At 47.4% G+C, this 64,184-nt stretch overlaps 1 long non-coding RNA gene and 1 pseudogene across 1 annotated transcript; one reads left to right on the forward strand and one right to left on the reverse strand.

The window, feature by feature from the left end:
• Window positions 1-1,629: 1,629 nt before the first annotated feature.
• LOC102006021 lies at window positions 1,630-3,044 on the forward strand (annotated as a pseudogene).
• A 35,351-nt stretch (window positions 3,045-38,395) lies between these two features.
• On the reverse strand, window positions 38,396-40,477 carry LOC106150299. Its single transcript, XR_001237030.1, has 2 exons — window positions 39,427-40,477; window positions 38,396-39,026 (listed from the first exon to the last, which is right to left on the reverse strand). It is a non-coding gene; the product is annotated as an uncharacterized LOC106150299 (long non-coding RNA).
• Between the last annotated feature and the right edge of the window lie 23,707 nt (window positions 40,478-64,184).

Below are 64,184 nucleotides of genomic sequence, written 5' to 3' on the forward strand. Positions count from 1 at the left end.
ATAATTTGTTCCTTTTTTTTAGTGGCTGGGTAGTACTTCGTGGTATGGGTGCATAACTATTCCCCAGAGGGAGATTTAAGTGTTTCTAGAACGGGGAAATTAAGAAGTTACTGTGAAAGCTGGGTGTGGGTGGTGTCATGTGCCTGTAATTCCAACACTTGGGAGGCTGAGACAGGAGGATTACTGTGAGAGTCCCCAGGTAGCCTGAACTAGATAGGAAGACCCTGTCTCAAAAGAAAAGTAAACATAAAAGTTTCTTTTTCTGGCCTAAATGTTCAAGAGTGTGCAATCTCCAGGTTGTTAAGAATTGCATGTTTAGCTTTTTAAGAAAGTCAGATTTGCCAGAGTATAGCGATGCTATTCCATCAGATGTGAAATTGGCATTCTTTTCCTGCTAGTTCAGAGGTTTGAAGAACTACAGACTTTCTTAGTGTCACATACTTACAATCCCAGCTCCTTGGGAGGCAGAGGCAGGAGAATCACAAGTTCAAGCCCATTCTGGGCAATTTAACAAGGCCCTATTTCAAAAAGAAATTTTAAAAAAAGATTAGGGATGTAGGAGTGCTTGCCTAGTACGGGTAAGGCCCTGGGTTTAATCCCTAGTACTATAAAAATAAAAAACGACAATGAAAAGGTGACTTTCTGCCCCTACAGCTCTTCCTCCTCCATGTCTTCCAAGCCAGTACCATTATGGAGGAAAGCTGTCATGGCAGGGCATGCATGTCCTCATAAAATTTAAGAGCTCTGTGCTTGTTGGTATGGAAAGGAAGTTGAGCCTTTGGTTTTTTGGTTTTTTTGTTGTTTTTTTTTCTTTGAGACAGGGTCTCACTCTGTAGTTCAGGCTGGCCTTGAACTCACTATGTACCCTAGGCTGATCTCTAACTCACAGTGATCCTCCTGCCTCAGCCTCCTGAGTGCTGGGATTACAGGCTTGTGCCACCACACCCGGGGAGCCCTTAATTTTTAGTAATACAGGCAGTGGATCTTTGGTTGTCAGACAGTTATCTTTAGTTCTTGTTGTTCTGTGCCCTGTAGACTTAGAAGAGAGCATCAGTCGGGATTGTGCTGCCTCGGTTTTACCATTCTCACTTTGTTCCTTGCTGGTAGCGTCTGGACCATCTGTGGATAGCTCTTTCTCATAATGGCAAGCATGGTGTGTAAGATCTTTTTTCCTCTCAAAGAGGGCCTTTGAGTCACTTCCCGGTCAGAGAAACTCCACAGCCTTAGAGATGGGGTGAAGGGCAGAGCTACATTAGCAGAGCTTCCATTTTCAGTAATGATTTGTTTTTCGGGAAATTATTTACACAAACCTGAGTACACCTTGTTAGCTAGGTTTACCTTTAAATAGGAGAAGCATTGTACACCATTTGTAACTGCTTTAAACTGTGGCTCCCCCATGGGAACCTCGTCTACATCATATGCTGGGCTGTTGCCACATTGTCTTCCAAAAACTTTAACTTCCGGTGCTCCAAGCAAGGCCACACTGCCTGTTGTCCTTTACTGTGCCACCCCAGCAGCGGCAGTTCCCCGTCTTCATCCTGACAGCATCTCATGTAGACGTCTCCACACTGGCCTCACTGTGGGGAGGGTGTGGGTGGGTACTTTCTGTGTACTTTTTCATGTTGGAGCATGTTTTGGAGCTTGCTGATCTGCAGTGACCTTAAATGGAGGGGTGAGGAGGCTGCAGATGAAGCCAGGTTTGTGAGAGGTGGGCAGTCCATCCTCGGCTCGGGGAGAGTGCGGATGCTGAGGGCATTGCCTGGCAGTGGAAGACACAGATTCAGCATCAGGACACCCCGGAGGCTAAGGCCTTACCAGGATGTGTGAGAGGTGTGATAAGTATGATAAAGTACACAACCTTTTAAATACTTTGTACATGCACAAAGACACAGACACGTTCTTTTTGAACGAATCATAAAATTCTGCAACCAATTTTTAAAGGAGTTTTTAAATGGTGGTAAAAATATGTACAACATAAGTTTTACCATTTTAGCCATTTTGAAGTGTACAGTTCTGTGACAGTGACTGTTGTCACATTGTTGTACAACCATTACCACTATCCATCTCCAAAACCCATTTGTCTTCTCGAACAGAAACTTGGTGTCCATTAAACACTTAGGTCCGGGAGGGTGGGCTGTGATCTCGTGCAGGTTGGGTGCACACACAGCAGCTGGCCTGCGGCTCGTGCTGGTGGGGTCTGCGCCCGGGGAGCATACCGCTTCCTGTCCTTGTACGCACGCCTGCAGTCCAGGCGTTTGGTCTCACCCTGCCTGACTCTGGCTTCGGCTTTGGAGGAGTTGCAGAATGATCTAGAAGAGGTAAAAGTGTTGCTGGAAAAGGCCACTAGGAAGAGAGTACGTGATGTCCTGACAGCTGAAAAATCCAAGATTGAAACAAAGAATAAGGGGCAACAAAAATCACGGAAGAAACCAGAGCTTCCTGACAGTGACAAACCAGCTGCTGTGGCTGCTCCCATCACAAGAAGATACACAGTGAAGATCAGTAATTACGGATGGGATCAGTCAGATAAGTTTGTAAAAATCTACATCACCTGGAGTTCATCCTGTTCCTGCTGAGAAAGTGCAGATGCATCTCACAGAGAGGTCATTGGATCTTTTGGTAATGAATCTAAAGGGGAAGAGCAACTCTATGATTGTGAACAGTCTCTTGAAACCCATCTCAGTGGAAGGCAGTTAAAAAAAAATCAAGACTGATAAAGTTCTTCTCTGTGTAGAAAGCAAGCAGAGAACACTCGTTGGTGGGTGTACTTAACTCAGGTTGAAAAAGAGCAAAGAAAAAGAAAAGCTGTCCTATGATGCTGAGACAGATTCTAGTGAGGGACTAATGAGTGTTCTAAAGAAAATTCCTGAAGATGGAAATGATGATAGGAAATGAGCCATTAATAAAGCCTGGGTGCACTCAAGAGAAGCAAGCTGAAGGAGATACAGAATTTTGAGACTTTCAAGTCCTTTTGAGAACTATGATACAGAAATACTGATATTTCCAATAGGGGAATGTTGGTGAGCAGCATGCAAAAATTTGACAGATAGCTACCTATCACTTCTCCATTTCTTTCTTTTCTTTTCTTTTCTTTTTTTTTTTTTTGTCTTTTTGAGACAGGGTCTCGCTGTGCAGTTCAGGCTGGCCTTGAGCTCACTTTGTAGCCCAGGCTGGTCTTGAACTCTCAACGATCCTCCTGCCTCAGCCTCCCAAGTGCTGGGATTACAGGTATGTGCCACCACGCACGGCTACTTCTCCATTTCTTACTGGAGGATTTATTTAAATAGGATATGCATATTAAGTAGTTCCTCCAAAGATGGTTCTGTTAGTACCCTCATTTTGTTCATGAAAGAGTTACATGGTATTCTTATCAAAATATAAAAAGCAAGTCTTGCCTAATGAAAACAGTACATCATGTATATTTTTGTTCAGCTAGGAGGTAGAAAAGTATATGCTTGCCTGTATAGATGTCAGCTTCCACTAATGTAAGAATAAGAGTAAAACTGAATTTTTGTATAAAATTAAAGTTTGTGCTTATGCTTCAAATTTGCTGTAGAGCAGATGATCCCCTGTTGCCAGTTTGAGCAGTGCCAATAGCAGGGATTACCATGCACTAATCCAATCCCAAATGTTTCCATCTAGATTTAAATGTGTTTATGAATATAGAATTGAAGTAATAGACAAACATCATCATATTGATGTTGCTGAAAACTCATATTGAGCACCTGCAAACTCCAGAGTTACTCCAAGTGCCCAGAAAAACGCACCCATATATTGAACATCTGAGGATAGTGCCCCTGTGACCAGGGGCCTTCTGCTAGGCCTCATTTGTTTTATTGTTTTCCTTTTCGGTACTGGGGCCTTTGCACAGAAGTATATCCCTAGTCCTGTTTAATTTTTTTTTTTTTTTAACTTGGAGAGGGTCTTGCGGAGTTGCTAAATTGTCCAGGCAGGGCTTAAATTTGTGGTCCTCCTGCCTTGGCCTTGTAGAGTGCTGAGGTTATGGGTGTGCATCACACCCAGCGAGGCCTTGCTCTTAAAGGTCCCATTCCCTCAGCACTGCTACCCATGGCTCCCTGGGGAACGCACTCCAAGAACAGCAGCCCCAGTAATGTAGTCACTCTGGAGATGTCTGCATGAACTTGAAATATCCCAGAGCGATCTGTTCCAAGGGCCCTGGCGCCATTCTCTGTCCAGGACAGGGTGCGCTTTGTGAAGTGTGATCGGGGTGTGGTCTCCGGTATACATGTTGTTGTCTGGGATTCTCCCTCCCAAGACAGACATCTCATGCACCCTGTTGTCAGGCTTCTCACCTGCTGTAGCAGTTAAGTGACAACTGTCCACCTGCTTAAACAGATGATGTTTTATTTCTCATTGGGAAGTATAATTTTGTTTGGTTGGTTGGGTTTTTTTTGTACCAGGAATTAAACTCGAGACCTTGCACTTGCCAGGCAGGCACTTATGCCACTGAGCTATCTCCCTGGCCCTTTTTTGGTTGTTCTGAGACAGGGTCTCACTATGTAGTTCTGGCTGGCCTTGAACTTGCTATGTAGCCCAGGTTGGCCTCGAACTGAAAGCAATCTTCCTGCCTCAGCCTCCTGAGTGTTGAGAAGACAGGTGTGTGCCACCATGCCTGACTGTTAATTTGTTTGTTTTTTTTTGTTTTTTTTTCGGGTACTGGGAATCAAACTCACGACCTTGTGCTTGCCAGGCAGGCACTGTGCCGCTGAGCTAAATCCCCAGCCCCTGTTCTTTAATTTTTAAAGCTGGGTACATTACTGCGCCGTGTAAATCTTCCTTATTCACATAGTAAGGAAGAAGGGGACATCAGGGAGGCAGTTTCTACCTCTGCTGTAGGTAGCTGTTGCTCCTTTTCAATACAGTGGATTCAGTAGAATCTTATTTTGTTTTATTTATTTGTTTGTTTGTTTATTTAGGGGTTTTTTTTTGAGACAGGGTCTTGCTTTGTAGTTCAGGCTGGCCTCAAACTCACATTGATCCTCCTGCCTCGGCCTCCCGCCTGCTGGGTTTACAAGCGTGCACCACCATGCCCAGTAGAGGGGATGTATGTAGCTCAGTGGTAGAATGGTTGCCTAGCATGCTAGCGTGAAGCACTGGGTTAGGTCTCCAGCACAGAAAGGGAGAGAGGAAGGAAGGCCAGCCTGATACAAGTTGGGCTTTCTTTTTTTTAGCCCCTCGTTTGTGGGTGAATTGAAAAGTTCAAGGCTGGCAATATTAGCGTCTGCAACATTATCTGAATAAACTCAGAGAATTTTGAGGAAGGTAAGATACCGTTCACATCTGGTTTAACTTGACTGCTCAGTGTATGTAGAGGCCCAGCATCCCTGGGGGTATTAGGAAGATACCCTGTTCGGTGTATTTCATCTCCCTGCCCGGAGCTGTCCCCCATCAGCTGGTGGGCACGCTTCCATGTGCTGAGAGGTGTCAGGAAGTTCAGAGCGTGTCTTTCAGCTCAGCATCCCTTGTGCGCGCCCCGGCGTGCGGTGCACTGAGCTGGCACACGGGGCGTGTGACTGGCACTGAGGGCTGCACATCATGGATCTGGTCACGCAGCCCTAGGTGGACGAGCACTATAGGAGAAATTTAAAGAAGTCTTTAGAAAGTTGAAGGAGGAAATGGTAATTTGTCACCAGTTATTATAAATTAATTGTTAAGACATTAGGAACAGCCAGATGTCTGTCTGGTTCTCTGGAGGTAGAAAAGCTACAGTCATGGCGGTGGTGTCCGCCCCAGGCTTTGTTAGCTTGGAACGTTCCAGGGAGGCGCCTGTCACATGGGCAGTGTTCCGAAAACTCGACTGTAGACCGCACCTGTCACGTGGGGTGCACGCTCGGAATGTGCATTGGTCAGCTTCCCGCACACCTCTTGGATGAGGAATTTCGTGAAATTATATATTTTATTATGGAGGGTTTCAAACAGGCAGAAGTAGAGAATAGCGTGTCCCCAGGGGCTGCCCCTCGGCTTTGTTGTTGGCTGGTGGCAAATCTCTGACTGAGACTCAATCTTTTTCTACTCCTTTCTCCTCTAAGTCAGGTCAGAGATTTTACTGTGTGTCCTCAGATGAAAAGGATCTGAGAGCTTCTGAAACATGCAGAGCACCTTTACACACCCAGCAAGACTAACAGTTGCTCCTCGATGGTGCCCCAGGCCTGTTAGTATTCAAAACTCCATTCGTCTCAGACACTTAATGGCCTTTCTAAATCGGGGTCTAAATAGCGTTCGCACGTTCAGTGGGTTAGTAAGTCATTCATTTTCCTGACACATGGGTGCCCTTTCCTTTCTTATTTTTAAACTTTTTTCTATTCTTGTGATAGTGTTTGCCTTGAAGAATTGCCTGTCATTTGTGTTTGGAAAAGGGCATCTGTAGAGCATATAGTTTAATGTCTTTTGCTCTATATTCTACAAATTAGTAGTTGGAGCTAATCTCAAACTTCTTGGTCCCATTTTACATTTACACTTTTAAAAACGATTGAAGACTGCCAGGGTATCACTGTTTGTTTCCTCTAAAACCCATGTTGGAATAATGCTGGGTGGGGTGGGAGGTGCGTGCCTGTGACCTCAGCCATTTGGGAGGTGGAAGCAGAAAGCTCAACGCCAACCTGGGCACAGTGGGGAGACCCTGTCTCAAAAACAAACAAAAGTCAGTGAGGTTGAAAACCAGAAAAGAATTAAAAATCAATGAAAAGAGCTGTTTCTTTGAAAAAATCAATAAAATTGACCAGCCTTTCACAAGACTGACAGTGGGGCAGAAAAGACACAAATCACCAGTGTGAAGAAGAAAGCCACTGGGGCACTGTTTGTAATAGCCAAATCTTGGAAACAGCCTAAACGCCCATCAGCTGATGAATGGATAAAGTGATGTGTTTTTTCTGCAGTGGAGTACTACTCTGCCATAAATAAGGATAAGCTTGACACATTGCTAGGTAAATGGATGCACCTTGAGACCATACTCTTAAGTGAAATAAATCAGACACATGTGTAAATACCACATTGTTTCTCAGATGTGAGAAACTGACGTGTTAATAAGGACCAGAATGTATATTAGGTGTTGTGAAATAGGAAGAAAATGTTCAAATGGGGAGGGGAACGAGAGGGGAGGGGGAAAGGAAAGAAGAGAAAAGTAGAAAAAAGGGGGAAATGGAAACAAAGTTTTTGTAAATGGGCAGGGGAGGAGGGGTTGGAGGGAGGGCAGGGGGTGGGAAAGAAGGATCTAGTTATCTCACGTACCGGTACAAATACTCCATGATGAATGTGATCATCGTGTATATCTAGAATGTGCCAATAAAATCTGATTTAAAAAAAGAATAAAGCCACTGAGTGAAGTGGCACACACGTGTAATCCTGTGTGTGGATTACAAGTGTGTGCCACCTTGTAATCGAGGTGGCATTACAAGTGTGTGCCACCTGTAATCAGCCTGAGGCTGATGCAGGAGGATTGCCGTGAGTTCGAGGCCAACCTTTGCTATATAGTGAGTTCAAGTCCAGCTTGAACTATGTGGTGAGACTTTTTCTCAAAAAAAAAAAAAAAAAAAAAAGCCAAGCAAGGACTGTCACTACCTTGCAGACATCAGAAGAATAAGGGTATACCATGAATGGCTATACATACATTTGACAGTTTAGATGAAATGGAGCAATTCTTCAGAAAGCATAATCCATTACAACTGGCCCATAGTGAAATAGATCATGAATAAGCCTTATAACCTATGAGGAAGTTAAATTTGTATTTAAAAGATTCTCAAAAGGGGGATTTCCAGCCCACATGGTTTCACTAGAGAATTCTACCAAATGTTTAAAGAAGAATTAACACCAGTTGCACACAGTCTTCCCAGAGAAAAGAATAGCAAGGAACATTTCCCCGTTCATTTTATAAAGCTGTTATATACTGACACCAAAACCAAAGTACAAAAAAAAAAAAAAAAGGCCAATATTCCTAGTGAATAGAGACATAAAAATCCTTAACCATATATCTGAAAATATAATTGTTATGGTTTGTGTCTGAGTATATCCGCTCCGCCCCCCCCCCACACACACACATGTGCTCCCAAAGTCTCGTGCAGTCCCGGGGCAGGCTTCTTGAGTTTATAATTGATTCATGGTCCAGTGCCGGCATTATGGGTGTGAGTGCTAGATCCGCCCTGGGGTGGGTAGTCTGCATACAGTGTAAGGGAGGGAAAGAGGCTGCTCTCTGCCACTCCTCCCTTTTTGCTCTTGTTGCTTTTGTTGTTTTCTGCCATGAACTGTTGTACTCTGCCATGTGCTACTCTGCCTTGGAGCCAGCCAAGTATGGACTGAAACCTCCACAAACTGAGCTAGATAAACCTTTCCTTAATTTTGGGCATCAGGTATTTTGTCTCAGCAACAAGAGAAAAGTAACTAAGACAATAATTCAACAGTATAAAAAGAACTATAATACATTCTGTGGTGAAGGGAGGTTTATTCCAGCAATGTGAAGCTGGCTGGACAATTGAACTTCAGCTGCTGTAATATACCATATTAACTGGGTATAAAGTAGAAAATTAGTATAACAATGTCAATCAGCATAGAGAAAACATTTGAAAACATTCAATACCCACTCATGATTTTTAAAAAACTTAGAAAGATAGGAATAGTGGAGTAGTGGGTAAATTAATGACCACCAAAGACTTCCATGTCCAGATTCTCGGGACCTGTGAACATGTCCAGAACTGGGCCACACACTCATTGCTGGTTGGAATGTAAAATCACGTGGTGTTCCAGAAAACAGTTGGCAGTTTCTGAAGTAGCCATGCAGTCTCACCTAGCCATGGTACTGTTACCATCAGTGCAGGGAAATGAGGAATTAAGTGCACACAAAGACGTGTCTGAATGTTCAGAGCAACTTTTGTCTGTTCGTTTTTTTTTTTATTTTTTTGAGACAGGTTCTCCCTGTGTAGTTCAGGCTGCCTTGAACTCACTGTGTAGCTTAGGGCTGCCTCAAACTTGAGGTAATCCTCCTGCCTCCGCATCCCAAATGCTAGATTTACAGGCATCTGCCACACACCCAACTAGCAGCTTTCTTCTTAATGCCCAAATGTGAGAAACAGTCCTTTTTGCAGCTTCAGCCTAGATCCTTAATTCATTAAGGAGATCGGAACATGATTGTGTGATTCTTACTTAAGACTTCAGGGCTTAGCTGCGTTCAGTAACCTGGCAATGCAGCACAGAGGATTACGAATCAGTTCTGCTGACTGCATTCCCCTGCCCCGTCCGCACGCAGTGTGTGCGGCCTTACTGTGCCCACTCTTGGCTACCGCTGGGCACAGATGCCCTCAGAGAGTGCGCTGTCTGGTAGAGGGATGCGGGTGTGCGGGTGTGGACTCGTGATTCCCCTTGTCCTCAAGCTGTCCCTACCCTTTCTGTGGAGGTTTCTTTGAGTCCCTCTGGGTGGGGTGACAGCCTTCCTCTGGAAGGTCGTGGAGTGGGGATGACTTCCCCATCACACTGAATGATTCCTGTTGGTTGACTGACTGCCATCCCATCAAAGGATGTAGTTAATGTTCGGACCATTTAAAGCTGAACCAAGCAGAACCTAGCTACCTCTTCCTTAGCAAACCTATCTCCTCACTTTCTCACTTGGCTTACTTGTTTGTTTTGTGTTTTGAGACAGGGTCTCACCATGTAGTTTAGGCTGGCTTTGAACTCACTGTGTAGCTCACGTTGGCCTCGAACTCATGGCAGGCCTCCTGCCAGCCTCCCCCATGCTGGGGTTATAGGCACAGCCATCCACACCTGAATGGCACATCCACACCTACATAGGCACTGCCTTTTTTAAAGGCAATGTTAAATAAATTGTTCCATATTAAATATTATTTGAAGTTTGAAATATTGCTCCTTGAAAAATATAAAAGAAAGACCATCTCTCAGGGGCAGACAAGTTGCTTACAGAGGCTGTTGAGAACCTGTAAACTGTTTGGTATTCATGATATGCATACTTTTAGTGGAGAACAAAATTTCCTTAACTGTGCGTGGGTTTGAATGGCATTGTTTTTCTTTTCAGACATCTCTCAACTGTAATCATGTCTGTCTCAAGTCATGCAACTCAGTCTGTGAGATGACGGATTTAGAGTTCTGGTTTCATTATCAAAAAAGTTGGTGGAGTTGTGTTAGGGTTAGGTTTAATTTAATGCAGACCGTGAGTAAAGCGTGTTCTTCACGCTGTGAATCAGTCTTTGACTTGGCATAGCAGTGAGACTTGCTTCCACACGCCCTGAGCATGTAGTTAGACCTGAGACTGGGAAAGTAGGCCAGGATGCATGCTGGGCTGGCAGGTGACCAGGCGAGACCTGCTCTTCATCACTCTTGGCCTGACTGTGAGTGTCCCCAGCATAGGTTGGGCTCCCAGCGCCTGGCTCCCGGGACGGGTGCCCTCCTGGGTATTGGTGCTTTCAGACCTGGGCTCATGGAGCCAATAGCAGGAAGTCTCAGGTAAAAGTAACACACGCTAAGCCCATGATTAGCCAGAGGGGCCTTTGGCAGTTTCAGTTCTGTCTGCTTTGTAGCTTAGATTTACTCTTTGGATATCCTAGAAGCTAAACCATATGAATATAGTTAAACTTTAACCTGCTTCCTCAGGTTTGTGTTGAATGCCTATTATTCCAATGGAAAGTTCTGGAACAAAACATATTCATTCACTACCCTCAAATTTTGCCGTTCAGAGAGTATGTGGGGAAGTGATGCCCAGAATATGACGGTTGAAAGAAATTGCTTGCCTTAGAATATTTTGGTTCCTTGGGTTGTGGTGCGTCCCTCTCAGAGTAGTTCTTTCTTTGGAACACAGTACAGACTTTGTCACAGTGACCTGTTTCAGGGCAGAGCCTGTAGTCATTATTAGAATCTGGATATGGAGTAAGGCCCACCAGATGAGCAGCATTTTGTTTGAGGAGTGTCTGCAGTGGTTTGTTTTTTTTGTTTTGCAATAGCTATGAAACCTTTGTAAGCATGGCTTGGGATTGGCTTTCTCTTTACAAGTAAGTCCAGGAAAGTGAGAGCCTTGTGACTAGCCAGGGAGTGTAGAAGGTTGTGTTGACACTCAGCCCATTTGAGGTCATTGACTGTATTTACATGACTGAGGGTAATGAAGAAAAAATGTGTTTGGAATTTTTAAAAAGATAAATGTATAGAACACAAGTTACCTGGTTTATACGATAGACCATGGATAAAAGCCATGCAACTTTGACGTGGGTGTAAGGCTAATTTCTAGAACAATTTAATGATGCTTCAGGATTTAATGCCTTTCTTTCTTTCTTTCTTTTTGTTACTGCTTGCTAACCCACATTAGGATATGAGAATATTTGTTTGTCTTCTGGATATTTGGCAGATCTGTACAAAGCATGGAACATGCAGTCCGTTGAAACCATTTTCTGTATGCTTTTCATAGTGTAGGAAATCTGCTACCTCGTTTTAGACTACATTTCATAGTACTTACAAGTGCTCTCTTTGGAAATGGCATTAATGACAAAAGACATTGGGGAGGCATAGAGAATGGTGCTTGATTTTAATACGGAGCTCTCTGTTGAATTTGTCAAAAGACTAAAAGTCTCGGTGATTTCTCAAAATTTCCGCAGTCTATTTTTTTCTCACAAGGGTCGTTTGGGGACTATGAGAATGGACTTAAGAAGTGCTTTCCAAGCTTGAGCCCTTTTGATTTGTAAAAGAAACAACCAACCACAACAGAGAGCTCCACATCTCTTCCTGGTAATTGGCTGGGTCATTTAGAATGCTTTCTAGGACGGAAGTTTCAGTGACACTCTGGAATGTGGAGGGTGATGGAAACCCCAAGGGTATAGGGCTGGGAACTTTTCAAAATTAAAATGAGGGTTTCTTTTGCTGTGTCCTGATTAATCATGTTTTGCAGGATAAAGCATTGCTACAGATTAGCTAGGATGAAAGTCAAAATGTTAGGTTGGTAGAAGGTTAAGCTGTAAAATTCCAAAAATTTGATAGATTAAGTTCTAGAAAGACAGTATTTTTCTACTTTTGCTTGGTAGGGTACTTATATATAGGCACTGAAAAAATGGTGCTTGTCAGATGTGTAAGAGGTGGCTTCTTTTCCTTGGTACACGTAGTTTTTGTTCAGCTTAACAAAGTACACCTGCACGGAGACTGCGCGGAGGTCCTCTGCGGGCGGTCGGCGTTCAGGGAGGCTGCTTGGTGCTTCAGCAGTGGTGTGCCCTGCGCAGTGTTTCTCTTCTTCCGGGTCCACGCAGGAGTGGTTGTGTGGGAGGATGCTGGATTCTGTGTAAAGGAGCCTCAGGGTGATCCGGTTAAACCTTTTAGATCAAATGTTAACTGTTTTCCTTGTGAGCTTTGACTTTCCATATTAACATGTAGCCTCAGTTACTGTTAATCAAAGTTCTAGATAAGATTGTTTTGGTAAAATTGATAGAATTATCCTGAAATTTCTTGAGAAAAATAAATGAGCAAGAATAGTTAATTCTTAACTATTAAAAGGAAGGACAAATTGATAAAATCTGTTAGTGAAAGAATTTGGCACTATGTATCAAGTCTGAACTGATTTATAATTTGTATCTACAATTTGCGTTTGTGTAAATCAAACCAAGAAAGTAGAGAAAACTTGGCATGAAAGGATTTTGACTGCATTACTTATAGGAGCAGAAAGTTTGAAACTACATAAATAGTAATGGAAGGTCATTTAAAATGTCCAGTGATACCTTGAAGTTTAGTGACAATGTGTAATTTTAAAAATAATATTTATAAAGCATATATATTTTAAATATATAATTTAAAAATTATATAAAGCTTTGTAATATTACATCATGATCATTTTTGTTAAATTATTTATTATATTTGTTTGTTTGTTTGTTTGGGACAGGGTTTTGATATCCTGCCTCAGCGTCCTAAGTGTTAGGATTACAGGCGTGTGCCACCATATACAGATTATTAGTTTTAAAAATAATATGTGAGCCAGGAGTGGTATCACATGCCTATAATCCCAGCCCTCTGGAGGCTGAGGTAGGAAGATCATTGGGAGTTCAACGCAAGTCCTGTCTCAAAAAGACAAGAAGGAAGGAAGGAAAAAAAGAAAGAAAGAGCATGTGAAGTGGTAAGCATGGTATAATTACAACATTTAAGCATTTAAATACCTGGGAAAAATAGAAAGTACTTTTTAAACAAAACGTTGTTGGGGCTGGCGATAGAGCTTGTTGGCTTGGTGGTAGAGCACTTGCCCAGCGTGTGTGAGGCAGTGTGTTCAGTCCCCACCCAGTACCAACCTCCCCCGAAATACACTTTTGAAATGTAATTTACACACCATAAAATCACCCAGTGTAAGTGTGTGAGGGTTTTAGGTACTTAACTGAGCAGTGTGCAGCCCTCACAGCAGTCTTGTGACATCTCCACCAACCCCAGAGTTCCTGCATTCATGCCTCCCACCTCCAGCCCTATCCCTTCCTGGCTGTATAAATGCGTTTTCTGGATGTTTTATATAAATGCTGCAATGGCAAACAGAAGCACCAACACGACACCCAGGGTTTGGAGGCTGATTTACGTCGACAGGCACTGATCGGAATCATTCCCAGAATATCAGGCCCTGATCTCTGGTGGTCTAGAGTTTATATGGGATAAGCAAGCAGGACGTACAGAGGCAGAATGGCTTGTCAGTTGGGGATTGGTTTACACAGTGTGCATCACAGTGACCAGCTATGCATCGCAGTGACCAGCCGTTTCTAAGGGACAGAAGCAACTGGTACTGGAACAGGAACTGTTACCTGGGCAACTAAGAAACTGAAGTACACTGGCCGGGCTCCATTTGCTGTTACAGTGCGATCCCACATCGCAGATCCTCTAAGCCTGTGGCTTTTCCCACTTGGCATAACGTCTGGAGGTTATTCTGTGCTAACACAGTTACCAGTAGTCCATTTCTTTATTCCATTGTATTGATCTGTACCACGTTTTGTTTATCCCCTCTACAGTTGATGGGCATTTGAATTATTTCTAGTTCCTTTTTTTTGTCTTACTGGTACACTTTAGACATATATAGTGATAACAGTCATCATATGGAATTTGTACCTGTACATGATAGAAACTTGATTCTTTTTTCCCCATTCTCCTCCCCTCCCTTCAACTCCTTTCCCCCCTTGTTTACAAAATCTTTATTTCCATTTTTTCCTTCTGTTCATTTATTCCCTTGTTGTTTTTTGTTTCTATGTTATGATCAATGTGCTGTGAACATTTGTGAAAGATTTTGTAAAACAAACCTTCGAAGTAGCTGTTTCCACAGCAGTGTACAAGGGTCCCACTTGGTCTGTGTGCTCACCAACATTTGGTGTGCTTATCACTCAGTTACAGCCATTCTCTTGGTGAGAGGTAGAACTGTTGTGGCTTCAATGGTTCTCTAACCCTTAGCCCTAGTGTAGTTCTCAGTGTTACAAATCAGAAGCGTAATTTGAAGAATCTGTTAACAAATGAGTTGGGGAAGTTGTGGACTCTGTGTGGAACTGACATGAATTTGAATAGCTGTTCAAATGAATATACTCATTATCAATAACTATTAATTTAGGTAGTTGTTGCTAAGATTCTGTTTCTCTTGGTTTAGAAATATTGCCAATTTTTCAGTATTATTCTTACCTCTTTGCTGCAAAGCAAGTGTGGAATTTTGGTTTTGGTTTTGTTTTGTTTTGTTTTGAGACAGGATCTTGGAGTGCAGTTCAGGCTGGCCTTGAGCTCACTTTGTAGCCCAGGCTGGTCTTGAACTCACAACAGTCCTCCTGCCTCAGCCTCTCAAGTGCTGGAATTACAGTTGTGTGCCACCACACCCAGCCTAAGTGTGGAATTTTGAGCCTTGAGTAGAAGTTGGTTACAGAAGAACCTAGTTTATCTAGGTAAGAAAGTTACATTCATCAGCAAGTCACTACTTTAACTCCAAGTGGCTTGGTGGGTTTTTAGTACTCTGTATTAGTACTCTGGGTCATGTTACTGGTGGTGTTGTTACTGTTGTTTGAGGCAGGGTCTTGAACTCATTATGTAGCCCAGGCTGGCCCCCAGCTCAGGCAGGCTCATCCTTCTGCCTCAGCCTCTGGAGAGCTGTGATTACAGGTGTGTCCCACCACACCTGTTACTAGCCTTGTTTATATGGTGCAATATTACTTCGTTGTGTTAACTCACGGTACATGGTTGATTTGTGTAGAAGTGACCAGAAAGAAAATGTCTTCTATTAGCTTGCTAATGCTTTGTGCTTAGTAGATGCCTTTTGTCTACTCCAGAATAGCTAACTATACAGAAGGGATTTAGTCACTGTTATACATTGGTGGTCATTTATGTATGTTGCCAGTGGGAAAAGGAAAAAGAATCTTCCAGCATGCTACAGTTAGAAAGCAGGCAGTCAGCGTGCTCTTTCTGCAGCTTCTTCCCTCTCCGAAGCACTCCTCCCCCTCTGCCCTGTCTCCTCTGTCCCACTGTTCTTCCTGACCTCTCTATCCCGTCATACTGAGCTACATCCCCAGTTTTTTTCCTTTTTCTTTTTCTTTTTTTTTGGGCGGGTGCCGGAACTCAGGACCTTGTACTTGCCAGGCAGGCGCTGTACCACTGAGCTATATCCCCAGGCCCGTAGTTTTCAAATTTTAAGACAAGTCTTCCCCTACGTCATTCAGTTACCTGGACTGGGTTCAAATTTGTGATCCTCCTGTCTCAGCCTCCCAGAGTGCTGGGATTATAGGCATGTGCCACCATGCCTGGCTTCCTTGTCTTGTTTCTGATTTAGGGAGAAAGCATTCAGTTTTTTACCACTAGTTAACTACATTTTTGTGGGTGCTGTTTATCACAAAAGGCATTACTTTTTAATTCATAGTTCAGTGAGTGCTTTTCTTTTTAAATCATAAAAGGTCTTAAATTTTGTCAATATTTTTCTGTGTCCATTGACAAAATCAGGATTTTCCCATTTTGGGGGTGTGCTTATTTTATATTAATGTGGTATGTTTATGCTGATTGGATTTTGAATGTTAAAGTAAATGTGTACTTGTGGGATGAATTGCATTTGAACATGGTTTATAAATCTTTGTTTTTCTTTTTTTAGAGTTTGTTTTTGTTTTGGGGTTTTTTTTTTGAGACAGGGTTTCACTATGCAGTGCAGGCTGGCCTTGAACTTGCTGTGATACTCCTGCCTCAGCCTCCTGAGTGCTGGGATTACAGGAGTGCAAAACCACACCTGGCTGGTTTTTTTGTTTTTTTGAAACAGGTTCTCACTGTGTAGTTCAAGATGGCCTTCAACTCAATGTGTAGCTGAGGCTGGCCTTGAACTCCAGAGTGGTGGCATTACAGGCATGTGCCACCACACCCGACTATAACTCCTTCTTATGTTTACCTTTTAATTTCCACATTCTTTAAGGATTTTTGCATGTATGGTATACTCATAATCACTGTATTCTACTGTTTTCCTGTTTTGCGATATCTGTCTTTACTTTGTTTGTTTTTGAAAAAGGGTCTCACTGTGTAGGTCAGGCTGGCCTTGAACTCACTTATATAGTCCAGGCTGGCCTTGAATTTGTGATCCTCCTGCCTCAGTCTCCGAGTGCTGAGTTTACAGGTATGTGCCATGACACGTGGCTGTGTTTTGTTTTTTTGAGACAGAATCTCACTATATATTCTAGGATGATCTTAAACTCACTCTATAGCCCAAACTGGCTTAAAATTTAGGATAACCCTCCTGCCTCAACTTCCTAAGTGGCAGATTACAGATGTGTGCCACCATGCCCAGCCTCTTTGTTTGGTTTTTGGTGTTATAATAACAGTGAGTTCAGAATGAGTTGCAAAATACTGAAAAATTCTTTTATACCATTATGCCACAAATTCATGCACACAACTTTGAACATTCATTCTTGCTGCTTCTGGTTCTTTGTGTGCATCTCTGGATAGAACAGGCTGCAGTTTTGTTCAAACCCAGTCCCCACCATCTTTTTGAGGTCATTGTACACATTTCTAAAAGGGAATTCTGTTTTTAGAGAGTTGCTTTGTTGGTTTTTTGAGACAAGGTTTTGCTGTGTAGTCTGGGCTGGTCTTGAACTTGCCACAGCCCTCCTGCTTCAGCGTCCTGCGAGTGCTAGGATTACAGGAATGTGCCACCCGGCTTTGGGAGGTTCAGTGTGCGTGGAGTGTGCATTACCCCTCACGGCAGGTCACTTTGGTTTTCGTGGAGGGCGGCGATGTGGCAGACACTTCCAGTTGTGCTGTAATGAAGTTGTGGGCATCACTTCCTGGAAGTCCCCATTCCTTTGATATCTTAAGTGCCACTTAATGACTGAAGGACTGAAGGAATGCTTTAATGTTTTCAAAGGGTCTAGAACACAGAAGTTCATGCTGGATCAAAGCTTTGCCCCTTCTAGTCGTGGAAGTGAAATACCAGAAGACAGGCACCTGGGCCGAGGCCCCAGCTGTCCTTCTGAAAGCTGGACACCACGCAGGGAAGTGAGCGCTTCCGGGTTCTCATCAGGCATCCACTGGACTCTTGGCCGCAAACACAAAAACAGCTCTAAGCTAAGTCAGGAAAGGGAATGTTGAAAGGCCCTGGAGTTGATCAAAGGAAAGCTGTGATCCAGGTTTTGGGACGAACAGGGACGTAGCCAGCCTCTCGGGCATCCTGGAGATGAGTCGGCTCAACTGCTTCCTGCGCGTGTCATCTGGAGGGGAGAGTCTCCGCCGCCTAATTTGGGCATGTGCTCACCCTTAGCCCATGGCTACTGTTCAGTCTCACTGAAGGAGGAGCCTGGCCCTGGATTAAGAAAAGCATGTGTGTCCACTGCAAAGGCCTCACCTAATTTGTGCTTGATCCTTTAAAGCCAAAAGGGATGGCGCTCAGTGGTAGAATATGTGCTCAGTGTGCACAAGGTCCAATCCCTACCACCACAAAGAACAACAAAAAAGTTACTAAGTCCCATTAACCCTAGAACCTAGTGTCCAGTAGGATGTGCCCCAAAGAATCGCCGTTACGAAGCTTTTAGGGCAGGATGGAAGGGCTGAGGAGAGACATGCAGGCCCTCAGAGAGGACCAGTGTGAGGTGGAGAACGCAGAGGAGGCTGCACAAGTGCAGGGTGGTGGTAGGATGTCCACGCTCATAGCATGGAGAGTATTGTAAGAAACATGTCCTCAGGCTGTGTTTCCAAGCCCCCGACTCTGGGAGGTGTCGGGTGAGTTTCTGAGGTGTTGATGTGCACTCACCCGCTTCAGGTCTGCACTCCAACTGTAAACACCAAAAGCACCTCTCCGTGCTCACAAGAGGGAAAGTGAAGGGTACACATCTAAGACCTCTGCCATGGCCAGGCCTAGTGACAAAGTTGAAGCAGGTGGCCCTGGAAGGCGTTGGGGAGAGCCCTGCCCGTCCAGAGAGAGCTGGGGAGCCGTCGTCACCGGGCAGCTTGTGCCCTGCTCGCTGCTGCGGCCCGGGTGCTCCTGGAGCACTGCCCAGGCAGCTGCACTTGTACAGGTAGCTTCCTTCTGAGTGGAGAATTCTCTGAGTACTCTTCCGGCACTCACTGCCACTTGGTGTCTTTTAACTTTTCACTCTTTTTAAAAATCATTGCTCCCTGGTAGAAGCAAACGGCCAGTGGTGGTCGTTACAGACGTTTGGGGTGCTTAGAGGATGGCGGCGACACTTGGCAGACAAGTGGGCATTATGAGAATAGAGGCTTTGTTAGCTGCAGGGTTTAGGCTGAAGTTTCTCTGAGCCAAGGTTCAGGATCACAGAATCCTAAATCTTAACTGCTAGAGGAGATTTAGAGGACAGCCCGGTTCTCTGTTACCAGAAATGCCAGTATTTGACACTGAGGTTGCAGTTTTGTGGTATTCTCTCTGCTCAGAACAAATTCCTCACTTCTCACACAACCCAGTTCAGTGTCATAAACTCTAAGAAACAAGAAACTCGCAGCTGCAGACCAAGGCGTGTGGTTTCATCCCCACAACTTTTATAGGGAAGTGTGGCTATCGTCGCCCTCCTCCCGGTGAGCCAGCTGAGACGCAGAGCACTTGTCTAGTCACGGGTCTGTAACTGCAGAGGCAGAGGTGAGAGTGAATTTCAAATCCTGTCCACTTCGGTGACATTGGGCCCTCTGGGAAACCTGTGCAGTGGTGGACAACAAACTCTGACATACTGATCCTGAAAGCAAGGCGATGGCCAGGACAGTTTCCTGTCCAGCTGCCAAGGCAAGGATAAGAGACATGGGACCAGTGAGCTCTGGGCAGGGTAGGATGGAACTGGGACCCCGTGGAACCTCTGGAGGTGTTGCTGCTTATTTCCTGAATAGTCACTTGACACTTAGCTTGCCCTTTAGCTCTTCTTGAAGGTGAACCCACTCTGTGCCTCTGGGGTCTGCGCTGTCTCCCAGTTTTGGTTGTGTGCTTGGCATGGAGTCCCTTGGTTTATGCTGCAGGTGGACACTGAGAAAGTGTTCCTCCTTTATTCTAGGGGTAAGAGATGTGATGATAAATTGCAGAGTACTAATGGCTTGTCATCAGAGCTAGTGCGCATTGTTTATTTAGCACCATTGATCGTTGTGTATAAAAAGCCTCTTAGTCTTTAGATGCCTCGGGATAATGTGTCACCTCTGTTACTGCACATCTGTCCCATTGCGGCAGAGAGCAGGGTGTTGGCTGTGAACTCCAGGGCCCATTTCGTGGGCAGCCCATCCAGGTGAGGGGCACTGTCTCAGAGCTGCTCTGCGTCCTGCTAGCCTGAGGCAGTGGGTTTTCCTGGAGAGGAGCACACAAGCTGCTGCTAAGTAGCTCCAGTGTGTGGAGGCCCAGCGCCACCCTTCCTGGACGCTTCTTGGCAGTGTGAATCCCCGGTGCTACCCCAGCCATGCTGAATCCGTCTGTGTTTTGGGAAGATCCTCGGGGGACTTGCTGAAGGAGCACTGGGATCGTGTACAGAGTCCGCAGCCTGTCAGCTTCCCTCTCCTAGTCTTCCTTAATAACAAAACGCAGCTTTGGTGCTTACACTTAGCATGAAGAGAATTTATCCTTCGCACTAGCTGAGGTAGTTTTCCTTGGTGACTGTTGATGGTTCAGGGTGGCTCAGTCCTAAGGAGAGACTTGAGTTTCTGTTTTGGGGGAGGCGTTCTCACGTCCGGCAGAGAGAACAAGTAACGAAGGGTGGATGAGTTCCTTATTCCCGCGGGCAGCCTTCGGAGGCCATGTCTGCCACTGCAACCGTCAGGGCAGAGGACAGAGGCACCTGGGTGGTTGATTCTGCGTCAGATTGCTGCACATGGGCGCTGTGCCTGGGTCTCTCCCTGCCTCTGGTCTCACAGTCTGATAATACGCTTTACCCCAGGGGGACTTTGGTTTTTAAAAACTATTGCAGCTGAAAACATTGTAGTGTGCTCACACATGGGGGTGACACAGGTGGACAGGGTGTTGCATGTGGTGACCCTTTGTGAAGTCTGCTTTCTCAGGTGGTCCTAGGTTTTCTCCTGTCTCAGGAGTAGCGCTTCCGCCTTGTGATGTAGCCTGTCCAGACAAAGGCTGACGCAGGGAGAGGAGGAGGTCCTGAGCGGCGCACTCTTCTCTGCAGTCCTGTCCTGTAGCCACAGTCGTGAGCTACACTTTGCCCCAGTGTGGCGTTTGCATCTTGTTTCCTCATCTGTGAAATGAAAAGAATCCTAAATAGTAGGCGTGGGTTGCAAATGCTTTGAAGACTTGACTCTTCCAAGCTTAACTTTCCTTTTCAATTTTTCCTTTTTTATTGAGGTGAGGTATAAATAATGTAATATCCGCTATTTTAACCATTTAAACTAAAGTGCACAGTTCATTGACACTGTTTATATTCACAGTGTTGTTCAACCATCACCACTATTTCCAGAACTTTTTCATCTTCTCAGAAACTCTGTACTCGTTAAGCAGTAACTTCCCAGTCTCTTTCTCTTGTGTCTGCCTCTTTTCACTTTGCATAATGTCCTCCGGGTTTGTCCACCTTGTGGCATGTATCACAACTTTGTTCCCTTTTATGCCTGAGTAATACTTTGCTGTGTTTATATAGCACATTGGCTTACCCGTTTGTCTTCTGATGGACACTTGGGTCGCTTTGACTTTTAGCTACTATGAGCGTCACTGGAGATATTGGTATAGTTATCTGAGTCCCTGCTTCTAGTTCTTTCAGGTACCTACCCAGTAGTAGAATTGCTGGATTTGCCAGAGTGTTGAAAACTTGACCCTGTATAAGCCAGCTGTTGTGTATATATTCACAAATAGATGGGAAAGTGCTCTTGCTTTTCTTGTTGATACTATAGTGATTTCACTGATTAGCATGGGACTTCCAAACTGACTCTTGTATAGCCATGCCCCGGACACTCGGATTCATAATTATCCTTCTTTATCAAAGTCAGAAAACAGATGGTGTGTGTTAAAGTTTCAGGGATTTAAGTGTCAAATGATTCATGAGGTTCATATCAAGGAATGTAACTTCTCTTTTTTTTCTTTTTTTTTTTGTGTTTTTGAGACAGGGTCTTGCCAGGCAGTTCAGGCTGGCCTAAAGCTCACTATGTAGCCCAGGCCGGTCTCAAACTTGCAACAATCACAACAATCCTCCTGCCTCAGCCTCCCTAGTGCTGGGATTACAGGCGTGCGCCACCATGCCCTGCAAGGAATGTAACTTCTTTTCTGTGTGTAAGAGTGAATTGATTTCTGTTAATGAGTGATACCTTTATGGTGTATAAAAAATACATAATGAAGAAAATGTGAGTGTGAAATACAAGATCTTACAGTTCTTTTGACACTCAAGTGAACACGAGTGACCTTGGGCCCTTGGATACTTAAAAGTTACCCATACAGGAGTGTGAGAAGACCACTGTGAGAGTCCTTGGTCCAGTACCTCAGACACCTGCAGAAGGCCTTTGCTGTTCTGCACTTCCTGTCCTTTTTTAAGGGTTTGATTTGGTCAGACTGGCTCAGTCTCTGGAGTGTATTGGAAAGAACCATCCCCTTATGCTGGCTGTGGAACACTTTGGAACCTACATGGAGGCAGGAGAGGCACACTGCAGGAGCCCTCGGGTGACCGAGCAGGGTCTGGACACCACTGCCAGGACGTGACTCTGCATGAGACAATTTCTGAGTCCCGGGACATCAGCTCTAATTCGGAACTTGGGTATAAAGTCCTCTCTGGGGCTCTGAGGAGAGAGAATCAGGCCCTGGTCATCTGCGATATGACCGCCAATCTGGAGGGTAGTGGCTCCTGAGGCCTCCGTGGTTCCTCAGCAGCTGAGACACCCAGAATCGTCTCCGCGGTGTGTCGTCCTAGAGTTTGCATTGTGCATAACTGAGCCTCTTTTCAGCTGTTCTGCTGTCTGTGAATGGGTTGATTTTAGTTGCCTGTGCTGTGCAATCACTCTGTCCCATACGGACTTGAGCTGGAAGGCAGCTTTGAGTTGCGGTCTCATAGTTGGCTACCTTACCGGCTTCCCAAGAGCGTTGCTTTCATTTGCAGCACACAGTTAATTTTGCATTATGTTTGAAACTATTTCATGAACATGATGAAAGTGTTGGTTATGAAGATCACAGTCTTCATGTTCAAAAGAAGTTTTTCAATACTTTAAAATATACTACTGCTCCGTACTCTCAAAAGAAGCTGCGTGGCTGGGACATACTTTTGGTTGCTATGGAATCCAGAGTCTCCTTCTTCAGCATTCACCAGTTAGTGTGAGGCATGTGGGAAGTGGGGGGTGTCCTTTTGTAGTATTCTTAATGAGTTCGTCAACATTTAAACAAACAAGCCAACCACTATTAAGTGTTTGGACCCCAAATGGGCCTTAAGGTCCGTTATCCGAGAGCCCCTTGCTCTACAGGTATTTCCTCAGGGATGCTCTCGGGCAGTGGTGGCGAACCTGGGCACGAGTGCTGCAGCGAGCACGCAGAGCCTCTCTGGGCACGCGAACCAATCATCCCAGCCACGCTTGGACAGATGATCAGCACGCGTACGACAGCAAAGGTCACATTAATTGTGCACAGGCTTGTGCTAAAGGAAACCCTCAGTTTTTAGGGTTAATGGCAGTGTTGGCATTTGTAGTAAGTGGGTATTGGGTTGCAGTTTGGGTGCTCCATCTCTAAAAGGTTTGCCATCACTGTTCTGGGTGCTGGGGACTCAGCAGTAAACACAGGGAGCCACCCACCGGCCCCCGCCCCATGCAGTCTTAGGGTCCTGCTCCGTTAGTCCTTGCTCTGTCATTCCTCACCTCCTGGTGCACTTCCTGTGGGGACTTGTTCACTTGTGTGTTCCCAGGGCCAGGCCCCAGGGCGATTTCCAGAAATACTTGTTGAATGAGTAAAGGAGGGGATGGATGATGAGGTCACTGTGCCCTACTCTGGACTGTGGACCTGCTTCCTGAGCAGTCCCGCCCTCTGTCCTCCTCCCTGCCTGCCTCAGTCAGCACTGGGTGTCTTGTCGGAACTGAGTCGGATCCCATCGCTTGTTCCAGCCACCCGGGGTCTCCAGGGGCAGTGCTCAGCCTTGAATCGCTGGTTTTCAGGCGCTTGCTGAGAGGGCTGGGGTCTGGCAAGTCCAGCTTTGCAGGGCGGGCAGGCATGCTGTTCGCGTTGCTTCCTCCATGCTTCCTCCTTCCTCGCTGTGGTGCTTGCCTCTTCTCACCCAAACCTGTGAGCTCCGTGCTAGGCACACTCCGCAGGTGCTTTAGGGCAGCGTGGACAAGTTCACCACCAGTGTACTGTCACAGCAGTCCTGACGCTGAAATGGAACCGTCAGGGAGTGGCAGGATGAGAGAGGCCCCACCCCACCCCTGGGCTGTGATGTGCCCAGCCAGTGAGCTATGTCCTGTGGCTCTGTGCCCAGGGCCAGACTCCAGCATCGCCTGGGCCTGGGAAGCAGCGCCTGAGTGCCGTGTGTTCTGCACGTGTTTGTTGCTGGACAGCGTCTCTGAGGAGCTCAGCGCAGGTCCCTCTGGCACACCCAGGATGCGCCTAACCCGGGGACCACTGGGCTGCTGCTTCTGTTCAGCTCAGCCTCAGTCCCACGGGTCTCGGCAGAGCCAGGCAGCAGTTTTTATGTTCCAGAGGGTGGTTGGAGTGGGCTGTGTGTGAGGTCACAATAGCTGTGTTGTCGGGTTAGAACTGAGCCATGCTACATTTTCTGGGAGGATTGCAAAAGTGGAGGCTGTGACATCTGGCAGAAACAGAGATCCCTGGAACAGTATGGTGACACATAACTCAGTGCCTTGCTCTGTGAAAGACTCAGACAGCTCTTCTGGCTTAGCTGGAGAAACAAGGAAGACATATAAGACGTGATTGAAATGCTTAAAGTTTTAAAAATTCACAGTAGAAGACACATTGACATTAATCACCTTCAGAACCCTCCCCCTCACTTGAGACACACTTGTCCCGTCATTCCTGCCACTTTCTGAAGTACAGTACCTCTGGGAGGCTTTCTTGAATCTCTTCACAAGATGAGATAAAAATACGTGAACACTGCTGTTGGGTGCTGCCCAGTGGAAAGGCAGGCTTGTAAAAATACTATGGTGTGTCCTCGTCCACCTTATTCATGAGATCTGGCACCGTGTGACTTGTCACTCTTCCCCAAGGTTAAAATGACCACGAAAGGTCAACAAACGTTTTGAATCAGGTTACTGAGGCAGCCATGACTGCAACTAGAGACATTCACGAAAGAAGACTTCAGTACTGCTTCAGAAAGTGATGAGGATGAGGGCATAGGTGGGCACGAGGGTACACACCTGTAATCCTAGTAATTAGGAGGCTGAGGCAGAAGGATCACCATGAGTTTGCGATCAGCCGGGGCTACATAGTTCAAGGCTGTGCTAAAGCAGGACATAGTGAGACTCTGTCTCAAGCAAAGCAAAACAACACAAAACAGAATGAGGGGATCAGTGTGTTTGAAGCCAGAGGGAGTATTTTCAGGGGGATTAATGATAGTGTGTCTTTCGCTTGCTGTAGTAATTTTTTTTTTAAATTTAAACATTCACCATAGTTTTTGGTGACATTATTAGCAGAGTCGGGTAACATTGCTCCTCGAGTTAGAGATGAAATGTGTCTTGTCAGCCAGCCAAACGTTAAAATGAATGCTCAAGGAGAGAAAGTGAACTTGTTTTAGAGGTAGGCAAGAGTTTAATGACTTTCAAAACTAATCTTTAAAAATATAAATTGTTAGTGTAAGTGGTTTTCCCTGATCCTGTCCGACTGTCAGACCTTTGCTGTGTTCTCGAAGTCACATCCCTTCCCAGCCTGTTCCTGCTGCTCTAACAAAATACCACGTGCTGGGAGGTTCAGCAGCAACAGAAATCAGCTGCTCTCAGCTCTGGAGGCTGGAAAGCCCGAGTGTGAGCAGCATGGGTTCTGTGTCTAGAGGTCTGTTCTCTGCTTCTAGGTGCTGCCTTGGATGCTGTCCTCAGGGTGAGGCAGATGAGGCCTGGGGAGGGCCAGCTCCGCCCGTCTCACACTGGCACTGACTCACCTGCAGGGCAGAGCCTTCCCGGAGCCCCCTCCACACTGCTGCATCAAGGGTCCGGTCTGCAGGAGTTTGGGACAGGCAGCATTCAAACATACTGCTGGGGGTTTTTTCTGTGTCTACACGAAGGGACACGATGTGTTTCCAGGCTTTGGGCTCCATCCCGTCTTGGGTCCAACGCAAGTCCTGAGCAGAGTGGGGCTGCAGACCCCTTGCTTCCCCTCTACAGGGGTGTGGGATGGTGGAGTCTCCAGGGCACACAAGGCTCAGTGGCCTTCAGTTCCATTGGTGCTGTGGCGTAGGTGTGGTGGGCCAGCTGAGAGAGGGGCCCCATCTCCTCCTCAGTCCCTTCTGAGAGCTGTCACCCATGCCGTCCGCACTGGGCAGGCAAGTGACTCTCAGAAGTGTAACACCCACATGCATACGCTTTCACATTTACCATGCTGGGGGTTTTGTATTTGTTAAACTCCACATCCTAAAATGTACCTCTGTAACTCTATATAGTTCAGTAGTGCTAACAATACTTAGATTGGCGTGAAACCACTTTCCAGAAGGTTTTCATCCTGCAGACTCAAACTTTACACCCATTAAACATCTCCTCCTTTTGGTGGCCACTGTTTTTTCTTTGTTAATTCAGCCACCATAGCTACCTCATGTGCGTGGAGTCCTGTAGACTCGGTTCTCTCACCACTGACTTGCATCACTCAGCACAGTGACCTCAAGGTTCATTCATGTACACACCTGACGGGCTTTCCCTCCTGCTCAAGGCTGCATGGTACTGCATTGTTAGGTAGGACACATTTTGCTGTCTTGGGTGCATTATCCAAGAAGTCATTGCCCAGTCCAGTATTGTACAGATTTTCTCCTATATCTTCTCTAGGTGTTCTGTGGTTTGGGGGCTTATGTGTAGGTCTGTAGTCCATTTTGAGTGAGTTTTTGTGGATGATTCATTCTTTGGAGAAAGCTGATGGAGATGGAGTTTTCCAGCACCCTTTGTTGAAGAGACTGTTGTTCCATCATGGTGTGTTTTCAGGGCAGAGGAAAGTGATGAGAAAGGAGTCAATATCTAAGGGAGACTGTACTGACGTATATCTTAGCTTGTTTGCTGCCGCATAAATGGAGACAGTCTAAGTGAATCTTTGCTCCTAGGATATGTTTCTTTATTTCTATTTGTTTGTTTTTGGAAGGTAAATCGAGACCTTCCAGTAATCCTGTTCTCTTGGCTTGAAGACACTGCTTCTAGAAACCCAGGCTCCCTGAAGTCCAGACATTGCTGGCAGGTTGGCGGGGGAGGAGACCTTTGCAGCAGCGCACTAATGAGGCCTTGCACTCCCAGAAGTGAACACTAGTAGCCAACGTCAGCCAGGCCTGGGAGAGAGCTTGATTCTCCGTGGACAACAGCATCCCACAGGGACTGTGGCAGCCCAGCAAGGCGCAGGAGAGGAGCAGGAGAGTTGGCAGACCAAGTGGCGACCAGAGGAAGAGGGATCAGGCCGCAGGTAAGGTCCGAGGACCTGGGGAGGGGCAGGAGAGACTCCACCTCCTCCCCAAAGGCAAGAAACAGGTTCTCCAAAAAGACTTAGTCCAGAGCTGATTGGAAACGCCTTTTGAATGTGTGGGTCTCCTGTTAAAATGTCTCGGCTTTAAATAAGGTTATAGGAACCTTGTCGTACCCTTATTTACTCCTTTCTGCAGCATCTGTGTCTGCTGGGTGTGAGGGACGCAGCCCTTCCTGCAGAAGCTGCTAGTGCAGGAGAGAAGATGATGCTCGTGAGGGCTGGGGACTGCTTACCTCCAATGGCAGTGGTGGTGGTGACAGCACAGCAGTTTGTCTGTTCAATAACCTTTTGAGAGAGAAGACAGATCTGTCTAAGGATAGAGAAACTGAGCTAAACATTGTGTATTACTGTGACTTGATAGATGAGGATCCTCAATCACAGTACTTCCATGCAATGGCAAGCAGCTGTGCGTAGCTGATTCTGTGGGTCACATCAGTGTGAGCGGTAATTGTAGTATTTGGGCCAGCATTCCCCGACTGTTCAGCATGCTAGGCACACTGAGCCTTCTGCGGAGAGACTGCTCGGCCCTTTGAAAATAGACACAGAAGCCCATAATTGCTTTTTGTACACTGTACTCCTCTAACTCAGTGCTCTAAGCGTCCTGTAAAGGCTTCGTGATGCCTCACACTGGAGCAGCACTGGAGGGAAGAAAGCAGCGCCATACAAGGCATAAAGAGTGTAAGTGCTTATTAATGCAGCGGTAGAAGAAGGGGTCCTTTAGGTGGTGTTTCAGTGTTCTAGATGTTTGTTTTAGACTGAGTCCGTCTTTAAAGATTCTTGTTGATTAGTTTCTGAAAATGTGGGACATAACCCCATGACCAGAAAATACAGATGGAGGACGGTGGGCTTAAAGACGATGTTTAAGAGAGCTGCTTGGTACAGGGAGGGGACAACCGAGAGACTTGAAATTCATCTCCTTCAGCACATTCTGCTCTGCTGAGGCTGCCCCAGCCAGGGAACAGATGATCTTCCAGCCAGGAACTATGTTCTCTCATGTTTCAAAGGGGTAGGTAAGGAGATATTTCATTGGGAAAATCTGATTTGATTTTTTTTTTTTTTTTTTTTTTGAGACAAGATCTCTGTTCAGGAAGGCCTTGAACTCACTATGTAGCCGAGGCCAGCCTTAAACTCGCCGTGATCCTCCTGCCTCAGCCTCCCAAATGCTGGGATTATGGAAAATCTGAATTTAGTGTAACGTTGGCAAAACTGTAATAAAATCCATGTTGAGCTTATCTGTATATACTAATTATGTTACAGATGGCTTATTACAAAACCACCAGAAAAACTAGTTTAGAAACATGTTTGAGGGACTAGGCTTTTTTATCATGGATTTATGTCCTAGCCCTGTTTTACATGCACATCTTTTGCAGCTTAAAGTTCTCCCCTGCCTTCCTGAATATCCCTTCACTGAAATACAGTTGACTTAAAAGAAGCCATTCATTCAGGACAGGCCATTCATTGTCACCATAATAAACAAAATGAGCATCAGGCAGCCTGTGTGATGTGTGAGGTCCTCAGTTTCACCCCCGCCCCTAGGGAAGGAATAAGGATGAGCACATTCCTTTGGGATCCTTCTCTCTGTCCCTGGACTCTTACCTTCCAGTGTACAGGAAACCCTTCTGAAAAAGTCACGTGAGTTCCTCTGCATTCCCGGCCATTGCAGCGGCCTGGCTCCTCATTCTGGCCGCCTCTGGACCAAGCCAGTGGACTTCTGCAACAATCCTGGCGGGTGTGCAGGGCCATAGCGAACTTACGAGTGTCCCCCAGGGTAGTGATGAGGGTTTTTGAAAAGCCTTTTCTGGTCTGTTGCTTATTGGGACTTACAGAAGTTAATTAAAATGGATTACTCGGGAGAAAACATCACAAGAATACAATGCCCAACTTTTTCCTCTTTAAATTCAGCAGTTAGAAATTTTCTCTGTCACAGTGGTAAATCCTCCTGCTCAGTTTCTGCACTGATATCCCTGCAGATGAGATCCCTACACGGACAGCACCTTGATCGCCGCTCTGGTGTTCCATTCTCCCCTTCTGGGGACCATGGTCTTTGGGCCAGGCTTTTAGAGTTTCCCCTTGGAAGGCCATTGTGGCTTGTGAGATGAAAGGAGAAGATAGTGTTGGGTACTTAGGAAGTGCCAGCCATTGTGCAAAGCATATTTTATTTCTGGGTGCTCCTCAGAACAGGGACCTGAAATAAGACTTTACCCCAGGGCAGGGCTGAGTGAACTCACTTGTACTGGCACAGAATAGCACATACTGCTCAAAGCCTGTGGAGCTGCAGCAGGAAACGCAGCAGACTGAGTGTCCGGGCAAACGGGGGCGGGGGGATGGCCAAGAAAACATCGTACAGCATCTTGGATGGTGAGAACGGTGTGGAGAGCCGTGCATCTGAGAAGGGCATGGAGAGGGGCTGGCTGCATCTCAGCGCAGAAGTCCTAGGTTCAGTCCCCAGTACCAAAAAATAAAAATGACTGTGTCCATTAGAGTATTCTGTAGAAGGCATTCATCCTGATTGTCTTTATTTCCATTAAGAGTCATGAAGGAATAAAGAAGAGTGGCTAGGTCTGGGTGAAAGGGCTTTTCTTCCCCTGGGGCCCCCAGCCGCTGCTGAAGAGTGCACAGAGTTGTAGGCCCCTCCGTGGAGAGGAGCAGACTGAGTTTTCTGCCGTTCGTACACAGAATCAGCAAGCAGCAGTGTCCACTCAGCACTTCCTGTGGGGGGCAACAGTGGGATCGAGACTGTCCCTGCGCCCGCCCAGTATAACCCATCACTACCCGTTCGTCTGTTGATGGCATCTAGGCTGTTTCCACAGCTTAGCTGTTGTAAACTGGGCCACGGTAAACATGGATATATGTGTATCATTGTAATGTGTCTTTAATTCTTTCAGTAATACACCAGGAATAGTGTGTCTGCATCAGATGGTAGCTTTGTTTTTAGTGCTTTGAGGACTCTCATAGTGGTTGTACTAGTTTACATTCCCACTGGAAGTGCAGGTGGGTTCTCCTTCACAGCCCTCACCACCATTCATCGTTGTATGTTCTTGATGATAGCCGTTCTGATTGGAGTGAGACAGAGCCTCATTGCAGTGCTGATTTGCATTTTCTAATGGCTCAAGAAATTGAACATTTTTCTCACGTTCTTGGCCATTTGTACTTCTTTTGTGAATTCTCTGTTCATTTGCCCATACAATGATTGGATTACTTGTGGGGTTTTGTTTTGTTTGTTTGTTTTGTGTTTTGAATTCTTTATATATTCCAGAAATTAATACACAATTGTATATTTCATATTAGAAGACTTTGCTACCCCTATTAAATACCTTGTATCTGTGCCAGCCATGGACACAGCGGCATAAAGATGAGTAGGAGTCTAGTTCCTGCCCTCAAGGAGGTGAGAAAAGCAGCTCATAGAACAGCCCTTGCAGTGCAAAGGAGAAGGCGTTAAAAGATTCCCAGGGAAGTGTGCTGGTCCAGACAGGAGCAAGGCTGCCCAGGGATGGGGCGGGATTTCCAAAACGCTGATGCTCCAGCTGAGTTGTCAAAGATGTTAGAGCTGGTGAGGGCAGAGAGAGGAAGTCCTGCCAGGCCGAAGGGCCAGGGTAAGCACCAGCCTCAAGATGAAGGCCACACGGTGTGAGTGTTGCTCTGGTGCATAAAGTGAGTGTGACAGTGTCCAGAGGTGAGGGTTCGGGAAGCTTGGTGAGCCAGGTCATGTTGGGGTGTATCTGCTGTCCCAGTGGGTTACTTGTCATCAGTGCAGTGGGGAGCCACTGGAGGCTTTCAGCAGGGCGATGACTCAGGTGGCTTGCTGGCTGAGTTTGGATCTGATTTCGGGACTAGGCTGGAGACAGGGACTCCACTGAAGCTGTCGCAGCAGGCCAAGGGAATGACGGAGAAGGCTGGATCCGGGTGGAAGTGACAGCGGGGTGAGGTGGGACAAGGGTTGGGATGAGCAGCAGTGGCTGCTGTGAAGTCGGGGATGACTGGGAGATTCCTAGCCTGGGTGGCTGCTTGAATAATGTCACTGTACTGGAGTGGGTACGTTAGAGGGAGACTTGGAGGTAGGCGTGATGAAGAAGAGTGAATGGTTCGTTTAGGTCTACATGGAGGCCCCCCACCGGCACTGCTGTGTGGATGTGAAGGTCCAGAGGGGGTTACTGGCATCTGGGGAGTAGCTGAACAGTGAGGACTGTGGGAGTCAGCAGGGAGAATGTACAATCGGAAGCAGGGACCCAGAGCAGGGTTTGGGGTGTCTGCAGCTAAAGGCAGGCAAGGGAGATGACAAGTGAGGGTCTGGAAGCCAAGGCTTAGAATTCCTGGGAGAGCGTTGTCGTAGACGTGTCACGTGTATGAGAAGGACTGAGAGTTTGCTTTTGGATTTGACTTTTAAGAAATGACGGTGACTTTATGAAAGCTCTTCCCAGACTGCAGAGTGTTCAGGAGTAAATGGCAGGTGAGTCTACTCAGGAAAATTTGTCTGCACACAGGAAGCAGGTGTGACGGGAGCTCGAGAGCAACTCAGACAGACAGATTTGAAAGCAGCAGACACGGAAGCCTGTCTCCACGCCCCAGGTGGGTAAGTGTGGAGAAGGAGCGCAGCTGGCTGGCGTGTGATACAGACTGACCTCCAGCTGGCCTACCCTGAGACTGAAGGACCCGGGATCAGAGCAAGATGAGGGCAGAAGGGTTACCTGAGGGAGAGCTTTCCAGAGGTACGCTGTCCTCATGCGGCCTAAAGTAATATCTGCCACAGGAGGAAATGGGTGGGGCTGACCGAGGCAGTGCTCAGAAGGGAGCTGCGCACAGACAGGACCCAGGCGAGCAGAGAAGTTGGCAGCAGAGCCGTGTCCTGCATGGCCATCTGCTCGCCACCGCCCAGCTGTGGGCGTTGCACCTCGTGGCGTGGAGTCCAGCCTGCCACTGCTCATAAACAGGGGAAGTGGGAGCCGCCCAGGGCCTTCCATTCGCAGAGCAGGGGTGGCCGCTGGGATGATACACGGCACCAGAAGAGGATGCGCCTCACTTTCCTCCGTCCAGAACTTCCTGCCCCAAGTTCTCGTTCTTTCAGCTCCAGCTTAAATGTTCCCTCAGAGACTGTCCTGGTCTCCTCCCAGAGCAGTGTGCCTCCCCTTTCCGTCTCAGTGTCTGCTTGTCTCCTCGCAGTGCTCAGTGATGAGGAGAGTCGGATCAAAAGCCAGGTGTGGTGCCACAGGCATTTGGACGCAGCCTGAGCAGCTTGTCAGGACCGTGTCTCAGGAATAATAAAGAAAAACAGGCTGGGATGTAACTCAGTGCAAAGCCTCCGGGTTCAGCCTTCAGTATCAAGGCGAAAAGAACTAGAGTACAGGAAGATGTCAGCTATCTCTCTTTCCTAGGCTTTAACAGCAATAAATAACTCAAGTGACTTACGCCAGGCGTGGTGTGCATGCCTATAATCCCAGCACTCGGGTGAAGCAGGAGGATCGCCATGAGTTTAGACTAGGTTGGAATATGTAGCAAGACCCTATCTCCAAAAAAAAGCGACTTAGAATTTCATATCCTGGACAGAAGACGTTGGCTCTGTTTCCAGCTGCCTTTGGGGTATCTCTGTGTGTGTTGGGGGTGCTCTTGCCCATGTCGGCCTTTTCACTGTCGGCTTCCTCCTCACTTCCACTCTCACCTCCTGTAAACAGACGGACAGATCAAAGCCAGGAAGATCCTGCCTGGAGTTTAACTGCACTGAGTGTGGAGGGAGGAATCCAGAATCAGCTCTAATGGCTGGAGTTTAGATTGCAGCTGGGAAGTGAGGCCTGTGTCTCCCCCTCCTTGCTGGACGGAGCCCCGAGTTCTCGAACTCATTGTGCTTCAGCTCATCTTGGATACAGTCCTCGCTTACCTGTGAGGACAACCCACCCCGACCCCAGCAGCGCCTTTCAGATCTGCTGTCCCTGCCTTAGCACCCTCTGTAGTGCTGGGTAATGTGCAAGCCATGAGTTGCTTTCTTGTTTTAGCAATTAACTCAGGCCCACTAGCAATTAACTTAGACGCACTTGCCATCCTAAAAATGACTGTTCCCCAAGGAGTTGGGCCAAAGGACACACTGGTACAAGGAAGCTTCCATGGAAGAGCAGAGCTGCACTCTGCTCTCAGGTTCTTCCTCAGCTGCCACCCAGGGTCCCTTTATTCTCCCATGGAGTCAGTGCATAGGGTCTGAGCACGTTGGCCATGTGCCTCCTCGTCATTGCTGGTCAAGGATGTGCAGGACAGAAGGCACAGTTTCCATCTCCAAGCTGGCTGGGCCTTCCCACTGGAGGATGATAAAACCAAGACACGGCACCAGCACTCAAGGGGTGAGGCCTCCTGAGGAGACTAAGAAGCTCTGTTAACCCAGACAGGTAGGTGCTGTCATGATCAGAGAGGAAGAGGCTCATTAGATGGAGGTTCACATCCTCCTGTGTCCATTCATTACTGACCATTTTTCTGCATATTACAGATGCACTCAGTAAGTCTGTGGCTGAATTCTTAGCTCCACACAGGATATGAGTTACAACATATAGGGGTGTTGCCCTGTTGCTTCAGAACTGTGGTTTATCATGTAACACCATGCCACATGATGTGACTGAATGCAGGAAAAAACCCTCAGCCTGGTTCCACTGACTCAAATATAGCTCAAGGCAACAGATACGGAGCTAGGATGAGGAAGTTCTCTACAGCATGGAAAATGGGCCCCTTTACAGATAGCTCACTGTGCTGCCTCTGCCCAACCCTGATAAATGAACTAAAATAAGAGCAAGAGTACCAGAAGGGAAGCCTTTATTCTGAGTTAAAAGGGTACATGGAGATACTACAGGCATCTCACTAGCGTTGTGGGGGTCCTGAGCGTGGAGAGTAACCGGGACAGAGGGCAGAGTTGGAGAGAAGGAACGACCTGACCTGAATCAGCTGCATACCGAGTGCTATTGGTGGACCTGTCATTCTCAGTTACTTAAAAGCAAATAGAAAAGATATTTGAACTCCCACACGAAGTAACGGAAAGGATCTTGGGTAAGTTGTAGTAACCTTTAGCTGTGCTAATTAAAATCTCCCTGTTGCACAGGGTAAGTGTTTTGGATCTTACTTTCAGGTGTATATTTTATTGTTAAATATGTGCAAAAGCAACTTTATGTTTTGTTTGCAAAGTAAAGGTAGGTGTGGAAGGGAAGCGCACCCTGTGTGTGCAAAGAAAAAATCGGTCGTGATCGCGTTTGGCATCGTGTACTTTGTGGTCCTGTGGAGCCTTGTATTTAAAAGACCTTAGTAGTGCTTCATGCCATTGCATTGTTACAAATGTTTTAAACAGAAATTATGCCTGGGGTCTTTGGGAAGAAAATGTACTGTGTAACACTGTGAACTTTTGTCCTTGCCATGTAGGAAAAATGCAGCTTAACTAGTTGAAGAGTTACTCTTACTTATTAACCTATAAAACTCTGTTTAAAAAAAATCAGCAGACTATTCATTCTTGAAGAAAACTTAATGAACCAGTTCTAAACTTGCAGAACATTTATTAAGAAGTGATTATTTACCCTGAAAGGATCTTGTACTTTGCTGTGTGAGTTGCCTTATAAAGTGAATTTCCTTAGAGATTTAAATGTGTTTATGAAAATACTAATTTCCCAGTTAATCTCCAAGAAAATGTTAATCGTAAAAGGAATATACCTCTGATACAGATTGGGATGCATCAGGGAGTCTCAAAGTTTTGTGTATGTGGCATATGTAGGAAGTCATAGTGATCAGGAGTAAGAAAAAGTTAAAAAGGGGTGATTAATTTGATCTTTCAGTTATTAAAATGGTACATACACACATAGCTTGCAAATAGGGCATTATGTGTGACTAATAGAATAAAAATGAATAAAATATGCCAGGGGAACATACAAATGTGGTGTTTTGAAAAAAAGTACACCAATAACCAAACATCTTGACATAAATGGTGTCAAGTTTTAGGGGATAACCAAAAAGGTGGGTGCCTGGTAATTCTCAGGGATGCCACCATTGAGTTAGTGACTTTTTAGCTGGGTTTTGAAGGGTTTAAGAAGTGATAAGAAAGAGGGTTCTGGTCAGAGTGGATAACAGCATGAGCAGAGGTTTGCAGGTCAGTGTTACTTTTCCGCTCACCGTCCTCCATTGCCTCCCGCCTTACCCAGACCCCAGTCTTGCTTCTGACTCTCCAGGGCTTGCTGGGTGTACCTTGTGCTGTGCTTACGATTGCTCTGTCTTTCCCATTGGATTGTAAGAGCCATCCAGTGGGGGCTTGGTCCTCTTGCTCACCCTGCATTCCAGGTGCCTAGAGTAGCAGCTGTTCAGGACATAAGCGGTGCAGCGTTCCAAGGGTGTCCTAGGTGCTGGGCTGTGAGATGTCTGAGGGATGAGGGTGACGGAGTGAGGCTGCGCATCGGTCGCGGGTTTGGAAGGCAGTGTACAGAAAATGTAGGACCGTAAAAGGTTAGCTCTTTGATCTGCCACTGAAGTAGTGATACTGTCACAGGGTGGAGGATGGGTGAGGAGGGCCAGAGTAGAGACAGCAATTCCACAGGAGAGGTTTTGTCATCAGGTTCTTCATTCGGTTGACATTCTGGAGTGTTTGCTCCATGCTGAGCACTGCGCTCGGTTCAGAGAGTACAGAGGTGACTGGAAAACGGCTGCAGCTGCTGAGCTGAGACGCCGAGCATCGGGCAGCAGAGGCTGAGCAGAGGATGTGGTGGGGTGGCCCAGAGGACCCTAAGCTCCTTCGGAGTCGCTTGCTGCCAGCAGGTAGCTCCGTGGAAGATGAAGCCTATAGGGAACTCCAAAAAAGGTTTCAAGCTTCTTTTTTGTCTTTTTGAGACAGGGTCTCACTATGCAGTTCAGGCTGGCCTTGAACTCACTTTGTAGCTTAGGCTGTCCTTGAACTCGCAGTGATCCTCCTGCCTCAGCCTCCCGAGTGCTGGGATTACAGGTGTGCACCACCCCACCTGGCAGAGGCTTCATTTTTTAAATACCAAGGACCTTCTGTGATTCTCGGGGCTTGCCCAAGAGTTCTTAGGGCTATTTTATTCTCCTGTCATTCTCAGAAGGATGCATGTAGGAGCAGTGCTGCTTGTGCTGATCCTGGACCACAGCTTGTCAGAATAGGCACTGAAGGAGAGGTTGGTGTCCCAGCAGTGGGTGATGGAATTAAGGGGGCTGGTGTACAGGAGGTGTTTTATGCACCGAATATTGCTGATGTGTGGTGGTACTGCTGGGGGAAATGGACACTTTACACTTTAACATGCCAGGTGACGCTTCCAAATAGGTATATAGAACGTGGAAGACTGAAAAATAATTTTTACGAGGTTTTTTGGAGGGGTGAAGACACATATTCTCTCGATACGTATCTTTATACTTATGGCTTGAAAAATACACTAAGTGAATTTTCATTTGCTGCCTGGTACAGCATTTAGACATGCAGTTTTTTTTTTTTTTAATCTTTTCTTCCGGTACCAGGAATCGAACTCACAACCTTGCACTTGCCAGGCAGGTGCTTTGCCGCTGAGCTAAATCCCCAGCCCTAGACATGCAGTTCTTGGGGTTCAGCTGTTCCTGGTCCTTCTGCTCACTAACTCAGATTTGGAAGGAGAGTATACTTCTCTCATTTTTTTCTTTATTTTTAGGGCTGTTTATGTTTGAACATTGTGTTACAGTTTCCAAGGAATTGGAAAAACTGGATTTTAGAACTGTAGGTTCAGATCTTATACCTGCTGCTTATATGATTTTGAGCAGTTTTTTTTCTTTGAGGCAGGGTCTTGCCATATAGTTCAGCCATTAGCCCTTCAATTCAGTACCTAGGCCAGGCTGATCTCAGTCTCCGGAGTGCTGGTATTACAGGTGTACGCCACCTCACCTGGCTGTTTTGAGCAACTTAATGTCCGAGTCACAGAGCCCTCTTCTGTAAACAGCAGTGTTATCAAGTATATGAGAAGTGAGGATTGAGATGATGTGCATAAAGGAATTCTAGCTTGATGTTGGTGGGCTGTCGCTGCTCAGCAGGTGTTCGGTGTGTATGACACAGAGTAATAAGCCAGCGTAGTTACTTTAAGCATGCAACTCAGTGGTATCAACTATGTTCACAGTGTTGTGTAACCTTCACCACTCTTTGCACACTTTCCATCACCACCATCAGATACTCTGTAACCATTAAGCAGTGGCTCCCCACCCCCTCCCAGCCCCTGGTAACCTCTCCAGTTTCCGCACTCTAAATATTTCCAGGAGGTGGATTCATACAGCTCCCGTCCTCTGTGCCTGACCTTTCTCGTAGCAGATGGTGTGGGAGCTCTGTCCACACTGTAGCTCCACCAAGACTTCCTCTTTTCATGGCCGGATGTTGTTTCACTCCATGTTTACCATATTGTACCTGCCTTTCATACATTCAGGGACGCTGGGTTGTTTCCACTTTGCAGCTGTGGCAGACAGTGTGGCCGTGAGCGTGGTGTTCAGGAGTCTAGGCCCCGTTTCCAACTCCTTGTGCTTACACCCAGAGCTGGAGCTGCTGGGTCACAAAATCCGTGTTCACCTTTCTGAGCTGTCACCAGACTGTCCTGCCTTGCCTTGTCCTCTGCATTGCCTCACACCCGTCTCCTGCAAGGTCCAGACCACTAGACCTCAGAATTGAGAGCACCAGCTTCTGTGCAGTACCTGGCAACCTGCTGGTTTTTCTCCACTTCAGACAGTAGCATGTCTTCCAAGCTTCTGCTGCCCAATGCCCCTGCGGAGAAGGCCCCTTTTTCTTTCCTGCTTCTTGAGTCTGCTCCCATTTTCCCCTCACTCCCTGCTTCTGTTCCCATTTCCTGCTTCTCTAGGGACGCTGAGGAGGAGCAGGCAGACTGGTCCTCCTTCAAGCCGCCCCTCCCTGGCTGCCCTGCTGGGCCTTTTTGTGGAAGGGCTCACAAAGACTGAGTCTCATTGCCCCTCAGGGAACTTGAAGGCAAAGCTCCAGAGCAGCACTTAGACCCCCAAATGGCAAGGGTTTGGGGAAGGTGTGGTGCGGAGAGGAAATGGTATTCCAGGGGAGGAATTGTGCCTCAGAGCGTGGAGTGGGCTGCTGCTGCACAGTGGGAAGTAATCATATCCCTCCAAGTCAGGGATTTCCTGGTCAAACAAGGTACTTTTTACCCCTGCAGTCTCAATGAGCCAGTGATTAAAAGTCAGCATTCAGTGTGTTTTACCTATTTCTAAGATCACTGTAAGGATCTTCAGGCATGATGTTGCATTCCTCGTGGGTCCTTAGTAGGAAACTAGGATGTATCCCCACACTGCAGGAGTGAGTATCCACCTAAAACAGATGGAATCGTGGCAGAGCCATAGAGTCCAGATATAGTGATAAGCTGTTGGTGACAGACCTAAGGTGAACATGAGCAGCAGTGAGGTTTCGAGATTAATTTTAATAACTAAGTCAAGGACCAGCAAAGAGCAGGGGAGAGGCTTATGGCAGACCGTGGGCTTGGAGAAGTAACGTCCCTTGGGGAAGGGAGTGGTGCCTGCAGGTTAGCTGCGTGGGTGCATTCTGGGGAGTGAAGAGAACGGAGGACAGAAGAGCGGGAGCCCACGCGTGACTCACCACTGGATGACCCAGTTGTGTGCCTGCCGACCTCCCACCGGAAGGGAAATGGCCCTGGCTGAGAATGCACTCCACGTTGCTGAAGGCTGGAGTGCGTTCCTTGTGTTTACAGTCCCTCCGGCTTGGGAGCCAGTTTTGTGTTGCCCATGTAGAAGAATCTGAGCTGTGAGCACAGAAACCTGCCTGGCTGGTAGGTCCTGGAGCCGGGATTCTGGAGCAGGCGGCTGCTCCCCTGCGGCGTGGTTAGACACAGGGATTCCTTTTGCCTGAGTTGGAACAGGATCTGCCGAGCTTTCAGGGCTTCCTCCTTAAAGCACTTGTGGGATCCATTTCTTTTGTCCTTAGCCCAGGCTTATTTCATGACCTGCGGCAGTGCTATCCCGTAGAGATCTCCATGTGCAGTGTAAGGTTTTTCCAGTAGCTACATTCACAATGCTAAGAGAAATAGGTAGAATTCATTCAGTGGCATATTTCATTTAATCCCATTTGTATATCAGACTGTTAGGTCCAGGTAATATACACACCATGTAATCGATATTTTAAAGTTATCGAGATAATCTATTGTACAGTTTACACTTAAAGCAGATCTTATTTGGATGAGCCCCGTTTCAGGTTATATCATGTGGCTCCTGGCTACCTACCCTGTCTAAGAAAACAGTTGAGAGACTCATCCTAAGAGCAAATCAAAGGTAGTGGCCCTGCTTTGAAGCCCCTGGGAAGAACTGTGGGCAGAAAGGCGGGAGGGGCACAGAGAGAAGGCGAGGCTGCTATGGCAGGGCAGAAGGTGGCAGGCAGCAGCGTGAGGACGTCTCTGCCTGCCTGCAGGGCTACTTACGGAGAGCTGTAAGGTCACGACCCGCCGGTCTCCACCCCTCGGCCCCGGAAAGCTCTGTGGCGTCCTCACCACTGGGAAGGATGGAAGCCACAAGCTTTAGTGTGTGTGGCTTTGTTGCGGAAGACTCTTCTGCTACTGCCTTTCTCAGATGAGAGCTGTAATGCCTGAGGAAACAGCCATGGCTGAAAGGACCTTATATGGGAATTTCTAGACTTCAGCTCTACCCGGGGGATATAAGTGATAGTTTCAGGCTTCCAGGAAAACAGAGATCATCCTGTATTTATAAGATCTTTAGTCATTTCATCCGTGCTTCTTTACTTTAAAAAACGTTCTTGGGACTTCCCCTTCATCGTTCTTCCTGTGATTCTGTTTCTTTTGTCGTCTCTGTCCCTCTTCATCTGTCTCCCAGTCTTTTCCTGTTACACTTGCTGCTTTTGTTCTGCTTTTTGTTTGTTATTTTGTTGATATGTAGTAAGCTTTGAGCTCGGAATCAGTGTACCTGGATCCTGCACTTCGTACTTTTAGGTGTGAGGCTTTCATTCTGTTCTTTCACTTGAATAAGGAGGGGAAAACTCCAAAGTTAGAGTCCTTCAGTGCCCTCATTTTACAGTGCAAATCCTCAAGTTAAAAAATGAACAGTGCTGAGGACAAAGTTCCATAGTAAGGCCCTGGGGTTGACGCGCAGCACTGCACAAAAAAACCAAGCAAAACCCCCACAACATAAGCTGTCCCCTGTGAACCATTGAACTTAACACTGCGGTACTGTACACTCAATGGTGTACTGTACACACAGCGGGGTGGAGACCGGGGAGTCGTTAATAACTCGCACTTCCCACACCGCCTGCCAGCCTGGCCACACCGTCCTGCTCCTGTCTGCGTGCCGCTGCCCTGGGCACTTCGCACAGCTGGAGGCATGCAGTGTGTGTCCACTGGTGACTGGTTTCGTTACCCATGTCTTTAGATTCACCCATGTTGTAGCGTGTATTAAAGCAGCCTTCCTTTTAAGACTGGATAGTGTTCCTTTACGTGTATGTTCCGCATTGTGCTTATCCATTCATCCTTAAATGGAACCTCTCAGCTGTTTGATAGCTTCCTCACTTGAGTGGATTTATTTTTTGAGTTGTGAATAATGCAGCCATGAACATGGATCCGAACATCTCTCTTCAAGTCTGTTTTCAACTCTGTGTGTACGTCTAGAAGTAGATCCAGCTGGATCGTATGGTGACTTGATTTTGTACGTTTTTGAGCAGTTGCATCATTTTACATTCATGTTTCCCTAATGATTAGTGATGTTGGACATCTTTTCATGTCCATTGTGTCTTCTCTGGAGAAAAATGTCTATTCAAGCCCTTTGCTCATTTTAAAAATCCAGCTTCTTAATGTTGCAAACATTCACTGCATAGTGTAAATGTCAGACTAGATGGGGCCATACATAGGGTTTACAGGCATTTTCCTCCAGTCACCAGGTTGCTGTTTATTTATTTATTTTTTTTTTTGGTTTTTCTCCGGTACCAGGAACCGAACTCACGACCTTGCGCTTGCCAGGCAGGCGCTTTGCCGCTGAGCTAAATCCCCAGCCCCAGGTTGCTGTTTAAATAAGGGTTTTTTGTTTGCTTTTGTTTTTTGAGACAGGGCCTTACTATTGTATTTCTTCAAAAATAAGACCTAGTTAGAAAAATAAGCCTTAGCATAATTTTTCAGGGTGCTCATAATATAAACCCTACCCCAAAAATAAGCCCCCCGTTAAGATGGTCAGCCCAATATGTCTGTTGAAACACAAGACAGGGGGCTGGGGATTTAGCTCAGCGGCACAGTGCCTGCCTGGTAAGTGCAACGTCATGAGTTCAATTCCCGGTACCAGAGGGAAAAAAAAAAAACAACACAAGACAGATGTATTGAATTATAAAATAACAATATATAATTAAACATAAATAAATATTGATTTTAATACTTGAAATAAGTGTAATGTAAATAATTACATATTTGTAAATACCCAGGCAGGCGCCTTTGGATGAGAGGGAAAACACCTATGTAAACAGGTGAACTTGAGACTTACTGACAAATGACGGGACACAGTGATGAATGACAGGCACACTTGATAGCGGACAGACATGGTGCTATCTAATAAGACTCCTCAGGGCCGGGTGAGGTAGCGAACACCTGTAATCCCAGCACTCAGGCTGCGACTGGAGGATTTCTGTGAGTTCAAGGCTGGCCTGGGCTACAAAGTGAGTTTAAGGCCAGCCTGAGCTGCATAGTGCAGCCCTGTCTTAAAAAAGAAAAAAGAAAAAGAATATTCATAATTCAATACGCCTTGTGTTGTAAAGGACGTATTTAATGCACTCATGTGAAATAAAGAAACACTTTCTGAAGTCTGGTGCCTGCAATTTTTCATCCCTTTTTTGTGGCCCATCGCGCTTGCCATCGTCATTTTTGTTGCCACTCCTCTTGTAAGTGTTCGGTCAACACCTGGATTAATGGAGACTGCAGCCCAGCATGCAAGCCCAGGCGGTGCTCTGTGCGCAGGCTGCATGGACAAGAAGTGCTCGTGTAAGGAGAGTGCTACGGCTGGACGGGGGAGCTGGGGGCCGGTGGCTCTACCGGAATGAGTCAGGCCAGAATTCAGTTTGGAGAGTTACGGTGATGTTCCAGAATAAGATGGTGTGGCTGTCTTTCAGTAAGTGTAGATTCGTGTACATGAGTAAATGTAGATTGTTGTACAAGAAAAAATAAAGTGTCCTCTGAAAATAAGCCCTAGTGCATCTTTTTCAGCAGAAATTAATATAAACCTGGTCTTGTTTTCAGGAATATAATGGTATGTAGTTCAGGATGGCCTCAAACTCACTACATAGTCTAGGCAGGCCTGGAACACTCGGCAGTTACCCTGCCTCAGCCTCCTGAGTGCTAGGATTTTAGGCATGTGCCACTCAGCTTTCATGTTCAGTTTTAGGATAGTCTTTTCTATTTCTTCAAGTGAAAAATATCCTTACAACCAGGCATGGTGGTACACAACAGTATTCCTAGCACTCCAGGAGACTAGGGCAGGGGATGGCAAGTTTGAGCCCCACCTGGGCAACTTTAAGACTTAGCAAGACCCGTGTCAAAATCAAAAATAAAAACGGTGCCAGGGATATAGCTCAGCAGTACAGCACCTGCCTGGCAAGTGCAAGGTTCTGAGTTTGATTCTCGGCACAAATAAAATAACGTAATATAACAATATAAAACAGACTGTAAAAAGGCCCAGGGTTCAGCCATCAGTATCACAGAAAAACAAGACTATAAGATAAACAAGCATCCTCTGTGTTTGATTTTTTTTTTTTTTTTTTTTGTACTGAGAATTGAACTCAGGACCTTGTGCTTGCCAGGTAGGCGCTTGTGCCACTGAGCTATATCCCACTGTGTTTGATTTACAAAGAGGAAGCACAGGATCTGCAGCTGAGGTCACACAGGGGCCTCGAGCCTGGCCAGCCTCCTCTGGGGCACCATGGTGGCTCCATGCCATGAGTTAGTATGGCCTCCTGGGCTGGAGGTACCCCTCTGACACTGCCCTGCAGCCAGGAGCATCACCTGCTCTTCCCTCTGGCATCTGCTCCCGCCTTTCTCTCTGCCCCTGTTGTCATTTTGTTTTTGTTTTTAAATGCTGAGGATGGAACCCAGGACCTGGCTCATGCTAGGCAAGTGATCTACACACTGCCAACCCCAAACAGATTCTTGTATTCTTTCACCAGAACTTGGTATGTGGTTCTTTTATTGTAAGAAGAAAACAGGGTTGGGCATGGTGGCACACACTTGTAATCCCAGCACTCAGAAGGCTGAAGCAGGAAGATCACTGAGAGTTTGAGGCCAGGAGCACGGAGCAGGGCAGCACAGTGCTGGACCAACCCGAGGAGTGCAAGGGATGCTGCTCATAGAGGAGGGGCAGCCCAGGTGTGCACAGGTGCCTCCACTTTGTGGATGTTTTGATAACTTGAAGTGGAGATGGAGGAGATAGGACCACATGGGATGGGTCTGTATGTCAAGCCTGCTGTCTGCCTGAGAGCTCTGGGATGTCTGAGACACCTTAGCTGTCCTGGTGACAAGGGGGAGAAGCAACTGCTTGATTGATACCTCCCAGCATTCACAGGGCTGGGATGAATCACAACTGTCCCAGCCCTCAAGGAGTCTCCAGAAGGGGCAGCAGTGGCGATCACAGCCCGTTGGGATTGGGGAATTTTGAGGATCTCAGCAATGGCCTCTGGTTCCTCCCTGATCTTTGCGTAGTCACGTGTGGCCCTCCCTCTCCTCAGAGCGGCCACAGCAGCACTGGCAAGGCATAGGACGGCCCTGGAGCAGCTGCAGAGGTGGGGGTGGTGGGAAGCCAGGAGGCAGGGAGTGGGCCTATCAGTCAAGAGAAAAAGGAAGGGCTGGGAGTCTTTCCTTTTTTTGTCAACAGAGACCTGAAATATTAATCAGTTATTTTTGTGGTCCCTGCCGTGAGAGGTTCCACAGCAGCTTTTAAAACACTGTTCAGACCACTACTGCCTTCAGATCTTTTATTCTTTTTTTTTTTTTTTTTTTTTTGGTTTTTTGGTTTTTCTCCGGTACCGGGAACTGAACTCACGACCTTGCACTTGCCAGGCAGGCGCTTTGCCGCTGAGCTAAATCCCCAGCCCCCTTTTATTCTTTTGTTTGTTTGTTTGTTTTTGTTTTTTCAAGACAGGGTCTCACTATGCAGTTCAAGCTGGCCTCGAACTCACAACAATCCTCCTGCCTCAGCCTTCCGATTGCTGGGATTGCAGGCATGCGCCACCACACTGGGCTAGATCTTTTATTCTTAACCTCTGTGATCCACTTAGTAGAAATGACTAGATAATAACATTTTAATTGCATCGAGGTGAGTCTTCACTGGATCCCCATAGCCTCGTCCTTCTCACTAGCATACCCAGCTTCCCTCTGTCTGTGCTGCCCCCTGGTGAACTGTGCACGACAGTCAGCCCTGCGCTCTGCCCCTCAGCCTCCGGTGAAGCAGGAGCAGATGGGAGAGGGGTTAGCTGGACAGACTGTGCGGCAGCATCCATTTTCCATGTCCCTGCTAAGTAAGAGCACCAGCTGTGGGAAAAATTCTCAGAGGGTCGCTGCCTTGTCCTTTTTTTTTTTTTTTCTGGTATTTGGAATTGAACTCAGGACCTTGCGCTTGCCAGGCAGGTGCTGTGTCACTGAGCTAGATCCCTGGCCCATCGTCATTCTTTTTCCATGGGAACCATCGCTTGATGAGTGTGGGTCTCAGCAGGACACAGAAGCATACGCCCACCCAGTAGCTGAGAGGCCCCCCAGCTCAGGGCTGCACCTGTCAGCTGTGCCTTCCTTGGACTTGGACCTGAGAACTGGAGATGCAGAGGATGATGCCCCGGGATCATGCTGCAGAGCAGCTGGCATCTAGGGCAGTGGTGGCGCCAGTGTGGGCGGCACGGCCAGCGACCAGGGTAGGGTGTCCTGGGCCCTGTCCACACCAGGGGCGCCGGTGGTGGCAGACCTCCCTGTGGGTAGGTGTTGCCGCATGCTGAGTTCTTTATTGATCCCACAGGTTCTGCGACAACCTAAGATGTATTTTTTTTGTTAAAAATGAGACATTTAACACACAGACCTGCTAAAATTAAGGTAGATTCTGTTGCTAACATCTTAGGAACCTGTGTGTGTCAAGGTGAAAGAAGTGCCTGCTCAAATGGCCATTTTTAAAATAAATTTTTGAAAATTTCTCTTTTGATATTTTTATTTATTCTTGGTATCGTCTGTTGTCCCCATTTCCCTCTGCTTCTACTCTCTCCTGAGTGTGTGGTAGGACTCCCAGGAGGAGGCGCTAGAAGCTCATCTGGGTGGAGAAGTGGCAGAGTCCTGGAGAAAGGGGAAAGCGTGCAGAGCCTGGGACACGTGGCCGGGAAGCCGAGTAGTTGTGGGAGGGGGAAGGCGACTGCAGCGCAGCCGGGCGGGAGGCGGCGCCCTGTGCCTTCCGCACTGGCCTGTGTGTTTGTGCCCCCCACAGACCATACGTTGGACTCCTTGGTCAGAGGTGGGGCCTCCTGTGAGGGATGAGATGCGGCGAGCAGAGCCTTCGTGAGTGGACTCAGTGCCCCACCACTGTGTGCCCCGCCGTGTGAGGACACAGTAAGAAGGCGCCACCTGTGAGCCAGCCAGAGTCTGCTGGCATCTTGGTCTTGGACTTGGCGGTTTCCAGACTGTGAGAAATAATTTTCTGTTGTTTACAAGCCCCCTCGTTGTGGTGTTTTTTGTTATAGCTCCCAGATGGACTAAGACACTCGCCAAGACCATGTCTTTCACAGGTTCATTCAGGGGACGGCGACTTGACCGTGCCCCTTTCTTCTGCACATTGTGTGCGTGTAATACCGAATTGAGCCACGCGGTGGCAGAAACAGTGCATTGAAACTGTGGCCTTATGAGCATATTCTTTTTAAAAAATATGAAAGCAAAAATGAAAAGAATTTTAAAAAATGAAAATATAAAAAGAAATAGACTCTCCAGTTATGCATCACCCACCTTGAGACATAAAAGTAACAGTTGAAATCTCCCAGTGTACTTTTCCAGTACTTTCCTGTTTCCTCCAGAAGAAACCGCTGTCGCTTCCGTGCTGTCTTTACATTTCAGGACACATCCTCAGGAGTGCTGCTTGATTTTCGTTTGGCAGTGCTGGTGATGGAACCCAGATTTTACATAGTGTCACACTGTCTTAGTTACTTTTCTCATTGCTGAAATAGCATAGCCAACACCCAAAGTTAAAGGAAGAAAGGTTTATTTCAGCTCACAGTTTGTAGTTGGCTGGCTGCAAGGCAGGGTGGCATGGCAGAGGGCCATCACAGAAGAGAAACGGTCCATAGCAGGTCAGGCAGAAGGCAGTGAAGCAGCAAGCAGTGAGCCTGTTTTTCTCTTTTATCCTATCCAAGCCACAAGCCTTTCTGGTGGTGCCACCCACGCTCAGCATCGGGCTTCTGTCTTATCCATTCGGCCACACCTAGAACTGTGCTAATTCCAGTCAGTGGACTAATTTAGTACCTTACACCCTTAACCTCAGCATCACACCCTACATCCAGCCAGCTCTGAAAAGCCCCACCCAATAGGACATGAGGCTTTGGGGGGACATCTGGATACAAACCGTAACACATTATTTGTGTCACCATGCAATTTGCATTTTTCAGTCATTTTTATGTTTTTGTGGGTTTATGTAGCTTTCATGAAATTACAGGCATTTAAGGACTGAGTTCCATTCCTGTGACTAGATCATTAAATGACTTGGTAGCTAATTGAGGAATTGTACATAGGATGCACGTTACAGTGTCAAAACAAAGAAATGGTCAAAGGAAGCTCCAGCTTGATGACTGCTTGTATTTGCATGCCTGTTACATGCAGTGCTATAATGCATAACAGAACATAAAACCACAGGACTGTGCTGTGCAGTACAGTCCGCAGACATTACACGAGGTGTACTGTGCCAAAAAAGACATTGCAGCTCTATAAACAAGATGTGCAGAACTGTATTTAAAAAAAGAAAAAGGACTGAGCCTAAGTCCAAGCAGCATAAGTCCAAATAGTTGTCAAACAGGTAGGTCCTTCACTGAGGAATACCTGAGTCTTTTCACAGCTGTACGGTATTGTGTTGGAGAGAACACTTTGAAAATCTGTTTTCTCACAGGCAGACTTTGAGGGGGCAGCAGCAGGATGCTCGTCCCAACCTGGTCTGCCGAGCTCCTGTGGGTGGACCCTCGTTAGCTGCTGCACAGCAGGGTACTGCTCAGTCACAGGGCGCTGTGAGGGTTACACACGTGAACAGCACGGTTGTCATTAGTGCCGCCAGAGCAGGACGGGGTACTATGTGGAGACTCAGCATAGGGCTTGTTTGTACCTTATATTGAACTCAGCCAGGAGGAAGCGGGTAGGACGGTGAAAGCAGGTCGTGCAGGCTAGTGTGGTGGCTTCTTTCCAGGCCTTGCCTTTCTCTGAAGTAGGCGGGGCCCTCTGCTGGCCGTGGTGGGAAAGGAGGCTGGTGGAGAGCACTGGGGGTTTGAAGTGGCCTTATCTGGGACAGGATTTGGCTAGATACATGCAAAAGAATTTCCTGTGTAGGTGTGAGTGCTATTCTTGCTGGATTTGGTCTCAGTAACCTGTTTACCCAGAAGAGCGTGAAGACAGTCCCCCCACCCACCTCTCCTGTGGAAAACTCTTCCCCTACCCCTGTGGGTCCTCTTGCTGCCTGGAACAACACCTGATGTTTGCCTGCCTGTGACCTTCCCAGACCAGAATTCAAAGCCTAGGTGCCTGTTTTCCTTGTGGCCGTAAAGCCTGCAGCCTGGCACCCGCAGGCCTTCACTACAGGGTTCTCTCTAGGCCTTTGTTCTTGTCCTCATTCCTTGGGGCAGCCTCTCTACCTTTCCACCAGTTTAAGAAAAATTTCAATATAAAAATGGAATAAATGAGCTAGGCGTATGGGTACACTAGCCTGCTATCCCAGCGCTCGAACAGCTGAAGCAGGACAACTGCCATGAGTTTGAGGCCAGCCTGGACTCTATGCCTGAATTCAAGGCCAGTCTGCAGTACATACCAAGACCCTGTCTCAAAAAAACAAATAAAATAATCTCCATGTGCTTGTTGGCCAGACTCACTGTTTTGCTGTTTTGCTTCATCATTTTTTCTTTTAATCTAGTTAAGTAAAGCAGGCCCAGGTAACTTGTTACCAGAGGACCTCAGTACGGGTCTTGGCAAAGGTCCCCACTTTTCCACAGGGCCACATGCTGCCATCTCACCTGACAACATGTGCCACGGTTCCTGGCATTGTTTTACGTGGCCTATAATCGGAATTGCCCGCTTGTCCTCAGGGTATGCTTTTCCAAGTGGTTTGTTTGAACTGGGATCTAAATGTAGCGCATATTTCAACATTACATTTGATTGTTGTGTCCCTTCAGTCTCTTTAAATCGCAGGAAAACTTCTTCCTGGTTTTGCTCTGTGTTGCTGGAGATATCAGCTCTTTCTTCATATGTAATTCGTTTTGAATTTTTAATAAAACTATTCTGGATCATTGTAGCTGTGTGGGAAGGCTGCAAAGAGGTCAGAGTCCGCACAGACCTGCCCCCAGCCTCCTTTCCTGTCAGCGCCGCTCATCGCCCTCACGGTGTCTCTTCTGCTCTGACGTCCAGTCTGGATCCTGCATTATGTTCAGCTGTGTGGGTTGTAAAACAATTTCTGATCACAAGCTATTTTCTTGTAGGAAGCAGTACACTCTTAGGGTTCAAAGCCATGGTTAAGACCAGGGATAAGGTCATGTTTCAAATCAACAATCACATAAGACTGTAGGATCTTGAACAAATTACTTGTACTTTTTCCATCCATCTTATTATCTTTGAATTGGGAATATTGGATCATTGTAAAAAATTTAAGTTTACTCAACGCCTGATGCACAGAAGGCGCTCAGTAAGCCCGGCTCTTTCCTAAATCATAGTGAGAATCGGTCTTTTCAAAGATTCAGTAAGATTTAAAAATACTACCTGCATTTCCTCCATGTGTGCTGGGAATCGTGCCTTTGCTCTGCTTCTCTGCAGTAGTCTCCTAAGTTCTCAGGTATTTCTCCTCTATTCTGGAAACTTTTGTTCAGTAGAATGTGGTTCTCCAGTGTGCTTTGGTCAGTCGGATACTTCACTGACTCGGGTCAGCTTTTTCCTTAGCAGATACTGACTAAGATCAGGATTAGCGTATGCGTTCTTTCCTTCACCAGTTTCACAGAGAGACTGCGGTCTGTTCGGTGTTCTAGACTCTCCTGCTTTGCTGCCCATTGCATCAGTGAGCAGAGTGGGTGTTGGATGCTGTGGACTCTCACGCGCGGTGGGGTGGGAGCTGAAACTGTGATCAGGTGCTAGTGCCTCTCCACACACCCAGCCTCGCAGCCTGTGGTCCACTTGCTTCCCGTGACCCCCTTGGTTGCCCCAACAAAGAAAATCCTTTTTCGTTAGAATCCATGCCCTTTAGAACCCCTGCAGATGCCAAGTGAGCGTGTGAACCACTTGTACTCTGAAAGGAAATAAAACAGTGTTGGTAATCCAGCCCCAAAGACTGCTAAAGAGTCCAGAATGCCAGTGAGGTTGAAGGTTGCTGGTATGACCTTCCTACCCCTGGCCTGTCCTTTTAGATCTGTGGGGGAAAGATCGGCCAAAGCAAAAGGTAGACACGGGTCACGTAGGGACCCTGTGGGTCTGTGCCGCAGATCCTCAGCCCAGCCATTTGCAGTCTCACCTAGAACGTGACAGACCCCAGACCCGGTTCCCCTGCGGGGGTGCTGAGGTCTGGGCTCCTCTGTTTCGTGCCTGTTGCAGACAGTCATGGTGCCCTGAGCCCTGTGCTGGCCAGGCCCCTGATTTTCCTAGAAGCCTCCGGGTACCTGTTGTCAGTGTTCAGAGACCACCAGGTTTAGAGCTGGCCTAGGGATGGTCCGTGGGTGAGGGTGTGCCAGGTCCTGAGACAGTGCGGTTGACACAGGAGCATTTGGATCAGACAGACCTGGGAGTGGAGCCGTACTCTTCCCCCGCGGGTTGCGGTGCCCTAGGACTCTTTCCTCGGTAATGATACCTACCCCTGGGGTTGAACAAGATGATGAATGTGATGTGCTCGGCAGGCACGCAAACCTCCAGGCTGAACAGTAGTGTGAGGTAAGCGTCTGTCTCCCAGCGCCTTCTCGTGCCAGCTCTCATGAGATCCAAAGTAAGAACACTCACCTTTCTGCAGGCAGAGTGAAGGCCAGGCAGGTCCAGCCGGACTTCCCCAGCTGGCAGTAGAAAAACGTGGAGAAAAATGTGAGCAATGTTAGCACCACTGCCCTGCCCTGCCCCTCAGCCTGTCAGGGCCCCGACACTTCTCAGGCCCACCTCCTCCCTGTCCTGGCCACCTGGCAGCCTGACAGGTGTCCTTGTGTGATGCAGGCACCAGGGGGACCCGTGTGGGTGCTTGGAGCACAGCCACGCACACTGGATGTTCGCAAGGGTGTGAGACTGAGAGCTCGCAGACCGCGGTGTGCTCGTGGAGAAGTGGAAACAGGTCTGGAAGTAAGCAGACCGCCAAGATGGCATCGTGAGGCGGTCTGTGGCTGGCTGGCTGGCTGAAACGGGCCAGGTAACACTGCAGACAGGGCTCATTGCTCTGTGAGTGCCATGTGTTTGTTGGGGTAGCATATTTTGTATGTTGAAAGAGTTCTATAAATTGTCATAACTAAAAGTAAGTACTCTAAATTAAGTCCCACTTCTAAGTCACATGGCTTCTGTCTTAGAAACTGCACCTTTAAGGGCTGGGGATTTAGCTCAGTGGCACAGTGCCTGCCTGGCAAGCGGAAGGTCGTGGGTTTGATTCCTGGCACCCGGAAAAAAAAAAAAAAAAGACGAAATTGCACTAGAAGATACTTAAAGCAGGAGCTAGGTGGCGTAGGAGAGGGGAGGGGAAGAGATGTGCTCCTGTATTGGTCTCATGGCTTCTAACCGTCAGCGCTGGTCTTCCTTTCTTTGATGGCGGTGGAAAGCCTTGTTTTTATAACATAGTGCTCTTAATGCTGTCTTTAAAGACACTGACCAAAGATTCTCTCAAGAGGTGTTTGTCTGGGAGCTGGGAGGCCGACATGCTCGGGTCCAGGCTCCTCCGTGAACCTAATCGTGTGACCTGGGCAGGCCGCTCAGGCTCTGTGCTTTCGATCCCCCCCGTCTTATCAAGTGGGAGTAATTCCTCCCTCACAGTGTTGTCGTGGGGGTTGATTAGAAATATTGTCTGTAAAGCATTTAAGCTTCTTGGAGAAGGTGCTGTATTAATACAAAATAATATCTGTTCAAGTTGGTTTATTTGTTTTTCTAAAGAAGTGTGAGATTGAACGACCAAGGTGGGATGCTGCAGTGCCCTCTACTCTGGCTGCTGCTGAGCTGTGTCCCCCACCCCTTCCTCACCAGAGCGGCATTTCTGGTTTTTCCACAGTGCCGGATTCTGCAGGGGTCTCTGCAGTGCCCTCCACAGCCCTTCTCCTTTCCCTACCCACATCTTCCCTGGGTTTGGCTCTCATCAAGCAAAGATCCTTTGGTGAATACTCTTTGGTGTGTGTGTGTACACTTTTCCTGTGGGGTGGAATCTCGTGGTTTGTCTGCCTCCACCACACACACAGCACATCGTGAACAGTGCTATGGCCCCGCTCTGGTGGTTTTGAGAGGTGGTTGAGGCAGGGCCTGCTAAGAGGCCAGTAAGCTACGTACCAGCCTTGGAGACACGTATAAAGTAAGGCCTGCCCATGCGTGTCCTGTCCCATCCTCACAGATGCCCTGCTGTCTGACACCATCTGGACTTGTAACACACAGCAAGCTCACTTGGAGAATGGAAAGACATTCTCTCTAGTGATGTTTGCCCTTCATGTGGCGTTTCCCAGGAGTTTCATGGATGAGCTGTGTCGCCATCTGCCTTCAGGGAGGAAGAGTGGTGCTCCTGTCCCTTTATTCTGAATTCTTTGGAAATCTTTCCGGAAGACTTGCTTGCCATCTTGGATCCAGGGCTTCTGAGAACATTGATTAGTTGTCTGATAGAAGACATTAAATGTCCCCAGCTGTGGCAGAGAGAGTGACAGCCAGGTGACTCTGACCTGCTGACGACAGCCCCTGTGGTCTCTTGGGCACACTATAGCTCCAGAAAAGCTTGTAACAAGGAGAGCTCGGAGGCCTGAAGGACTTGCGCACGGCATCGGGCTTCTGGTGATTTTTCCACTCTGACGGTTTACCGACCACTCTCTGCCCTATGACTTTGAACCTGAACCTGTGCCCCATGGTCCTTGGTGAACTCATCCACAGCAGCCTGCAGCCCCGGGTCCACCCTTCATGATGCTACCTGGAAGCCCCTGCATAGGTCTCATGTTGGAAGTCAGTGTGTCTGGCAGTATGTGTTAGGTGCAGAAGAGAGAACTCTTCTCAATTATATAGGCACAAGAAAGTTAATGGCCGGGAAATGTAGGAGCTGTCTGACCAGTCTACAGGCCCCAGTGAGGCTGCGTGGAAGCTTGCTGGCTCTTTGAGCTCTGTAAGAAGAAAGAACTGCCACGTCAGTAACGTTAATGATGGATGTGGTGTCCCATCAGGGTTCTTCATTCTCCTGTGCCAGGAGGGGATACTTGTAACAGAACACTAAAAAGTAGACTGTGACAAGTGAAAATAAAATTCTGGTAAATTTTTCCATTATCTATGAGTGTTTATATGTGTGGAAGGTTAGTGCCAGGTATAGTGGCGCATGACTGTAATTCCAGCACTCAAGAGGCTAAGGTAAGAAGACCCTTTCCAGTTTGAGGGCAGCCTGGGCTATGTAGTAAGTTCAAGGCCAGCTGAACTACATGACAATACAGTGCTGGGAAAAAAAGAAAAGAAAAACAACAAACCTCCAGAGAGCTGAAAATCTAAAAGCTTCAGCATTTTTACAAATTCTGAAGTCTCATGAAGCACGTTTTTCTAAGAACATGGACTAGATGTATCTTTTAACATCTCATTTAGGTAATGTGGAGTGTTAAGTACAAAACCTAAAAGTTTCAGAACTGGAGATTTTTATCTGAAACATAGCATTATGCAGTAATTAGGCTCTCAAATTTAAATGACCACAAAGGACTTCATGGACACCACACCCCTGTCCCTTGGACACAGTGACAAGGTGGGAGTATTGCTGCTCTCTGGGGCACTCCAGGGGCAGAGCTGGGTAAAGACATGGCCTGTCATGAGGCCATGTGACAGGCAGGAGCCCAGTGCCGGGCTTGTAGCGCAGGAGGCCAGGGGAGGTGGTCTCACGCTGAGTGTGCCAGGCGGAAGTGGCAGTGAGAGGCCTGGCTCGGAATGGCCTAGTGGGCACCTAGGGTGCAGGGGCCGAGGGCCAGGCTGGAGACCTGTAGCCATGCCTTGTCTGTTCAGTCGGCCTGTTGCACTGTGGAGGCGTCCACGTTCTAATAGATCACTTTGAGTAGATGAGAAGGTGAGACGGGCGGCCGAGGGTCGCTGAGGAGCCTGTGACAAATCGGAGAGGGAAGAGAGCCTTCCGGGGTGTCCCACCCCTCCCACTGAGCAGCTCCCAGTGGATCCGGGTCACATGGACAGCGAGATTGAAAAGTCCTGTACTGTGGGACTGGAGGCTTTCGGCGAGGGTGAGCATACTGTGGAGGGAAGCTTCTCCCAGGGGAGGCTGTTAGCTCCCTGGAACCATGGTAAGAGGAGGTGCTCGTGTGTCTCCTGGGAGTCCTTCACCTGTGCGTCCGATCCACAGAAGCCCAGGGTTGGAAGATGGAAGATTGCTGCATGGGAAGAGCCCGACCTGGATTGGTGCCCCAGAGAGCTTTGCTCTCAGTCGCTGTAAATCAAGAGCTTGAAGAACTGGGCCCAGCTCTGCTGACCACGTTGCGCTGGAGTAGACTGCCACGTGTGCGGGGAGTCGGGTACAGGTTCGGCGGGAACAGGGCAGCTTGAAGAGGAGGCAGAGGTGGTGGAAGCTGCAGCGAGGATTGCAGACAGCTGCCCTGGAGGGGCCGCAGCCCGGAGGAAGGTTGGGGTGGCCCCGGGCAGTGCGTGGGGAGTATCGCCAGCAGTCAGAGGCGACTCCCTGCCAAGGTGCAGTCAGTGAACTGGGTGAGCCCTTGTGGGGCTGACTGGGTTTAGGCTGGACGGGCTTCAGATGCTTTCAGAGTGCAAAGACGAGGAATCTGCTGAGAGCCTGGGACACGTGCACTTACTGCAGCTCCCTGCCACCAGAGTGGCCTGAAACTTAGAGCCAGCCACGCAGGCCTGCCCTGAGCGCAGCTGGCTGCTGCTTCTGTGAGAAGGCCGTGTGGAAGGGAAAGGTGGAGACCCGAGCTCCCTGGGCTGCCCCAGGGCGTGCTTGTGTGCTCCGCCCCGTGCCCAGGGCAGAGGGGCTCAGGACAGCTGGTGACATGGCTGCCGCTGAGCTGGGCCAGTGGCGTGTCCTCCCGCTGCTCTCCCTGCACTGGGTCAGGGCTCAGGACACATCTGAAGGGCAAGGGAGAGAGACAGAGGTTAAAGAAACCTTCCGCCAAAGGCCAGAGTGCAGTTTCCCTCTGTGTCGCTGCTTCCTGAGGACATGTGTCGATGTGCTGAGATTCCTGTTTGCCAGTCCAGCCCTGTGAAAAGTCAGGGCAAGCACTGTCGCAGCTGGTTCCTTACGGGAACGGGAACGGTGCTTTGTTCCTCTCCTCACAGCTTTTTAACCCTGGGCCCACCACAACAGGATCCGCCCGCACTGCTCAGTGTTTCCTGTCTGGTAGCCCTCCGTGTCACCAGGCCCTGCTTCCTCGTCAGCAGATGGGGCTAGGGCTTTTAAGTTCCTTTACGGATGAGGCTAGTCACGGCATTTTTGTGTAGAAACAGGTCTCCTCCTCTTTCTTGTCTTCTCTTCCATGCTGAGGACTGAACCCCCAGTCTGGCATGTGCTGGGCAAGTGCTCCACGAGTGCATTGTGCTCTCAGCCTCAGAACAGGTCATAGTCAGTGTTGAAGGTTCTGTGTCTGCAGAAGTGTGCAGCTGATGTGTGGTTTATTCATCAAGCACCTATTCTATTTTGATGGCTACAGAAAAAGTGTATAGATGGTTGTTTCTCTTCATAAGGAGTTAGATCAGAGTCCAAACTTTAATGTTTCTATTTCTGTAAACTTTAAGCTTTACTGTACTTTAGGTCTTCGGACCTTAGGGCTTTGTATGAAAGACATGTAAATCTTGTCATTATTTCCACTTATTTTACATAGGCAGGACTTTCCAAGTTTAGAAGGCATAGAGTGGTTTAATAGAAAAGCTGACTGCTCCTTCCAGGTCCCTCAGAGCAATCAATATCCTTCAGAGGAAGGGGATGGGACACAGCTGTCACCTCCATTGGGCCTGTTTCATGGCTACTGTAGTCTAGTATAGTAACACACTGAGTTAATTTCCCCTGTCTCTCAGCATGCCTGCTGTCTTAAAGGCAGTTATAACAGGCCGCCTGTTTCCAGTATGGCTGCAGGGCTAGGGTGACAGGCAGCCCCACGGGGAGAGTCTCGCTGTCCTGGGGCTGTGCGGGACAGGGTGATTTCTGTATTTACAACACAGTTACTTTTAGAGAGGGGACTACATTAACTGTTCAGCCCTTGGGTGAAAAACCTGTCCGACCCTGCTGATGAAGAGGTTCTAGAAGGAAAAAGAACGGGTACAGATGCTCACCCAAAGAGAAATTACGAGTACCACGAAGTCAGCCCTTGACTAAGAACTTGCCAGCCTGAGTGTCTGATAGAAAGCAGGTCTTGACAGGACTGGCTCAGCCCAGAGGATGGATTCCCGCCTCCTGTTGTGCTGCTGTCCCTTGGAAGTGTGACCAAGGCTGCTCCACTGTCTGCCTCACCCGCTTCCTCCTAGGATCAGTACTGAGATGGATGCTGGCTGGTTTGGCGCGTAATGCCGTGGGCAGGTGGTGTTGGGTGATGTCGGTCCCGCCGAGTGGCTGTGTGAGTGGGTATATTCAGAGTGAGGAGCTACAGATTCACAAAATCAAATGGGAATGGATAGAAGAAACCGTCCTTTCAGTTACGAATTTTTGAGTAATATTTAATAGGAAGGGGGTGGACCAGACATTTCCTTCCCTTCTAGAGAGGACTTAGAGTGGAGTGGTAAGAGGGAGGAATTGGACTGCTTCCCTTTAGGATTCTGCCCCACCCCACCCCCCCTTTTTTAAGGAAAATGTCCCAAAGAGCTCCTGATGACCAGGCACTTCTTTAAATTGACAGCTGCCTGTGACACGTTAATGGATTTCCTGGCAGATAAAACAGGGCAGGACCCTTCTTTGGCCATGACCATACCGGGTTTCAATTCAGAGTGGTCCTGGAGAGATTTGCAGAGGCATTGGTATGACTGTGTGTGAGCAGTTTCATGAGCACCCGCTGCTCTCCCCCTCCTCAAGGTAGGAGGCATTTAGATAAGGCCAGGCGGCTTGGAGGAGGGTGTGGACGGGCAGAAACCAACCGGAAGCTTCGCTCAGGGGCCTGCTGCCTGCCAGGAGGTTTCTACAAGTCAGGTGTGCTGAGGGCTGCGGCGCGGCCAGGGCGGTAAGCCCAGTGCTGTAGCTAGCGTCCGGGCAGGGCTGGAGAGAGCATGATGGCCCTGCAGCTCAAAGAGCTCTCCCACTCGGGGCTGTACCGCCGGAGGCGTGATCGGCCCGACAGTGTGAGGCTGCCCTGGGCAGGGCTCAGGTGAGTGCAGGGCCGGGGTGGGTGAGGTCAGGACCTCCCAGAGGGGAAGGGCTTCTGGTCCTTTCGTGCTTGGACCCAGTGGAGCACTTTTCTCTTCCCTCCCAGCCCTGGAAGTGGTATTGGTTCTTCCCCAAACCTGGGGTGCTGTGGCATAGCATTGTGTCACCAGAGTCATTTTTGAACTGGAAGTAACTGGGTTTTCCATAACTTAAAGAGGGGTTGTTTTGGCTTATTTGGAAGTTGTTTCTATGGAGAGCTTGGGGAGTAGTGTGTGGTGTTGAGTGGAGGTTGGGAGGCTTCCTGGATCCTTTGTCACTGAAGTGCATAACAAAAGAGCGCAGTGGGACTGGAAAGCAAGCTTGGGGGAGGGACTCCCCAAGGCTGGGGCCTTCTTAGCCGAGAGGCTCAGGGTAAATTCACCCAGAGCCAACACAGTTTCAGTTTTTATTGTAACTACTGAAAATTTCTTTCAGATTTGAGGTTCTTTCAGATTTGAAAAGCCCCTACACCATCCAACCTATGTGTTAAAATGCAGTGTTACTGTGAAGGAAGGGTTTGGATTTGTCTCCGAGATGAGTGTTCCTGGTTTAGAGCTAAGCAAAGGCTGCAGTGGAGACTTCCTTTGTAGTAGTGTGATCACATTTACTAATACAGTAGTAGTTTGGCTTTGGACTAAGTGTTTGAATATTCTGATTAAGATAGTGCGAGGGCAGGCTTAGACCTTGTGTACTATTGCTCTTCCTAGAAACTCATTTTCAAAAAGTCACTGTTTAAACTTGACAGGAAAAGAACTAACAAGCTTTTTGTTGTTGTTTATTTAGTTTTTGGTTTTTTGAGACAGGGTTTCACTGTGTAATTCAGGCTGCACTTGAACTTACTGCATAGCCCAGGCTGGCCTCAAAGCAGTAGTGACCCTCCTGCCTCAGCCTCCCAAGTGCTAGGATTACAAGCAAGTGCCATCACACCCGGCTCTAACAAGCTTTTAAAGACTTTGTCAAATTTGTTTAGGGGGAAAATATTTGAAAATTGACTTGGCCAGTGGCACTAAAGGACTGTTACTAATGCTAACATTATTAGCATCTGTTACCTACCTTGTGAGGTATCTCTTAGCTACATTTAATGTGTTAACTCTGAGCTCGTTGGGTTAAAGAGTTAAAATTGTTATAAATTTACTTGCGTATCCACCCCCACCGTACCCGGAGCTGGGGAGAGAAGCCCAAGCCTCCACATGCTAGGCAGGGGCTCTGCCGCTGAGCCACACCCTCAGCCCTGAATTGCAGCAAGTCGTGAAAGCAGCGTAGGTGGATGAACTGAGCCTTGTGTCAGTAACTGGGCTGTGGAAGTGACCTGTGAAACTGACATTTATTTGTACAGGTGCCAATCTTTGTGAGTTTAAGGGTGAAATGATCAAAAACAGTTTTAAATTTTAGGTTTGGAGTTTTGGGAACTTTCTTTAAAAATTAAAATCTATAAAACAACGTCCTGAACTGACCCACTTTTACATATTTTCAAACAGTAGCCAAAACACCCATGGATGAAGTTACCATATGCCCAAGGTGGTAGCTATTTATACAGTTACAGTGCACTTTAAAATAGCTAGATTTTTTTCGGCCTAGAATTAAAAGAGGAAGAGTATGATTAAATGTTTTTGTTCTGGTGGATTACAGAGGAACAGCCCCTTGCTCTGCTGAGGTAGCTGCCTGGTGCTGTGACTGCACTTCTTCCCCTCTGTCCCCTGATGCGAGGGGACGACCAGGTGCTTACCTCAGGAAGCCAGCTGAGCCAGAAAAGGTAGACAATTCTTTTTTTTATTTTTATTTTTTTTAAGGTAGACAATTCTTGATTGCCCCTTGAATTTTTTAATTAGTTTAGGAAGGTGGAACTTTCCCCCCGGTTATACAAGTGCCTTTAGTATTCAGTCACGTTTCTTATCCAAGATCAGTTAGACAGAGTAAGGACTTTGAAGCTAGGTTTCAGTGTCACTCAGGTGGACAAGTTCTTCTTTTTGAGCCTTGGTTTGTTCATCTTTAAAGGAGGGACAAAAATAACTACCATTATTGAGCATCATCGACTGTCTCATAAGGGCCTTACCACCAGCTCAGGTAGGCAGACCGGAGTACAGATGATGGTTTGACTTGGCTCACCCAGTAGTTTGTGACAGTTTAATTCTCCACAAAGAAAGCAACACTTTTCTCGCTGTCATCTGAAGTATTTCTGTACGGTAGCGGGTGTGTGCTGAGATTAAAAAGAGCATTGTTAGTGCTTAAAAGACAGGTCTGTTAAGGGGACAGTGCCTAGGCTTTATGCAGCACTCAGCTAATTTTGACTAGTCCCTACGGCGTGTGAAATAAGCAACAGTGATAAGGAGGCACAGTGTCTGGGGGGCACCTAGGTTTTGGCACTTCAGTTGTGACCAGCAGATGTTTTCTGTATAAGCAGCATTTGGCTTTGAGCACATGAATCATCAGACATTTTTCATGCTGTCTGGAGTGTTGCACAAGTCCCGTTCCTTTTTACCTCCTTCTTCCTCACGTATCCATTTTCTTGGCCCGTTGGTGGACTCTATGTAAAAACTATCAGACGAGAGGAGAAGGAGCCGCACCCATTGCCAGAAATTATTTTCCTGAAGTTTAGATGAAAGGCTATGCCCAAAAAGATAAACTATATGTGTTTTGTGTTTTGTTGTTTTCTTCTTGTTGTTGTTGTTGTTGTTTTGTCTTTTTGACACAGGGTCTCGCTATACAGTTCAGGCTGGCCTGGAGCTCACTTTGTAGCCCAGGCTGGCCTTGAACTCGCAACAATCCTCCTGTCTCAGCGTCCCAAGTGCTGGGATTACAGGCGTGCACCACCACGCCTGGCTAACTACACGTGTTTCAAAGAGCACTGTTACATACGTGAAAACAGTTCCGACCTTGAACTTGAAATCATTCAAAGCAGAAGCATGCAAAAAGCGGCATGACAGACACTGGGTTTTACACATAAATGCTCATTTTGAAGTACTGAACATGACCTGACAGTGACTTTATTTGCACACTGTGCAATGGAGCCACCCCCTGCCCTGTCTTTGAGGGTTGAGGTTAGAGCGCTCATGTGCTCAGAAATCACACTGAGCCCTACTCCTCCACAGGGCATCGGGGCCAAAATGATCCTACTTACTCTTTCCCTGTTCGTTTCCTCTCTTGTTTTGCACTCACACCCAGAGGGTTCTTTTCTGTTGTTAATTTGAATTTTGAACACCCCTGAGTAATGTAATTTGTCCCTTTAAATTTTTCAAAGTCACCTTTGCTCTCCCACAAGTACAAAGGATCCGCAAATAACTGCAAGGGGCACTCAAAATCCAAGACTTTGCTAACTGGGTCTGAAACACAGTTTAGTAAGTATAGGGGTAGTGAACGTGACCCTTCGAGCTAAATATGGTCCACAAGCTTGCGTACATTTTCAAGTAGTAGAAAGAATATTTCTCTTAACATGTGACCATTACTTGAAATTCAGAAGTCAGTATCCATAAAGTTTTATTGGAACACTGCCATGCTTATTTGTATGTGTCATCTGTGGTGGCTGGTTTGAGTTGTGACACACATTGGTAGGGGCCACAGAGACAGAAAGTGTTTCCTGCCTGGCCCAGTGCCCTGGCTGACCCTGAACTGTGCTGAGTGAGATACAGAGTCCTGATGTCTCTCCCTGGTACTGTGGTTAGCACTGCCTGTCTCCAGTTAGATTTTTCATGCCCAGCTAAAACCAGGGCTGGGAACCAAACCATGTCATGTAAAATGTGTGTCCATAGTAACATAGGGATATGGTGAAACAGTGAAGTCCACTGAAGGCAGGCATGAGTGCGTCACGCCTTAGAACTTCATGCTGTTCTTTCCTGCAGCCCCAACCTTGACGTGCCCTTCTCCTGCTTTCTAGACCAGCCTGAATGAGAAATGGAAGGGCAAAGAAAAAGAGCCTTTGCTTTCTGGTTATTGAGTAAATCTTCTCAGGCCCTGTCTTTCTAGATGTAGCCTACAAAATCATTTTCAAATGATAGGAATGTCCTTGGCTTGGTTGGAGTGAAAACTCAGACAGATCCTACCCTCCTGAATAATACAAGACCATTTACTGAGCCCGTGAAGGCCGTGGCGGTTGGGGCGGGTACTTCCCGTGATCCTGATGCCCCTGTGCAGAGGAGGAAGAGCTAGTGTCTATAAAGTGGGCATCATTCTGTAGCCAGTTCCTGTCCTTGGCACCAGTAACTCATCACTCAGTTCAGTTGAGGTTAGGGTGGGGCAGCCTAGGATGAGAGTTTCCTTTCATACCTGTTTTGCATTATGATGGCTGATGTTCTTTTGGCCTTTTAGCTGAAAAGCTATGCTCAGATTTTAGTTTAAGAATACCATCTTAAAAAATAAGAAAAGAAAAAAAAAGAATACCATCTTAGGGCCGGGCGTGGTGGTGTACGCCTGTAATCCCAGCACCCGGGAAGCTGAGGTAGGAGGATCGTTGCGAGTTTGAGGCCAGCCTGGGCTATAAAGTGAGCTCAAGGCCAGCCTGAACTGCCTGGCGAGACCCTGTCTCAAAAAGACCAAAAAAAAAAAAAAAAAGACAAGTCTATTAAGGGAACAGTGAAAAGAAGTTCTGCATAAATACACAGTCACTAGCTGGTTTTTAGGGCCATCTTGGCCTTCCGTAGCCAATCTACTGCCTTCCCGGAGTGTGGAGAGTGCTTTCTTCCGAGTCTGCAGCAGCCCTGTGGGCAGGGCTGGGAAGCGCGGGTTGGTGGCCCAGCAGCCGGGATGCATCTGAGTCGTGGGACCAGAATGTAGACAGTCGCCATGGAGCCGTGCCACCTGCTTGGGCTTCAGATTAAGATTTGTTACAGGGACGTTCTGAATGCACTTGATCATATCTGAAAAGTTAAAAATTCACCACTGAACATAAAAGTAAAGGTTAACCTCCTACGCATGCCTGTGGATAATACATTTGAAACAGAATGAATTTTTCCTGCCTCTTCTTCATAGAAATTAGCCAGAGAATATGTGTGGATTGAAAAAAAAATGTCATAATTAGTATATAATTTACTACAAGAACAGCCAGGTTTCTTGTTTGGTTTTTGTTTTCGCAGTACTGGGATTGACCTCACAACCTTTGCACTGAGCTATGTCCCCAGACCTTTTTGATTTTTCTTATTTTAAGCCAGGGTCTTGCAGAGTTGCCTAGGCTGGGTTTGAACTTTCGGTCCCCCTGCCTTAGCCTCCATGTGAGGTGTCCACAGCCTGCTGGGATTACAGTTGTGCACCGCCAACACCCAACTGAACATCAGGTCTTTATTACCTACTTCTGGCCTGCCCCAGAAAGAGAGTGGGATAGGAAGCTGCAGTTCAGTGTCGCATGTAGCGTGCTGACTTGTGCTTGACAGGTTTCTGCTGCCAGTGTTACTAGATTTTAGTTCAAATGTGTAGAATTTTTGGGACAGAATTGAAAGTTTGTGGTGTTCTTGAAAATTGCAATATGTCTAGAGTCTAGAAAAGATAGTGTTTTGTGGTAATAACGGCAGTTACCCTTGAAATATCAAAGCTAATTGATGCTGTGGCTATTTTAAACAGTGAAATTTTACAAGATTATACCAGTTTAAAAGCTCAGAATTCTGGCTCTAAAATCATCCTTCGACGGTCAGCAAGAAATGTAGTTGCAACCCAAATCCTTGGCTCCTCTTTTTTTTTTTTTGGTACCGAGAATCAAACACAGGACCTTGTGCTTACCAGGCAAGCTCTGTGTCACGAGCTATATCCTGGCCCTTCCTCTGCTCCTCTTAATACCATCCTGTTTAAAGGAGATACTACTCTAAAATATGTTTGTCTAGGTGCCTTTTGTTCAGTCTGCATTTATTATTAAAGTCCTATTATGTACCAAGCATTTGGGGAGATGATGTTGATTAACAAGTTTGTTATCTGCTAATGTGTAGTTTAGGTTTGAAAGGGAAAGGACACAGAGATAAGTAATTAAAACGTATCGCCAGAGGAACAGTTGGCACGATGTAGGAGCAGTCATTAGTTACCTATTGCTGCAAACAAGTTTCCTCAAAGCTTAGTACCCACAGAGATTGGAGATATCTTTGATAAAGGGCCAAGTGTAAATACTTTATCTTTTTTTTGAGACAGTACAGGCTGGCCTTGAACTTGTGTTGATCGTCCTGCCTCAGCCTCCCGAGTGCTGCGCCACCACGCCCAGCTGGGGTGTTAATATTTTAGGCTTTGTAGACTACACAGTCTGTGTCACAGCTGCTCAGCTCTACTGTCAGAACAACTCCAGATGGAGCAAACAAATCCCCAAGTGAGGGTAATCATGTGTGTTGCAATAAGACTTTACAGAAATAATCTGACCCACAATTGGCCTGCCCCGACTGATTTGCTGGCTGCAGGCTTAAAACAACAAACATGTATCACCCCAGTTTCTGTGCGTTAGGAGTCCAGGCACAGCTGAACAGGGTGCCTTGGATTCTGTTGCCCTTTCTCAAGGGTCGATAGAGTCAGTGACAGGAGAGGGACCACGATGGACCCAGATCCCAGGCATGGCCTCTCCTCACTTTGTCCTGCTGTCTTCCCCACAGGCAGTAAGTCCTGTCACACTCAGGGATGTACATGGGGGGAATCCTGGAGTGGAGGCCGCCAGGGGTCCTCATGGCTGACCACTGCCCAGGTGGATGTGTAACTGAGCCTGGCCCAGGGCCCCCAAGGAAGTAAAGCCAGGGCACTTGAAGCCCACACCCGGAATGAGGCCATCACCAGGGGCTGTCATGCTTGCTTGTGACGTCCTCTGAGTGTCTGCACTTGGAATCTGTCTTTCAGTCTCTGAATCATATCCTGTCGCCAGCCTGTGTCACAGGGCCACTCGCATCACACCTGCGCTGGGGGCTGCCCCTGCCAGAGCCCTCCTGAGCTCACCCTCTGCTTCCTTTACCTGTGGGCCTCGCAGCCATCGTGAAGAAATAAACACAGAGGCCCTGGCGGGACTGACACATGCAGAGCTGTGAGCTCTCTCCTTTAACTCACCTGGTCCTCTAGGAAGGGCCGAGGCTGGCAGCTCCAGCCCCGTTCCTGTCGTGCCCCTGCCCTGCCCGGCACCCATGCGGTGTGGCTCCCCGGACTGTCCAGGTGTCATCGCCTGTTGGTGAGACGCCCACAGGCAAAGCTGTGCACTGCTGCCGTCCCTGGGTTGTCGTGGGCCTTTTCCCTCCGTTACGTTTCAGTGACTTGGTCCAGATACTCAGTGAGAGCCCACGAGGAAATGGAAACCTTGAAGCTTGGTGCCAGCATCACAGCCTCCATCTTGCCTTACGTCAGCACGGCCTTGCGTCACCATTCTCTGTTAGGCTACGTTTTCTTGGGATCCTGCCTTCCAAGTCCGGTCTCCCACTCTGGCTTCTGCCCCAGCCTGCCCTCTCTGGCTGTGTTCACTGCCTACATTCCGCAGGACCTGAGGTGCCACGGCTGGGCCAGGCTGGCGTGTGCGTGGTGGTGGAGAGGCAGG

The sequence above is a fragment of the Chinchilla lanigera genome, unplaced genomic scaffold (genome assembly GCF_000276665.1).
Source record: "Chinchilla lanigera isolate Chin_1 unplaced genomic scaffold, ChiLan1.0 scaffold00069, whole genome shotgun sequence".
Taxonomy (NCBI): Eukaryota; Metazoa; Chordata; class Mammalia; order Rodentia; family Chinchillidae; genus Chinchilla; species Chinchilla lanigera.